The sequence below is a fragment of the Carcharodon carcharias genome, chromosome 2 (assembly GCF_017639515.1).
Source record: "Carcharodon carcharias isolate sCarCar2 chromosome 2, sCarCar2.pri, whole genome shotgun sequence".
Classification (NCBI taxonomy): domain Eukaryota; kingdom Metazoa; phylum Chordata; class Chondrichthyes; order Lamniformes; family Lamnidae; genus Carcharodon; species Carcharodon carcharias.
The window spans coordinates 161,607,931-161,680,019 of NC_054468.1; the positions used below are offsets into that span (position 1 = coordinate 161,607,931).

At 42.8% G+C, this 72,089-nt stretch overlaps 1 long non-coding RNA gene across 1 annotated transcript; it reads right to left on the reverse strand.

The window, feature by feature from the left end:
* Positions 1–1,722: 1,722 nt before the first annotated feature.
* LOC121290813 lies at positions 1,723–32,684 on the reverse strand. Its single transcript, XR_005945885.1, has 3 exons — positions 32,619–32,684; positions 6,140–6,202; positions 1,723–1,762 (listed from the first exon to the last, which is right to left on the reverse strand). It is a non-coding gene; the product is annotated as an uncharacterized LOC121290813 (long non-coding RNA).
* Between the last annotated feature and the right edge of the window lie 39,405 nt (positions 32,685–72,089).

Consider the following 72,089-nt stretch of genomic DNA (forward strand, 5'->3'; position numbering starts at 1 on the left):
ATGTCCAGTTCCCACTATTTTTCACTGAGGCCCTGTTTGAATCTTGCCCTTGATTTCTCTGCCTATCACTTTTCTTATTCCGTTTTCTATCTTTTCTTCTTGTCCTTGATTCTCCCTCCTCTGACTCCTTGCATAGGTTCCCATCCCCCTGCCATTTTAGTTTAAACCCTCCCCAACCACTCTAGCAAATATTCCCCCTTGGACATCAGTCCCGGTCCTGCCCGGGTGTAACCCGTCCAGTTTGTACTGGTCCCACCTCCCCCAGAACCGGTCCTAATGTCCCAGGAATCTGAAACCCTCCCCCTCACACCATCTCTTCAGCCACGTACTCATCCGACATATCCTGCTATTTCTACCCTGACTAGCACATGGCACAAGTAGTAATCCTGAGCTCACTACCTTTGAGGTCCTACTTTTCAACTTACTGCCTAACTCCATGTATTCTGCTTTTAGGACCTCATCTCTTTTTTTACCTATGTCATTTGTACCTATGTGTACCAAGACATCTAGGCTGTTCACCCTCTCCCTTCAGAATGTCCTGTAGCTGTTCTGGGAGATCCTTGACCCTAGCACCAGGGAGGCAACCATCCTGGAGTCTCATTTGCGGCCACAGAAATGCCTATCTATTCCCCTTACAATTGAATCCCCTATAACTATTGCATTCCCACACTTTTTACTCCTCCGCTGTGCAGCAGAGCCAACCGTGGTGCAATGAATTTGGCTGTTGCTGCTTTCCCCTGAGAGGCCATTCCCCTCAACAGTATCCAAAGCGGTATATCTGCAGGGGAATAGCCCAAGGAGATTCCTGCACTGCCTGCCTAGTCCTCTTGCTCTGCCTGGTGGTCACCCACTCCCTTCCTGCCTGTGGACTCTTAGCCTGCAGTGTGACTTCCTCTCTATACATGCTATCCAAGATACTCTCTGCCTCGCTATTGCTCCGCAGTGTCCCCAGCCGCCGCTCCAGTTCAGACACCACTGAGGTCCATGGGGGGGATGGGCAGCTCTTAACTGCTGTGCAAAGTGACCCATGCCAATACGGTACTCATCCTTTCTGATCGCAGGAGATTGTTAAAATGCTTTTGGCACTGGACCCATGTGCAGCTCACCCAATCATGGCTGCTGACCCTGGATGCCACCTCCTCCCAGGCCTTTTTGGTGAGGTGAGGTGAGGGGCCTCCTCCTCCCATCTCTGGGGACAAGTGTTTCTCTCCTGGCTGCCACCTCCTCTAGGAGGCACCAAGGCACTCATCGGAAAAATGCAGGGCCAATTGCCCCGCTGACCTGCCGTCCTGCCTGCCGTGTCCACCCACTGTGGCATCCATGCACACAACTTCCATGTCCTTCGGTGACAGCCTTCCTGGGCTGCCGAGGCAGTATTTGACAGGGTCGCCATTGAACCCGGCGGACATTAAGCCCCCAACCCCGTCCGCCCCTTTGCACTCATTCAAGGGCCGTGTCTCAAGCTGGGTGGGCCTTAATTGGCTTCCTGCATAAAATCTCATTGTGCTGCCGATCGCGGGTGGTGGTCAGCTTCCTAACCTCCCCTGCCCACCCCCGTCAAGCCCGCAGGCCAAGGGTAAAATTCTGCCCATATTTTATTCTCTTACCATAACCTCCATGTCCATTTTAGGGGTTAACCAACTTCTCACCCATTAAGTCTCTATCTGTCTCAAATACTTTGAACAAACAACCTTGTGGATGAATCACTTACTTGCATTCTCTGATTTAAAAATCGCAGTTTCTGATTCAGCAACTCTATTTCCTAAAGTAAAAGGCAAACAAAAACACATATGGATCTTCCAGTATTTTGTTATCAAACAGATTTCATAGTTGTTTGTCAAAACATAGGAATATAGGCCTTAGGAGAGAAGTAGGCCGTTCAGTCCTTCTCACCTGCTCAGCCATTCAATAAGATCATGGCTGATCTGGTTGTGGTCTCAGCTCCATTTTGCCATTTGCCCCTCATAGCTCTTGACTCCCTTGTCTATCAAAAATCTGTCTTACTCTGCCTTGAATAAATTCAATGACCCAGCCTCCACTGCTGTCTGGGAATGAGAATTCCACATACTAACAACACTTCAAGAGAAATAAATTCTCCTCAGCTCTGTCTTAAATGGCAGATTTCTTATTCTTAACCTCTGTCTCCTGGTTCTAGTCTCTCCCACAAGTGGAAACATCCTCCTAATACCTACCCTATCAAATCCCCTCAGGGTCTTATATGTTTCAAGAAGATCACGTCTCATTCTTCTAAACTCTAATGGGTACAGTCCAACCTGTCCAACATGAATGTGCAAGATTCCTATTTCGGAACAGGAATCTAAGATGGAGTAAAATATCAAGGTGATCAGATGTGCAGTAATTGGGCAGAGCTATAAAAGAAATGGCAGTAACTGTGGTTTGTGCCATCCATCGTTAGCCATGTTAGTAATTTGGCAGTGCAAATTCAGTTTCTTACAAATTAACATCTTTGTTGACATTGATAAATCATTTATTTTCAATAACTCAATGAGTTTTGAAACCGCTGCTATATTGTCTTGTATGCCTGGTCTAACTTCAGGCTTTTCCTGAAATTTGTCTTTCTTATCAAAGTGAGGATTGTTAGGGTTGGAGAATGCATGCTTCCAATTTCCGACACTCATGTTAGTCACAGGTACTGCCAGGTCAGCTGCTACTAAGACAGATATACTTAAACTCACAGCTATGCCTTTAACTTAAGGTTGCTTTGTTTTCAAACATAACATGGTAGTCACATCCCATCTTGTTCTTTCTGATGTGGCTGTTGATGTCATGGTTTGAGGGTGCATTGTGACAGACGATCCATGTCATTTAGCTGTTTTTGACTCACCACGATCTTGGTTTTATTCTAAGATTCAGTTTTGTAATCATTTTTTGCCCTTTTGATTCAATGTGGAGATCCTAATTATTGTTGGCTTTTACATGCCTTTGTTTTTAGCTTAAGCTGGGTGCTAATTCCAAATGCAAGAGTGATCCATTAAACCAGTGACACAATATAGATCAGCTTGAGAATGAGATGAGTATAGTGTGGTTATCAGTGAATAAAAGTCTTAGTTTATCTCTGGCCCTTTGTCTGCGGGGGTTGAAAATGGCACAATCTCTCCAGAGTTGACAGAGGTGCCCCTGTTTAAATCAGTTATGCAACATACAATATAACTGTGCAAGGAAGCCCAGAGGAGAACAAAGCAGGTACTTAGCCTTGTTTTCATGTTGCTTTCTTTCATTCATTTATGGGATGTGGTCTTTGCCAGTTGACAACCATAGCCAACTAGGTTATTTGAAACAGCTGCTGTATTGTTTTGTATGCCTGGTCAAATGTGGTTATTGCCCATCCCTTAATGCTTTTCAGCATGTGCCTTCTTGAGCTGCTGCTGTCTGTGTGATGTAGGTAGACTCACACTGCTGTTAGGTAGAGAGTTCCAGAATTTTGATTCTGTGGCAATGAAGGAACAGTTATACATTTCCAGTGTAACTTGGAAGGGAGCTTAGAGATGGTTATGGAAATATGTTCATGGTATCATCAGTGATTACAATGTCCATGTTATCAGTGTCATGAAAATATAATTATTTTCATAATATTATGATTTATTGTAAAAGTGGATTAATAGTGGGGTTTGGATAGTGTCTGTGTGTGTGTGGGATTTAATCGAATTGGACACAGCTGGTCTGGAGAATTTGAGTTATCAAAAAGAAGCTAGGTTTGAAATGCTAAATATGAAACACGGCTGCAGTTTTAGAATGTGAGGTGTGAGGAAAATTTGCATTTATAGATAAACCAGAGTAGTTTGGATTTCAAAGAGATTGTAAGAGGTTACACATAGCCAGAAGAAGCCAAGCCAAACAGTGTGTTTATTTTTCCCAAAGGTTATTGATAAAATTAGTACTATGAAAAGATATGTATTATGAGAGAGGTAAAGTTCCAAAAACACATGGGAACAATGGAATTCATATTAAAAAGGGAGAAACATGTATAACAGATATGAGGCAATGTGTCAGAAGGGAGAAGGCATTCTCAGATCTGACACAAGTGTGAAAAGCCTCTAGCTCTCTGCATCAAGTTGCTGTGTGCAGGAACCAAAGCTGAGAAAACTTATTTTGAATGTGACTGTCCAGGGTATTGCGTTACTTTGCCTGGGTCTGTTTAAATCTATTTGTTTTACTGCTGCCTTAATGGGGGTGTAACTGGAAGCCAGATTAATTCAGGGTTTTAGGAGTTATTATAGTAGTAATTTGTACACCTGTGTATATGCTTGAAATCTTTTCTTTTATTAATAAATGTTTAATTTATTGTTGTAAAAAAAACCTCTAAATCTTGGTGGACTTATTACTACTGAATTCAAGGCATGCATTTCAAAATAAAAATACAAATTGCAAAATTGTTGTGACTGCGTGATCAAGTTTCCCTCGTTAATTTGATCTGCGTGGCACACATCATCTGCCGTGTCATAGCACTGGTCTTAAAAGGACAAATAGATGTGCTGCACTGTTTCCTTCTCTGGTAATTGCATCAAAGGCTTTTGTGATTATCAATAAACATGAAGCCTAACTATTGCAATTGCTGCAGGCATTTCTGCTACGTATACTAGATTAAAAAGATTGTGCAAACGATTCCAAGCTCTGTATGAACTAATACCATGCTTCATGAAATACTCAAGTTGCAGTTGCAAACTTCACATAGGCAGCCCAAGATATTGGTCACTTGTTTAAATTAATAGGGATACAAATTTAGAGTCATGTTGCTTGATCCCTCTTGCCTACATTGAATGTATCAACTCCTTGAGGGCTGCTCTTACACAGTCCAATTTTATTGTTTTCTTTCAAGTTCTTTAAATAATTATGACTCAATGTTAACATCCAGCTTTGTGCAGATGGCCAAATAGCCTTATTCATTGTCCACTTCTTGAAGAATGTTGTCCAAACATCTTCAAACAAAATTGGCTAGCCTACCATAGACAACTAGGTTATTCTTGTCAGATTGAAATGATAAGTCTTTACTAAGTTGAGCTTTGAATGTTAGAATATTGTTCGATCATTTTTAAAGATCCAAACTCCTCCATAGGTCATTCTTCAGTCCAAAATTCATCACTTCAACACATCTTTGCATTAAATTTCACCTGCCATGAGTCTGCTCAATTCACCATCTATAGTCTGCCACTATTCTCCTGTTTATTATATTTTCCAGTTTTGTGCCATCTGCAAACTTAACAATTATGCCTCCTATATCCAAGCCTAGATCATTAATTTGTACCAAAAATATCAGTGGCCCTAAAGGAAAGGCTGGAGAACACCACTCTTCAGAATGAGAAATAACCCTTTGGGCAAGATTTTACCTCCAGGCTGGGAAACAGGGATCAGGGCTATTTCTGGGTCCCGAACTTTCCAGTCACTCATTGTGATTTTCACATGGGCATCCTCTGAATTAGTCTGGAGACAGGCTTGCCATCCAACTAAGGATGGCAGGCAGGCTCACAAAGCTGCAGGACCAATTAGAGGCCTTCCAGCTTCAAAGGAGCAGCAGGTGGCAATGGAGGATAAGTAAGAGAAAGAGGGGTTCAAGCTGAAAGTGACCTCTCCCTAAATTTTAAAAATAGCTTTTGCAACCAGGCCAATGCTGTGAGGTAAGGTGAAAAGGTGGAGGTTGGGCTCTAGGGGCTGCCCTGTAGCTGTACTTAGGCGAGTAGGGGATGGAACTTCAGGCCTGCCTGGAGTGCTAGTCCCCCTGCCTACCACGGAGCTGCCTCCAGGCACCCAAACTAACCCTGCCACCTGCAGGAAGGTGGAGGCCTACTGAAAAATCCTAGTCAGGATTTCATGTTAAAAGAAGTTAAAATCTGGAACTGCCCAAAAAGGCTGTGGTTGCTGAGTCAATTGAAATTTTCAACACTGAGATTGATCATTATTTTTAGGTAAGGATATAGATATGGAACAAAGGTAAGTAAATGGAATTGCAGTACAGGCCAGCATGACCTAACAGAATTGCAGACCAGCATGAGGAACTGAATGACCTACTCCTGTTCTTTGTTTTGAAGTAAAACAAATCAATGAGTCAATTCCTTCATTCAGTGCACAGGAGTTATATAATCCCATTAGTCAAATTCAATTGTTGATTGCAGAGAATGTCTACCTCATTTAGCTTGTCTTGCCGTCTCATTTTTATTTCTGGTGCCAATTCCTCTATTCTCTCAATCTGAAAATAAATTACCAAAGGACATCAATAAAATTACTGGTATTTCAATACTGAAGGGAAATGTACAATAATAGTTACTTCTTATATTTTACAATGCACAGCTTTATATAAACACTGTTGATGTTGTGCTTATTGTGTAACCATTAAGCCAACATTGTTATACATTCTAATAAACAATGAAAACATTAAGCCCATTCCCCAAAACTGTTTTGTACATGCTAAACTGAGGTAAGTATCCTTGGCTTAACTCAAAGAATAATCACATTTCTATTCAATCTCATTATATTTTTCAAAAATATCTCAAAATACCGCACATAAAATAAATTACTTAAGTGACATTACTGACGTTACGTGGCAATAGATAGGCATGTGAATAATAAAATGGTCTGATCCTCTGACTCCCCCATCCCTGACTCTCCGACTCCCCCTCAACCCTCCAATTCTTCATTATCTTCCAACCCCCACCTCACCCTACAACTCCCCATGATCCTCCAACCCCCACCCCACCCTCTAACTCCCCCATGACCCTCCAACCCCAACCCCACCCTCCGACTCCCATGACCCTCCAACCCCCACCCCGCCCTCCAACTCCCCCATGACCCTCCAACTCCCACCCCATCCCCCAAACCCCCATGATCCTTCGACTCCCAACCCACTCACTGCCACCCCCAACCCTCCACAATTCCCTTCCTAACCCTCCAACTCTCACACCAACCTGACCCAAACTCATCACCCTACACAGCCTCCCACCAACAGCCCTGCCACTTGCCACTCGACTCGTCCTGCCACCTGCCATCTACCACTCTACCCAGCCTGGCACCCTACCCAGATGGCACCCTACCCACTTATCTCACTCGCACTCATTCACTAAGACAGTGAAAAGCTATTTAAATGTCCCAAAGCTTTTCACTTTGTTAGTGAATGAAGACTTAACAAAATATTGCAGCTAGTGCCAGTAAAAAAGGGTGTGGCTTGGCTTCCCCCAATGATCCTGCCCTACAAAGAAAGACTTCAAGGACAGGTATGCTCCGCATTTCTGAAGAAGCCTGGTTTGGAAGTCTGGGCCAAGAATGCAGAGCTCTAGTGTTAGGTAAAAAAAAAAGAAGCAGAATGGCAATCCAAAAGTGATTGGAATTCCTTGGAAGATAAGGCCCATTAGGTTTAAACAGTAGTGTGTCCTCTTTAGCAATTCCTAGTCTACAAGTGTATTGTTGTTTCAATGTCCCTTAGTCATTATATAAAAACAAGGAACTGGTTTCAACAACTTGCTATGATCACCTTGTAAATTAATTCAATATTTGAGGTCAAAAAACTGTATAAATCATTTATGGCATTTCTGAAACCTTCTGTTGAACATATCAGGACCCTACTATTTGCCACACTAAGAATCTAAAACAACATAGGACATTGCAGAAAAGTTTTAATCAGCATAAAAGCAAAATACTGCGGATGCTGGAAATCTGAAACAAAAACAAAAATAGCTGGAAAAATTCAGCAGGTCTGACACCTACGGAGAGGAATACAGTTAACATTTTGAGTCCATATGACTCTTCATCAGAACTAAGGGAACATAGAAATTAGGTGAAATATAAGCTGGTTGAGGGGTGATGGGACAGGTAGAGCTGGTTAGAGGGCCAGTGATAGGTGGAGGCAAAGACGATACTGCCAAAGATGTCATAGACAAAAGGACAAAGAGGTGTTGATGGTGATGATATTAGCCAAGGAATGTGCTAATGGTGACATTAAGGATAGAAAGCAGGATGAGCAAGTGACAGATGGCTCTAGTAGGGGTGGGGCGGGGGGAAGGGATCAAAATAGGCTAATAGGTGGAGATAAAGCAATAGATGGAAATAGATTTGAAAATAATGGAAATAGGTGGGAAAAGAAAAATATATTTAAAAAATTATAAATTATTGGAAAAAGGGAGATCGGAAAGGAACAGGAGGGGATGGAGGAGAGAGTTCATGATCTGAAGTTGTTGAATTCAATGTTAAGTCCAGAAGGCTTTAAAGTGCCTAGTCGGAAGACGAGGTGCTATTCCTCCAGTTTGCGTTGAGCTTCACTGGAACATTGCAGCAGGCCAAGGATGGACATGTGGGCATGAAAGCAGAGTGGGTATGTTGAAATGGCAAGCGCCAGGGAGGTCTGTGTCATGCTTGCGGACAGACCAAAGGTGATCTGCAAAGCGGTCACACAGTCTGCGTTTGGTCTCTCTGATGTAGAGGAGACCACATTGGGAGCAGCGAATGCAGTAGACTAAATTGAGGGAAGTGCAAGTGAAGTGCTGCTTCACTTGAAAGGAGTGTTTAGGCCCTTGGACGGTGAGGAGGGGGGAAGTGAAGGGGCAGGTGTTGCACCTTCTGCGGTTGCATGGGAAGGGGCCGTGGGAGGGGGTTGAGGTGTAGGGGGTGATGGAGGAGTGGACCAGGGTATCCCGGAGGGAATGATCCCTGTGGAATGCTGCCAGTGGGGTGAAGGGACGATGTGTTTGGTGGTGGCATCATGCTGGAGTTGGCAGAAGTAGAGGAGGTTGATCCTTTGAATGTAGAGGCTGGTGGGGTGATAGGTGAGGACAAGGGGGACCCTATCATTGTTCTGGGAGGGAGAGGAAGGTGTGAGGGTGGATGCACGGGAGATGGGCCGGACATGGTTGTGGGCCCTGTCAACTATCGTGGATGGAAAACCTCAGGTAAGGAAGAAGGAAGACATGTCAGAGGAACAGTTTCTTGGCTAATATCACCACAGTCAACACCTCTTTGTCCTTTTGTCTATGACATCTTTGGCAATATCTTCTTTGCCTCCACCTATCACTGGCCCTCTAACCAGCTCTACCTGTCCCATCCCCCTCAACCAGCTTATATTTCACCTAATTTCTATATTTCCTTAGTTCTGATGAAGACTCATACGGACTCGAAACATTAACTGTATTCCTCTCCGCAGATGCTGTCAGACCTGCTGAGTTTTTCCAGCTATTTTTGTTTTTGTTTTAATCAGCACACCTAGTTAGCCAAGGTAAGTGAAGGCACAAGTGCCCAGAAGCGGAAGCTTGGCTGACCTCCAACTCCATAACATTCACACTGTTTAAATGCAAAAAATACCTCAGCAATCACTCCCTCTTCCACCACCACACCCTGCACACACAACTCTGTCCTCGCATTCCACTGTTCCTCATGCTACTTCCTGACACCAAGGTGGCAGTGTTTGAGTGAAATGTGAAGAGGCTGCTACACGGCCTACACCTCAAAGTATGATCACCGTGAAATGTCAACAGAAACCTTCAGGTAATTCAAATCTGAATTAATCCTTTATATTGCTTTACATTCTTTGCAAATGAAAAGGTCATCCATAATCAGTGGCAATTAAGTATCACAAGTGAAGAAACAGCAATCATCAGGTCCAGAGTAGGCATCAGAACGCAGTTCTACAATTTCTAGATGCACCAGAAGATAGCAGTAGATGTGGTAGTGGAGAATGGCCAGGTTCTGGTTGCTAAATTAATCATTAGTAAGAGTGCACCTTCTGAAGATGAATGATCGTCCACCCCTTTGTAACAGAAAGCAGGATCTGATGGTCAGCCGGACAACTCGAGTGAATCCATTCATGCATCTAATCCACTGCGCCATTATACTTATTGAATCACTAACTGTAAGAAATGGTATGTTTCAGAATATTATAGAATATCTGTGGAATTAGCAGGCACAGTATGAGGCCACCTGGTGCCTATTACTCTTCTCTAAAAAAACACAAGCTGTCCGTGTCAGGGACTGAGGTAAAACAAAGATCATGGTCATGGAGAGTGATGTTTTCGAGAGGGCCATATAGAGGCCAATAGACTCTCTAGACATTTCTGAACTGATCGTAGGGAGTTTTGTGGCTCCTTGTGTACCTTTTATATATATATATATACACACACAAGTGCCTGGCAGGAGTTAACAAAAGGCACTCAGCATGAGAATAACTAAGAGGTGACCTCGAGCCAATTTGGGGCGGGGGGGGGAGGTGCCTCGGGCACTTGTCTTTTGGTCATCGGCCAGATGCACTGGAACATGTGATTGATATAGGATAAGCAACTAGCCCCTAGAATTAAAGTATCTTAACAAGTGCTTGGGAGGTCAAGGGGGAAGTGCTTATCAGGCAGCTGCCTTCTTCATATGGAGGAAGGCTGGGGAAGAGCAAGGAAGACTGTGAGAAGAGCTACTTAACATTTCCACTGGAGAGCATAATTCTGCTCCCACAAATTACAGAGACCAATACTCACTGTGCGTCATCCACCTGTTTGTTGCCTGGGACTGGTAAGTCACTCTCAACTGTCGTGGGTTGCATGTTTTTTCTGTATAGTTAGCTTATGTGTCATAGTTGAACTGTTGCTTCTTATAAACACTTAGTAAATTACTTCAAATTCACTTATGAGCTGCTCCATTTTTTGAGGTAATCTGTGACTTTTTCTTCTTCAGTTCTCTATCCGTGGGCAGGTCCAAACCACAGTGCCACAATCTCCGTCATGGCTAGGGCAAGAAGACAGGCTCCAAATCCACCCCTGCCGGAACAGGAATTGACTCCTATATTATTGGCACCATCTAATCCACATGCCAGTCATCCTGAGTAAGCAAAGCATACTGTTGCTTTTATGAATGGATTTTAATTTAGCCTGAGTTATCGTGTACTGTACGATCACTGGGCCACCTAAGCAAACCGCCCCCAGCCCCACCCCACTTCCAGGGATTCTGAGTTGCTATGAAAGATACACTTCTACATGCAAGTTGTAGTGTGGAACTATATTGGAGTGATGGTAAAGGCTCCAACATTCTTTCCATCACGTGGATGACCAGGAATCTCTCCCAATCTTACCACCTGTCATTGGTTTCACTGTGTTATGATCACACCTTCCTTGACCATCAAGTCCTGGGGTGGAACTTGAACCAAGAGCTTCTGGCTCAGAGGCAGGGACACTACTCATTGCGCCAATCTGTGACTCAGAGCTAAAACTTAGAGAGCTCAGATATACCCACTCAGGAGAACCTAACTCGTTTAATGGAGGGAATATCACAGGGTGAACAACATGGCACAAGTAAGCTGCAGGATAATGAGGAGGAATTAGCTAGCTCTTCCTAGGGATGGCAGGTCTGAAACAATTGGCCTCAGCCAAGGAACCCAAAGACCCAGATCTCAGGAGCCCAGTCTTTCAAACAATTCTGATTTAGGAACACAGCTCTTGTGCAAGTGGTGAAGACAGTTTGCTCTGAGATAGTACAATAGGAAAAGTTTTCATGTGAGCTATTAGCCCAACTGAGGCCATGGCCAGCACAAATAGGCTGTAAGGACCAGTCACAGATCCAAACTCAACCCCATTTCCCAACCCAAGCCACACCCCTACCCCACCCTCCCCCCAACCAAAGCCAGCACAAGAGGGACTTAGTGAACACATCAGTGGCATGAGACTGGAAGCAGGTCCAGCATGGGCATTAGCATCACTGAGACAATTCCCACTTCAGCACTGAGGGCCCCATCAATATAATCCCAGCCAGCAAACACACCATTTCTTCCACGAAGTTAGCTATCATATTGGAGTCAGATTTTAAGTTCATGTGTAGAAAAAGATTTAAGCCAAGGAGTAGGCACAGTGACGGGAAATAGCAACAGAAAATAATGAAGTGACAATCAGCAAATATGATAAGGAAAACGTGGATAAGACACAAAAATGGGTGCAGAGAGCACAATGTCAATTGACCCATGCCCATTCATTCCAATGTGGACAGCATGAAAACTTCATGTTGTCTGCTAATTCAAATGATAGTAGCATGCAGGTCAGTGCTAAATGTGCTGCTGAATGGCTGTGCACAACAGTAGGAGGCCCAAGTTCATGGCCTAGACCACTTAAACTTAGTCTGCATTACTTAAAGCCAGTCTCACCTCTTAAAGGGGAGATGCATTTTGCAACTTAATGCAGAGGGCATCCTGAGCAGGACTAAGAATGAAATAGCACAAAAATGGAAACAGCATGCTTCAAGATTCTCAGGCATGGGAGATAATCAGGAAGAGAGAGATCCTGTACACCCCCCAGAAGCCAGAAAACTGTCCAGGCAGACATTGAAAAAGAAATAGGAGCAGGTAGCCATTACTCGCAATGCAAGTGGTCCAGTGCTAAGGATCTGGAAATAGTGCAGGAAGAGCTTTAATGATCTTACATAAGTGATAAGGTCAGTTAATGCATCTTCTTGTGCTTACAAATCCTTACAAGTGAACCAATAGTCTCATACGTTGCTCCATTCACCAACCACCCCTCACCTACCTACCGCCATTCGCTACCAAACATGTCTCATATTTCACACTCATAGCTTCACTTCAACTTCACACACTTCACACTGCTGCAAGCTTCACATCCTCAATTCATTGCTTTAACACAGTGTCAGCTATTCAATTATTACAACCACATCTCACAAACACATTGCACCATGCTCACTGACACACTTCTGTGATAAAATGGAGTGCTATGTATCTTTAAGAGAATGTAACTGACCATATGGCTGTATTGACCAATTGCTATACAGCACGGGTACTTGGGTAACAGTAAGTCTAGAGCTGGAGGTGATTGAAGAAGCACACATGGTGTTAGTGCTCTGTTCTTAGTTCCAATAAACCACCAGTGTTTGTTCAGTTAATTGGTCTGTCTGCCTATATCGTTTCAAGCACCAACTAATGTGTTAATATCAAGGGCACAGATCATGGTCGCTGGGCAAAGTGAACCTGATAACCAAAAACATAAAACTGGCAATGAGGAAACCAGATCAATTGACGGCAATCAAGGAAGCTGTGGTAAGACAGCTACGTTACTTCACCACTATCTTCAAGCTGTTTGAAAGCGCATTCTCCTTAGTCATTGAGTAAGCTGTGGTTTGGGCATTTGAATCATTCGATTCCATTTCTGATGACTGGTCTCATTATGTCAACTGCCTAGCGTTCTCTTTTGCCGCTAATGACACCATCAGGAAGGACAGGAAGAGGGCGATTCTTTAGTCCACACAAGGGAGCAAGTCACATGGGCTGATCCACAGCCTCACGTCACCGAACACACCGATACGAAGACTTTCGCAAGTTAGTAAATATTGTCAAAAACCACCTGAAGCCAAAGCCCTCAGCCACTAGGCAACGTTGTAAATTCAATTCAAGGAATAGGCTTCCAGGAGAACAATCGCTGGCTATTTGGCTGCTTTAAAGGATTTAATGGAATATTGTGAGTTTGGAACTTCAATTAATGACATGTTGAGAGACCAACTGATATGCGGAATTGGGAACGATGCTGTTCAAAAGCGATTGCTATCTGAAACCAGTCTAGACTTCAGTAAGGCATTAGAATTGGTAACAGCCATGGACAGCACTGTTAGAGACTTGGAAGCAATAAAAGATACACAAAATGGTGCTGTCCATCTTGTAGGGTGGGAAGGGCCGGTAACAAATTGCACGAGAACGTCGGACTCCGCAGAAAGGTGGGGAACGCCCACTATGTACAGACCATTGAAGAACAACAGTACTACAGTGAAAACCACAATATTAATGAGAGAAATGCATCCAGGCAACCTACAGGCGATTGACAGTTCAGAAATATCGAATGCTTTTTTTGCCAACACAATGGTCACATAATGTGGCACTGTGAAGATAGGCTGAGACAGCATTTTAAAATCAAAAGTAGAAATCATGAAATCTGTCTCGTTGAAGAACCAGAGGAAGCAGAATCTGACATCTATTCATTATACAACCGGAAAGTGGATAGAACTGAGCCAATCCAGGTAGTCATTACTATCAATGAACAACCATTCAACATGGAGGTCGATACTGGGGCATCAATGCCTGTCATAGGAGAATGTATGTTCAGATACTTGAATAAAGGAGTCCATCCCTTAAGTTTGGAAGAATCAGGCAACAAATTAGGGACATTCACAGGTGAAGAAATAAGAGTGAAAGAGATATATCAAGTCCTGGTGCAGTATGGGGATCAGTCTGCAAATTCACCCCTTATAGTAGTTGCTGGGGCAGACCTCAGTTTAACTGGTCGCATCTGGTTCAAAAAGATTAAACTGCAAGAATAAAGGGCCAAGAATTTTCAAATCAGAACGAGAAACTTACAGGAACTGTTACAAAAGTACTTTTCCATTTTCAGTGACCAGCTAGGAAAGAGTCGTGGGCCACAAGCCAAAATTCACATAGACCCTAACGCAATCCCCAGATTTATCAGAGCCAGACCAGTCCCTTAGGCTCCACGGGGCAAGGTCGAGACAAGGAAAAGTTGCATATCTTACAACCGGCCCAATTTTGTGCGTGAGTGTAGTGAAGCCAGACCAAAGTGTTCACTTATGCAGTGACTATAAATTGACTATAAGGTGATTGTAAACAGTGTGGCATCACATATTCAAAACTCAACATGAAACACACCTACCAGCAGGAAGAGTTGGAAGAAGGCTCTAGGGTATTGGTGACCATCAATACACATCGAGGGTTGTATCAATATATTCAACTGCCCTTTGGGGTCTCATCAACATGTGCTATTTTCCAGCATACCATGGAAAACCTACTTCAAGGACTGTCCCATATCATTATCTATCTGCAATATGTCTTAGTCACTGGACTAACTGACAAAGAAAATTCAGCTAATTTGCAGGAGGTGCTGAAACACTTCCCACAAGCGGGGGTACCCTCAGGTGCACATCCCTAAAGTACAGTTGTGAAATACATTGGCGTGATTGACTGGATGGTTTAGTGTGGGGGGGATGATTCTGGAAAGCAAAGCTTATAATTAGATGCAAAAGCATTAAAATGATGTCTCCAATGTGCGGCGGCAGGAAATGTGGCCCGCCATTGAAGGGTGGAGCAGACAATCGTAAACTGCTTTCACAACGGCATGAAACCAATTTTTGGCCTACTCAACATATTGTCTGCCCCTGCCTGCCATGATGCCTGACACCAACGGGGCTGGAAAATTCAGTTCTCAAGGGCAATTAGGGTTGGGCAATAAATGTTGGCTAAGCCAGCAACATCCCCGTCGCATGAACGAATAAAAAAACTTCCAAATGGTCATTTGCTATTTCAATTCATAACTCTGACCTGCTGATCGCTTGCCAAGTCAATTCACTCTCATACTTACATTTCTGTCCTCAGTCTGCTGCAACGTTCCATACACAAGGTTAAGGAACAACACGTCATAATCCGATTAGGCACTTTACAGCCTTCTGGACTCAACAACTTCAGACCATGAGCTTCATCCTTCATTTTGTATTGTGTCCCCCAGAACCAGTCTGTATCTTGTCCCTCCGGGACACCCTGGTCCACTCCTCCATCACCCCCTACTCCTCAACCCCCTCCTATGGCACAACCCCTTGCCCACGCAAAAGATGCAACACCTGCCCCTTCACTTCCTCTCTCCTCACCGTCCAAGGACCCAAACACTCCTTTCAAGTGAAGCAGCATTTCACTTGCATTTCCCCCAACTTAGTCTACTGCATTCGTTGCTCCCAATGTGGTCTCCTCTACATTGGAGAGACCAAACGTAAACTGGGCGACCGCTTTGCAGAACACCTGCGGTCTGTCCGCAAGAATGACCCAAACCTCCCTGTCGCTTGCCATTTTAACACTCCACCCTGCTCTCTTGCCCACATGTCTGTCCTTGGCTTGCTGCATTGTTCCAGTGAAGCCCAACGCAAACTGGAGGAACAACACCTCATCTTCCGACTAGGGACTTTACAGCCTTCCGGACTGAATATTGAATTCAACAACTTTAGGTCGTGAGTCCCCTCCCCCATCCCCACCCCCTTTCTGTTTCCCCCTTCTTTTTTTCCCCAATAAATTATAAAGATTTTCCTTTTCCCACCTATTTCCATTATATAAAATAAAAAAAAAAACCCACTAGAGCTATACCTTGAGTGCCCTACCATCCATTCTTAATTAGCACATTCGTTTAGATAATATCACCAACTTTAACTTTAACACCTATGTGTTCTATTGTACTATTGTTGTTGACATCTTTTGATGATCTGCTTCTATCACTGCTTGTTTGTCGCTACAACCACACCAACCCCCTCCACCTCTTTGTCTCTCTATCTCTCCGCCCCCCACACACACACCTTAAACCAGCTTATATTTCAGCTCTTTCCTGGACTCAAACTCAAGTTCTGTCGAAGGGTCATGAGGACTCGAAACGTCAACTCTTTTCTTCTCCGCCGATGCTGCCAGACCTGCTGAGTTTTTCCAGGTAATTCTGTTTTTGTTTTGGATTTCCAGCATCCGCAGTTTTTTTGTTTTTATCTCTGTATCTTGTTCTCATGTTTTGCTTTCAGACAGCACTGACCTTTATTCTGCTATTAACACCTACTCTGGGTCAATGCTTTGTTCCTTTACTACGACCATTCCCACTCTCTTGTTCTTTTGCTCCATGACGTCTTTGTAATTTAATCTCCTTTGCCCGATCCCTGATTTTCTCTTTTTCCTCCACCTTCAACAGCATAAAACCCATCACCTCTCTTCAGTTCCAAAGAAGTCATACTGAACTTGAAATGTTAACTCTGTTTCTCTCTCCACGGATGCTGCCAGACCTGCTGCAGTTTTCCAGAACTTTCTGTTTCTGATCCAAAAGAAGGTGTATCCAGCTCCAGCTTCTGTAATTTGACTTTGTCATCTAGACAAGTCTCACTTAATGCTACTCTGTGGATGTTGTAACTGGCAAGTTCTTTCCCAACCAGTCCTGTTCCTCTCTCTGTCTGTCTGTCTGCTCTGGCATAGTTCATGAGTGTTCACATTTTCCACATGCCAATTGTAATCTGCATTAACTATATCTTCTTTACACTTGTTCAACCATTGTAATGGGATCCCTGTAAAGTGCATGGATAGAAGATTGTCTGTCTGGCAGGAGGCAGAGCGTGGGGATAAGGGGGTCCTTCTCAGGATGGCGGCCGGTGACTAGTTGAGTTCTGCAGGGGTCAGTGTTGGGACCACAACTTTTCACTTTATACATTAATGATCTAGATGAAGGAACTGAGGGCACCCTGGCTAAATTTGCAGATGATACAAAGATAGGTGGAGGGACAGGTAGTATTGAGGAGGTGGGGAGGCTGCAGAAGGATTTGGACAGGTTAGGAGAATGGACTAAGAAGTGGCAGATGGAATACAACGTGGAGAAGTGTGAGGTCATGCACTTTGGTAGGAAGAATAGAAGCATAGACTATTTTCTAAATGGGGAGAGAATTCAGAAATCTGGAGTGCAAAGGGACTTGGCAGATCTAGTCCAGGATTCTCTTAAGGTTAACTTGGAGGTTGAGTCAGTAGTTAGGAAGGCAAATGCAATGTTGGCATTTATTTCGAGAGGACAGGGATGTGCTGCTGAGGCTTTACAAGGCTCTGGTCAGACCACATTTAGAATATTGTGAGCAGTTTTGGGCCCCGTATCTCAGGAATGATGTTCTGGCCCTGGAGAAGGTCCAGAGGAGGTTCATGAGAACGATCCCAGGAATGAAAGGCTTAAAATATGAGGAAAGTTTGAGGACTCTGGGTCTATACTCGATAGAGTTTAGAAGGACGAGGGGGGATCTGATTGAAACTTACAGAATACTGAAAGGCCTGGATAGAGTGGACGTGGGGAAGATGTTTCCATTAGTAGGAGAGACTAGGACCCGAGGGCACAGCCTCAGAGTAAAGGGAAGACCTTTTAGAACAGAGATGAGGAGAAACTTCTTTAGCCAGAGTGGTGAATCTATGGAATTCATTGCCACAGAAGGCTGTGAAGGCCAGGTCATTGAGTGTATTTAAGACCGAGATAGATAGGTTCTTGATTGGTAAGGGGATCAAAGGTTACGGGGAGAAGGCAGGAGAATGGGGTTGACAAACTTATCAGCCATGATTGAATGGCAGAGCAGACTCGATGGGCCGAATGGCCTAATTTCTGCTCCTATGTCTTATGTCTTATGGTCTAAACTGACCCAGGTAGCTGAAACAGACAATATTTAGGACAGCTTGTTTCCAGCCTCTTCCTCATGTGATGGAGTTGAGCAGCGCAATCTTGAAGAGGGCTGCTCAGTCACTCAGGGGGCTGTCAAAGTCCACTGCCACTTCAATCCAATGAAAGACAACCCTATGGCCTGGGCTGCCTGTGTGCAGGATTGCATGTACAGCTTCCATTGTATCCTCATCTCCTATTTCATCACTTGAAGACTGTATGGTAATGAATTGGTGGCTGATGTCATGACTTGCACATGAAGTAGATTGTAGTGAGGGGGATTTGCGCTGTGTCAACCTTATTCTCTCATCCAGGCACATCTGAATCCAATGGCAAGACAGCTGGAAATGATTCTGGATATAGTGGATGACGTTGGTACCTTGAGTGCCTCTTTGCATTCCACAATGCTTTGCTTAGTCACCCTTATGGTCACTGAATTTGTGATGAACTTTTCCACCCATTCCACCCAGTAAGAATTCGCAGGTAAGGATAGGCAGTTCTGCGGTTTGCTAGGGTTTGGCCATTGTTGCATGCAAATAGCTACTTGAAATCACAGGAGATAGTTGGATATCAGTGAGGGCCAACAGAAGGTGAAGCACTCTAAAGAGTATGACAAGTCCCCTCTTTACAGAGATACAACTCTTCCCGGGGGTTCCCCATACACCCTTCTCAAGCTCCAGCCTCTGGGGAGACATTTCATTGTAGTACCAAGATAGAGAACGGTACAAGAAAGATACTTTCTTTTTTGTTAGCATGTTACAATGATTATTTTGATGAACTATGAATTGAATGTCCATTTGCTTTTGGGTTTTATGTCTGCAGTCACATGAGGGACATGCCAATAAGTGTTGACAGGAAGAGGGTGAGATGATGGTTCTTGAGTGAGGAAAGATGAGGAGAATGGGACAGCTGGTGAATGACAGGTGATTGGTCAGTGGAAGGACCAGTCAATGAGCTGTCCTTCTAGAGTCCTGGCAGAAAGGGACTGCCTTCTCTACTCCTCCCCCTACTCCATCCACTCTTCCTTATCTTCCTGCTTCCCCTCATTTTATCTTCTGGTGGTAAGGGATGCTCCCTCAATTTGGCAAAGAAGAAATATATGCAAAGTGTGGTCACAACTCTGGATACTCGCTCAGCGATGTACTACAGGACTCCTTAACAGTCCAGATGGCAGAAGCTTGACCGTGGATGGTGCTTGAGTGCTTGATGATGCAGTATGGCTCTCATTGTACTCCTGTTAAGCATTTTTGGGTGGGTTCCTGACCAGGTGCATTAGCCCTGTTAGTCTTGTGTCCCAATAGCCAGCCTCTCATTTGGAAGGGGTGTTTGGAAAACAGGGGCAGAGGGATGCTGTAGAATGAATTACTGCTGCCAGGATACGGTCACAGGCTTGCCTGATGCATTGCCTATAATTGCAAACTAGCTGCATGTTGAAGGAATGGAATTCCTTTCTATTGGTAAGATTATAGCATTCTGATGGGAAGCCGACAAGGCAAAGTGCATGCAGTTAATGGCACCAAGAACCATGGGGAAGTGTTCCCTGAAGACCCTCCATAGATATGGCCTCCTCCTCTGTGTCCTGCTCTTTTTCCTCACTCTTCTGATAGCTCATCCTGCTCTGTGGTGTCCTCCTTCATGCTCCCAGTCACGTATACATGATAGGCCTAGAAGCCCAGCCAGGTCTGGAGGAAAGTAATTTGTGACAAAAATAACAGCAGGAGGCCTGGCAAGTGGAGCAGATTTCAACCCATAAATAAACTAAACTTCCAACAGCTCTAAAACTCAACCAAAAATGTCTAGAATTCAAGCGACAGCCAAAGTTAATTATCCAGCAACTGACCTGTAACCCCAGTGTTTTAAATACTACTTGTGTGTGACCCTTCATGCAATTTAGCATCATGATCTACTGAGAAAGGTAAAGGCAAGGCATTTGACTGAGTGGGACATCAAAATGGCTTCAAACCAGCATTGTACTCACTATCTGCCTGCTCCACATTTTGTTTATGGTTCCTAAGCACGTGGGTGGTAACTATTTAACAAAGATGGTGCATTGTGTGTATTTGGGTGGCCACATAGTGCCTAAGAAAGGACACTCCACAGCCCAACTGAACTCCCATTTATAATGCTATTTACTTGCAATAGTACTAAACTTCCTTAAGGTGCAAATATCTTTGTTTTCCTTCTCTCTCCAAAGCCCCTTATTGTCAGTTATTTTGTAGGGATTTTGCTTAACCAACTACAGTGGAAATGCAGTACTATATGTTTAAAATGCAGTATTTTTTTTCAATTAATTATATGATTATAAAAATCATTTTTTATAAAATCATACAACACAGAGGAGGTCATTCAGCCCATTGTATCTCCAATGACCGGCACCTTGAACAAGTATTCATTCATAATCATCCAGGACCGACTGACTGACCTCACCAACAATGGGCTGAATTTGAATGCTGGATTTGGGACTCCTAGGTTGAGGTCAAAAGCGTGCCCTGAGCCTACACTTGCTGGCAGCGGGACTGGCTTGGCAATTTTACAGCAGGCAGCCTCCTACTTGACCTGCCATACAATTAAAAACAGCGAATATGCTCCTGATGCTGCTGCCCACTGGCAGGACACCATCAGGGAACCATCCCAAAGCAGCTCCCTGCTATTTTCCCACCCCCTCCCGCCTCTCAGCCCACCACCTGGAGTCAGTCAAATTCTGCCCAGTGACTGAGTTCAGCAGCAAGGCATGTGATAACTATCCCTCTCTGGCACTGACACAAACACCAACAAGCCTAAGAAACACAAAAAGCCTCACCCCTAAGACAGAGAGCTCAGACTTTTAATTTAACAGCTTAAATTGTACAAAATGTTGTAAACAATATTTTTATATTTTCTTTTCATAGCTTATTCCTAATTCAAAAATGACAAGCAGGAAAATACCAGCTGGTCCATAAAGCCTGCCCCACACTCATAATGGCAAAAGCATCATGACTTTGTATTCACGTTGTATTCACCCCCTTCCCCATTAGCCCCAACATCCTCGCAATCACATAATCTCAAAGGACATGGAAAAAGAACAGAAAAGCCCAAGACTAATAAGTTGAAAAGTACTCTTTCCTTTTGGATCTTCTCAAATTGTCAAACTGGAATAATAAGCATGCCCCGCAGCTCTTTCGTTAATTTATAAATCACTAGCAGATCACTTGTAAGTCTACGCTGCTTGATAGACCCAGTTCTTTAAGTCTATGTGTGAAAGTACAGTTCTTTAAACTAGATTCATCCTCTTAGTTTTCCTCTGAGCCTTTTCCAAGGCACATATATCAGCCACATGTGAGGGGACCAAAACTGGGCTACGTACTCATGATACAGTCCAGTCAATGACCTATATCATTGCACAATAGTATGTACTCAATGCTCTATTAATACAACCTAATTCTTTGTGATCTTTGCTAATAGTTTTTCTGCATTTTTCAATAACCTTCGGTGGTCTGGCACACTAACACATAAGTTTTTGTTTTTTTTCTGTCATAATGCAGTGATGTATGCTGGGTATCATGGTTCCAAAGGCACAAAGTGAAAGCACAACATCCAAAAGATTTTTTTTACCAATACAAAGTTTATTAACAGGTGCAGAAAATCCTCAGCACCAACAGCCAAGCAAAGATGTCCAATTCTGAAGCTGAAGAAGGATTTCATAAGAATTTTGCAATTGTAGACTTGTGGAAAACTATCCGTGCTCCATTGCTCTGTTTATAAAGTCAAGGATCCATATACTTTGCGAACAGCCATCTCAACTTGTCCTGTCACCTTCAAAGGTTCCTAGATGTGAACCCCCAGAGCCAGGTTTTCGCCATTGAGGTGGGCAGTTCGAGTTGGGAAATTTCCAGACTCGGCAGACCTGCCCTCCCACCATATTTTCATCCTGGGAGGCAGGGGCGAGATGGAGTTGAGCCTGCTGCCCCTAGGGGCTGTTCGAAGGCAGCCATAGAGGTGGATGAGTGCCGAGGTGGGTTAGTTAGAAGGCCCACCTCAGTTCTCTGTGACTTCAGCCCACTTATATAAAAGGCTATTAGGTTCTGTAGTCCTTACCCCACCCCCCCTTCCACCTACATGAGCCCTCATACCTCCATGCCAGCTCCATGTCACCCAGGCCACTCACCTAGTATCCACTGTGGACAGACATCAGGAGCCATGTGGAAATGAAAGAAACACTTCTAACAATCTAAGAGAGCTTTCATTCATACAGATGTGTTACTGAAAAAAACTGTAATACATGAAACCCATTCAAAAAATGTAAATCATTTTAACTCTATTCATTAACCACTTCAGAGTAACAATTCCTATAATAGCCCCTTAAAACTGTCAATTAAAATGTGAACAAAGCTCCGCAGTAGAGATAAGTGGTTTTGGAGTCTTTGAAATGCAGCCAAGCATCTATAATGGACTCAACAGTAATAAAGTATTTGGGAAAGGTCAAAAATGAAATCTATTGAAACTGCAGAGACAGGTGGATAATCTTTTTATATAAGCTGGACCAGGTGGCCTGTCAAACAATGCAGCTCAGCAGTGGGTATCTTCTTTTCTACTCAAATTGAAAGCTATAGCCTTTTTTATTTTAAAAGAGCTGGGGATTTAAATAACTTAAGTTCATGACATTTAAGCAGACTTATCCATTCTTCAAGAATGTTTATACCTCCTCCATAAATTTGATCCCACACACATGCAGTAAGACCTGGACAATATCCAGGCTTCAGCTGACAAGTGGCAAGTAACATTCATGCCACGCAAGTGCTAGGCAATGACCACCTCCAACAAAAGAGAATCTAGCCATTGCCCCATGACATTCAATGGCATTACCATTGCTGAATCCCCCATTATCAACATCCTGGGGGTTACCATTGACTAGAAATTGAATTGGACTAGCCACATAAATACTGTGGCTACAAGGGCAGGTCAGAGGCTAGAAATATTGCGATGAGTAACCTACCTCCTGACTCCCCAAAGCCTGTCCACATGGCACAAGTCAGGAATGTGATGGAATACTCCCCACTTGCCTGGATGAGTGCAGCTCCAACAACACTCAAGAAGCTCGACACCATCCAGGACAAAGCAGCCCACTTGATTGGCACCCCATCCACAAACATTCATTCCCTCTACTACCGACGCACAGTAGCAGCAGTGTGTACCATTTACAAAATGCACTGCAGAAACTCACCAAGGCTCCTAAGGCAGCATCCTCCAAACCCACAACTGCTACATCTAGAAGGACAAGGGCAGCAGATAGATGGGAACAGCGCCACCTGGAAGTTCCCATTCAAGCCACACATCATTCTGACTTGGAAATATATCACCGTTCTTTCACTAACACTGGGTCCAAATCCTGGAACGTACTCCCTAACAGCACTGTGGATGTACCTACATCACATGGGCTGCAGCGGTTCAAAACGGCAGCTCACCACTGCCTTCTCAAGGGCAATTAAGGATAGGGAACAAATGCAGGCCTAGCCAGCAACGCCCACATCCCATAAATTATTTTTAAAAACGCTGCAAGTTAAAATACTTGCTACAGTGAAAATGGTGTCTGTTTGACCTCAGCACTAATTTCAAATGGTCCTACTGAGTTCAGGTTTTCCACCTGTGTGACTCACACACTGCTCCCTTCCCCCTGCTGGCAAAAATTGGATCTGCTGGAAATACGGGCAGGACTTCCACATCCAAGTCCCGCTGGCCAATTTAAAGGCCTCTTCAGTTGGCTCAACTCTGTGAAATCGGGCCCCTAGTCTCTCTGTTCCTGAAACCCTTTCTAAAACAAACCACACCCCTGTAGAGGTACTATAGTGCAAGCAGGAGGGCTTAATGACAGTGTGGTAAGTTTAAGCTTTGTATGTTTCCTCCCCATTATCCTCCTCTTCCAGGTATTTCCCCCTTTTCCTCTGATATCCACCCCATCCTTCCTCTCCCTTTTCCTCTTCCCTGCCTCCTCTTCCCACACCCTCCTCCTCCCCAATAAACAACTCACAGGTGCATTGTATGCAAAGAAAAAACAATTGCATTCACTTCCTTCTGACCAAATGGTGACAGGAGCAGCAAATATAGAGCGGTGAAGTTCTATGAGAGAGCAAGCACTATTAACTAAGCTCATTCAAGCATTGGGCAGTGGTTCTGCATAGGTTTGATCTTTTGGAAAGCAGATCTAATATCTAACAAAGAAACCAATAAAGCTCTGCTTCACAGTTGTCTGCACTCAGTACCAAGTCTGCTGCAGCCAGAAGAAACACAATCTGGCTAATTTTTACAATCTGGCATCCTGATCCTCTGTAGCAGCAGTCGGAGCATTTATTGAGGAAGCACGGATTGTCCTTAGGGTGTTTGACACAAGGACCTCCAATGCAGATGTCCCTGCATCAAGTTGTCAAATGTTCAATGGTAAAAATATCCATCATGCTGCATGTGCTTCCATTGAAACCTTTTCTTGAACCATTATCTGCAGCATTGTAGCTGTGGTATTCCTGGGGCAGGATTTTTCACTCGGCGTGCGGGCACACACCCGATATGCCCTAGTGCAACATAACGGACAATATTTCAGTCAGTGGGTGCGCCTGAGAGTCAGCAATCACGAAATCACAGTGCAGAAGAGGCCCTTCGGCCCATCGAGTCTGCACCGACATGTGAGAAACACCTGACCTAGCTACCTAATCCCATTTACCAGCACTTGGCCCATAGCCTTGAATGTTATGATGTGCCAAGTGCTCATCCAGGTACTTTTTAAAGGATGTGAGGCAACCCGCCTCCTCCACCCTCCCAGGCAGCGCATTCTAGACCGTCACCACCGTCTGGGTAAAAAAGTTTTTCCTCACATCCCCCCTAAATCTCCTGCCCCTCATCTTGAACTTATGCCCCCTCATGGCTGACCCTTCAACTAAGGGGAACAGCTGCTCCCTATCCGCCCTATCCATGCCCCTCATAATCTTGTACACCTCGATCAGGTCACCCCTGGTCAATGCGCCTGCCAACAATTAAGAGGCCTATTAAGGTCCTAAGTGTATTAATTAACCTGGATTTTTTTTGCTGCCCATCCAACTTACGGTTGGCAGGTGAATCGGCCAGGCGGCCTTTGGATTTTTGAGGAAACCTCATCGAAGGATGGGATAAGGTTTCCGAAAAAAATTAAGAAAAATAAAAACATTTGGGCAGAATTTCTATAATCTATATGTTTAGGTGGGTGAGTCTGATGTGTGGAGATTTTTTTTCTGTGTTTTAAAATCTTTATTTGATGGTTTTAAAGCTCCTTGAGGCAGCTCCCTGCTTTCATTGCACACTCCCCCATGCCCACACTGACTTCAGCGCTCCCCCTACTCCCACCCCCACCCTGGCAGCACTAAGCCTTTGAGCGCGCCTTTCATGCTGGCTGGCCATTAATGTGTGAAATCACGGGCAGGGGCCAATCGCGGCAGTGGGCTGTTTCCCAGCTGCTCCCAGGCCTGCCTGTCATGCCCACCTGACGACCTCAAAATTCTGCTCCTGGGGTATCCTGACACAGGTGCCACGAGTAGCTGAGAATTTTGTAGCCTCTTTGTCTTCACTGGTTGCATGGATGCATAATATTTCCATAGAAACTTGCTTCAGGCAGCTTCTGTTTAAAGGTCCAGTAACCAAAGAACTGTCGCTCTGGCTGTTTTCATTACATCAAAGTTACTCAGTAATGCAAATGAGCTCTTCTCATGTTACCAATTCTGCTTGTTTGGCCCCAAGTGCAGGCAGTTTATGGGCCTACGATTTATGTTAATCAAAGAATTAATTTTGAAGCCTTTGAAGTCATATCAAGGTGTCATTTGAACTTGATTCCTTTAAAAGATCCTAGCTGGGCTAAATTGAAAATAGACAGATTTTTGATTTTTGTACTGTGGCTACTTTTACTGTTAAGTCTTTTGTGGCAAAATGCTCTATTTCTAGTAATCTAGCCTAAAAGAGCCACCCAAAGTAGGTTAAGCAATTATTCATCTCATTGCTGTTTGTGAGGCATTATTACTGTGTATAAAATCACACGCATATTTATCAACACAGCAACAGATACTGCACAGCAAATAATTTGTTCTGGGTGAAGTACTTCAACTGTTCCTAAGATGCATTGCAAAGCATTCATGATTACAATTATCCCTTTCTGTAAAATATGTAACTGATTGACCTTGATTTGTTGTAAACAGCCACATTGACAAGCCTTTGGGATGATAAAAATGCACCTTTGAACAGAAATTGCCTTAGGAAATTTGCCACACAAAGCTCTGTGAAACACCAGGGCCTGAATTTTTCCCGCGTTGGGTGGGCTCAGCAGGAGTGGGCGATCACAGAGCTGACCGCTGCCCGCGACCAGCTCCACACCGCCATTTTACAGGCCAATTAAAGTCTGCCAGCGTAATATGCGAGTGGACCTGTGTGGGCGGGGTGAGGAGCAAGAGTCGGAGCCAGCGCTGTTTCACAGACGCACAAAAGCACGTTTCATTCTCCTTGAGGCAGCTCCATGCCTCAGGGAGATTGAAGCGCTTTTGAAAACAACAAATAAAATCAATAAACATTTAATGAAACATGACCCATCTCATGTGACTGTGTGACATGAGTTGGGAAATGATTTTATTTTTCAGAAAAACTTTTTACTTAATTCATAAAAGCTTTAGGAAACCTCACCCCGCTCGTGGATGAGGTTTCCTAAAAATGTAAAGGCCACTTGGCCTTTTTACCTGTCTGCCAATCATAAGGTTGGACGGGCAGTGTAAACTTGACTTTAATTAATTCGTTAATGGCCTTAATAGGCCTATCAATTATCGGCAGGCACACAGCCGACTCTGGCGTGCACCCACCGAATGAAACATCGCGAGACAACACGATGACATCGGGGCGCACGCCCAACGTCATCGCGCGTCATTTTACGCACCGGCGTGTTGCGCCCACCGTCGCATTCCAACTGTAAAATCCTGGCCCAGGGCAGAGAAAAGTAAGCAGCTGCAAAAGCTGACGACATGGTGCTGGTAGTACTGGTGCTGCAAATACCATTTTTGCGCCAGAGTCCATGCTGCTTCTGCTCACTCCCGATATTGTCCGCGTTGAACACCATCGTGATGAAGTCATTCAGTGCATACACTGGAAGTTTATACAGTCGACAAATTGTGACACCTGTCAGTGTCTAACGCTGAGTTAACACCGGGCCCTTAATTTTCAGCTCGGCAGGCAGGCACGATTGGCAGCAGCAGTCAGAAAACGGACTGCCAACCATGATCGGCCCCCGACCACGATTTCACGCTGGCCGGCCAGTTAACGGCCAGACAGCGTGAAGCGTGCGCTGAAAAGCTCAGTGCTGCCGGTGTGGAGGCAGGAGGAAGGTGGGTAATGATGTAAATGTGGGCGTGGGTGAGTGCTGACAGAAAACTCCCTGCAGGCAGAGAGCTGCCTCAGGGAACTGAAGACCCAAAAGCCAGGAAATAAAGTTTTTAAAATCAGAAAAGAAATATCCAAGCATCACAATCATGCACTTGAACATATAGATTATAAAAATGGTGTCCACAGATTACTATTTTTATTTTATTTAATAACAGAAACCTCATCGTGCCCTTGGATGAGGTTTGTTGAAAAATGTAAAGGCCGCCAGGCCGATTTGCCCTTCCACCAACCGCAAGTTTAAACGGGCTACGTAAAATGATAGACAATTATGCTGTTTGGGCTTAATTGCCCTCTTAATTGTTGGCAAGCATGCTTCCAACTTTTGCACACGCCCGCGAACCAAAATATCGCACAAGCGCAGGGTGGCATCAGGAAGCTTGCCCAATGTCAGCGCACAGCCGCCTGATCAGCATAAAATTCAGCCCCAGGACCACCAATTTGAATCTTGCCACTTTAGCTAATGCCTTCTCTTAAATAAGCATAACTGAACATACATTCAGCAGTGGGAAGATCCCTCCTCCCCTTCCATACCCAATACCAGGGATCATCAAAAGCTTGCTTTTCAGTTGCTGATTACTTTGTACTGATTCTACTAGAGTTGGTGGGAGTGCTGAGTTACTTACAGTGATAGAGTCTGCAGCTAGTGATGCTGCGTATGGAAAAGGCATTGGTTGTTGCTGCAAGAGCTGGGCACACTGCTTTCCCCCAGTTATTGGGCCTATAGCAGCAGTTGGCCTTGGTCTACATTAGATTTGTCTAACCTTTTCGTGCGATGGGCCACATTTCAATTTTTTTTTCTTATTCAAGGGGCTGATGAGCAAATTTCAGAAAGATAATGTTTGGTGCAATGTTAAGCATGAATTTCAACAAAATGCTGAGGCTTGAAAAGAAACAACTTGCTGAGCAAAAATAAAGCAATGTCAAAGCAATAAATTGATAATTTAAAATAATGAGTAATTAATAAAGATGACCATTAGAGTGTGAGAGGGTCAAACTGCATTTTTCCAACTCACTCCCAGTCTCAGGGTTCACACTTACCCTAACCCACATCTTGGTGTGAGTTTGTTGGTGTCTGGGGGTGAGGGTGAGTGCAGACCCTGAAACTGGGAATGAACCAGACTGTCTCGCACTGTCGCTCACACACACACTCTCTCTCTCTCGTGCACACACACACATTCTCTCTCTCGCTCACACACAAACACACACTCTCTCACTCACACAAGCACACACACACATTGTCTCATTCACATACACACACAAACACACACACACATATTCTCAGTCACTCACACACAGACACTCTCTCACACACTCTCCCACTCTCCCCACCAACAGCCACTCTGTTCCCCCCACCAGCAGCCAGTCCTCTCCCCACCAGCAGCCAGTGTCTACCCCCTGCCCAGTAATCACTCCCTCCCCCTTGCCCGGTAGTTGCTCACTTCCCCTCCCAGCAGCCAATTTCCCCTCCCAACCCTGCCAGCCACTCCCTGCTGCCCAACCCCAGCAGCCCCCTCTCTCCCCCCTTTCCCCACCTGGAGCCCACTCGACTGCCCCCCCCCACCCCAACAGCACCTCCTGCACCTCCTCCCCCACCGCTCCCTCCCCTCCAAGCAGCCACCACTTTTTCTCAACCACCACCCCCCCTCCCAAAACCCCACAACTGCCTCCCCCCTCCACCAGCAGCCACCATTTTCTCCACCCCTCCAACCACCAGCAGTCACTTCCTCTAACTGCCCTCCCTCCAGCCATTCCATTCCCGCCCAGCAGCCAATCCTTGCCTCTTGTTTTCCTCTGAGCAGGCAGCAGCAGGTGAAGCACACACATGGCCTTGCAGGCACCACATCTCAATGCTGAGATGTACTGTAACCACAAAGACCACTACTTGCTAATAGGCAGTTGGTATGTGATGAAGCTCAGTATATCATGCTGGTGAATGCCCACTATCCCATCAGTTGTCACAATGTGTTCATTCGGCGCCAGTCCACCATTTCAATCAATCTTTCAGCCACTACATCAAACCAGAGTGTAGCTGCTAAGGGCTATCTGCTTTACACATGGCTGATGACTCCCCTTGGCAATCCAACCACCTGTATCCAATATACATGGATTGGGATCCATGCTACCACAGCAACATCACTGAACCAACCATTGTAGTGCTGAAGCAAAGGTTCCACTGTCTCTATCACTCTGGAGGAATCCTCCAGTGCTCGCCAGAGCGGCTGTCCCGTTTGTGGTGATCTGCTGCATCCTCTGCAAGCTGATCATCTTGAGAACGTAGCCCTTGCCACAATGGATTTAGTGACTTCTTCAGGAGGAGATATAGGAGGATGAGGAGGAGCAACTTTATCCAACAAAAGATCCAATAATCTACACAAACTCAGCTAATCATCCCTGTGCATTCCCTTAGTGCCTGTTATGCATGTGCCTCTGCCTGTCCTAGTGTTCCTATGCAATGCTACTCCAGTGGCTGCTGCAGCATGGAAAGTGGATGGCTGCTGATTTTCAGTGAGATAGGCCTTGCCTAGAAGATCTAACTTCAGACTGCACTAGTTCAGCATGGCTGGCAGCAGTCTGGACTGACTGACAACAACAAAAGAACTGGCAAAATGACAGTGGAGGGAGAACAGATGCCATCATCCCAAGAGAGGGCAGCAGGTTCATGCTCCAAGGATCCACTGTCATATCCCTGGGGCAAAACCTCAGCAATCTTCATAATCTTTTGAAGCACAGATTCCTGGACTGCGGTGAGACTCTGCAAGCCTCTTTGATGACAGGTATCCACAGCCATGGTGGCACCAGTTTGAACCTGCATGGCACCAAGCTGAGATGGCATGACCTTAGCCTTACTCAGAGAATCTGGGGGCTAAACTGGATACCCCAGATCACAAGCAAAGGGATCCTAATGCACAATTAATCTTGCCACACAGGCAAGACTTCAACTGCAAGCTGCCTGCTCATTTCAATTGTTTCAGCGTTCAGGTGTCCAGTGGGGGCAGGGGTGGGGGAGGGGGGCAGAAGGCTCACTAGGCACATGCTCAGAAGACAGTGAGAGCAAATAGTCATGTAGATAAATGCCAGGAGTCAAGCCCCAAAGATCACGCTTCAGTGGCACAAGAACCTCATTGACTTCATATGACTGATCAAGGTTAGGGAATGCAATTTAAAATACCAAAACCAGCCTCATGTTTAAGGCTTTGTGGAGAGCTTTGAAGGCCATCCTTAGCAGCACGGAAGTGAGAGGCAACTCCATTAGCACAACCATAATGTGGAATGGTGACAGACGTTGCTGTCCTTTCTCAGTATGACAGCATTTTCTTCCCCACACCTGCCACAGCAGCTTCTGCAAGCGATCCTGCAGGCACTGGGGTAGCACAGTGTAGGAGAACAGGGACAGGCAAAGACCCACACAAGACAGGCATTAAGGGACTGCACAAGGGTGAACAGTTTACATTAATATGCAATATGGCATGATTTCATTGAGCATTTTGATTTGGAATGTTCATTTTGTGTTGGCTTTTACTTTTGTGTTATGGTCAAGCAGATGCAGTGACAGCATGACTTTCATTGTAGCATTCTGTGATTTGGCATCATCAGCCATGTCATAATCAGATAGATTATGTCACCATCCTTTGATTTGCCACAGTAGCTCAAATGCAGCTGGAACACCAGGGTGCTGCAGAATGCAAGCATCATGACTGCTGCCATGATTACTGGGCACTGACCTCTGTGATTCGCTACCTATGGTAATTTATCAGCTGAACACTGAGGGAGTGAAATGCCTCTTGATTCCTGAAAAGGACAGAGATGCATGCTGCTTCCCAGAAGTGATGTGTTGACACCCAGCAGCATGAAAAGTCTGCAATCCTGCCGGGCAGCATGCTTACGTGGCCTCTTTGAACAGAAAACCTCAGTGACTTCCCTTGTACAACAATAGGTGGCAAACTGCAAAATCACACAAGTATTTACAGCTCAGGGTTGCAGGGGCTAAACCCATAAAAATTCATCGCCACTGTCACCTTCACAACCACTGACAATGTGGTCCCCACTCTGCTTTGAGGTAGCAGTTGTGGTTGCGGCAGGTTATAGATTTCAGTGAGGTCATCCTTATTGAAGTTCAGACATGTCACACATGGTTTCTCATGAGGTTCAGGTAGGAGAATTATTCCCTGAACTCTGGGTGAATATGGTCTTCTGATGATAGTATTTTCCCCCTCTTCTCCTCCTCCTTCTTCAGCAGCTTGTCCTGCTCTGTATGACCTCTGTTCCTTCCTCAAGTAATGCTATCTTTCAGGGAGTTGCCTACTAGTGCACCCATATCTAGGAGAAACTGGCTTGTGCAGAAGCCTCAAAGCCAGCAAAAACTCCACCACCTACCACAACACTCCCTGTAAATGTTGCAACTTTAAACAGCTATAGAAAGCAGTATACACTGATAGAATTGAAGCAACAGTCAGACAAAATCAACCAGCAACTAGTTTATAAGTAGCTGATTATCCTATTAAATAGCACTGGTAAGGGTCATTCCAACTGCTGAACATATGTTCAGCTGTGTGAAGTTAAGAGAAAATGCGAGCTGGAGAGTTCATGCTGATTGACATCATTAACTATCTGATCTGCAGGTGTCCACTGGACATGCACCATGTTCCCATTATCACTCATCAAAATGGCTTCTTGCACAATTGGCCCTAAATGTGTGCACAAGCTCCACAAATGCCAATTTTGAGGCCTAAGACCACTCATAATGCCCAAAGAATGGGCATCAATGGTCCCAATCTCATTTTCTGATCTCTAATTACATCAAACTTTCTACAAGCAGGACTAAAATGGTATATTTTTGTTATTAATACTTGTAATCAATTGTCCTAAATCATCAGTTCTCAACACATACCTAATGTTTTGTGAAACTTCATACCAACAAAACTTATATCACAATTAAAATTTTCTCCAAAGGTAATATTTTTTCAATATTGGTGTCTGAATTAGCAATGTCTAGTAATGTTTTGTATAGAACATTTTTCATACCCTCTTCATGATGCTTTGCAGTCTGTTCTTCAAACCTTTATTGGTAATCGTCATGGCATCAGTACGAGGTTTGGGGACAACTGAAAATAGAAGAACAAATTGGTAGAGGTCATATAATGTTGCATAATTAATGGTCTCTTTTTCACTATTGAGAAAGTGGGCATGTGACTGACTCCTATGACTCCAGCGTTAGTGTTCTTGACCCTATTACAGTCCCTTGCTTCAACTTTGTGACCTCTATTCACAGGTCTCGACTCAGTTCACACCAATTTCAGGTACGAAATCAAGCCCAAGTGCTTCTTGGCATGGATAACACCACTGTTAAATTGTATAAATGATGCAGTCTTAATCTAGAACCATATGAAAATTTCACTTTTGAACATAATCCAGTACAGAAAGGATAAAGGCTGAGAAATTTGAGAACACCCATTTTTGATACTTGGTACTTACCCTGCCCATGAATAAATAATAAAGTCTAATTTACAACTATTTCGCTCCTTTTGGCGTTACAAGGTGATCATTCCTCTTGTAAAGTGCTCCCAGGGGTTGTTTGTTTTTTTTTTGTGTGCACGGAAGGAGCACAGATGGCATGGCCCTCATTAACATATCAATGGCTACAGAAGGTAGCTGAACAGGTTCAGACAACCTACTGCAAAGGCCAATAATATGTGATTGTGGGCCTCAAAAATGGAGTGCGGGTTTGAAGGGCAATTACAGGCCTCAGTGGGGGCAGCATGTAGAGGGAGGCGGAACGTGATTCTAAAGAGGAACAATCTATAGCCCACTTTCTGGGTTGGAGACTTTTATTCCAGCGCTAACTTGCCAAACTTTGATTTTGTGTGCAGGGTAACAGTTTGTAGGAGAGATGATCAGTCATACTGTTAATACTTAGGTTCATATTATTTCCCTCCCTCTCTGTGGGAAATTGTCAGGACTCTTCCCCAGGAATTGAGACAGCCATTTGGACACTGAAGATACAATTCAGGTGCCTTAACAGATCGGGGGGGGGCACCTTTCAGTACTTACCAGAAAAAGGTATCTAGAATGATAGTGACGTGCTGCATCCTGAACAGCACAGTGCAGCAGAGAGAATCGCAGCTGCAAGAGGAAGAAGATGGGGGCCACTCTGCATCTTTGATGGGAGGGGAGCAACAGGAGGAGCAGGTAGAGGATGAGCCCGCTGTGGCCAGGATACCTGGCGGGCCTGATTTTCCATGTAAGTGGTCACTCTTTACATTGGGGTAGACATCAACGTAGATGCCTGAGATATCATCAAATCATAGTGGAGAAAGATTTCTTCAATCTCTCTTCAAGGATGCACAGTGCCTCTGGAAATGCTGACAGCACCTCACACATTTTCTGTTACTGCTCCAGTATAATTCTTTTCATTGATGATCCTGAGGCTCAGCACCTATATCCAGCTGATGAGAGGTTAGAGAGTTCTTCACACTCTGACAGGGACCTCCACTGCTGCCCCTGTCTCCAATATTTGCTCTTGCTCATTTGTGATGTATGCCTCACCATGTAATAACAAGTTGTCTTTGAGGCCCAATGCAGCGTGTGTATTTGTCTGTGCCAGTGAAGGTTGCGCATGAGTCATGAAATAATGCTTTGTCAGAGTACATGGCCTCCTCTGAGTATCTTGCAACTTCCTCTGGCATCAGTTCCTGAGGGATGCTTGCTTTTGAAGAGATTTATTTCTAGTGCAGTTGCTCACAGTTGCCATAAGCTAAGTGTGAAGGGGTATGTCTCCTACAAGTCAGCCCTTAAATCTGTGTCCGAGAATAGAAAGGTCTGGATATAAAAGCATTGTAACAACTCCCAGGAAATCTGGTAAACACCTACATTAACTTCTTCTTGTGGTGGCACATTAACTGCGATGGAATAAAATCATTATATAAAAACAAAAAAACTGCGGATGCTGGAAATCCGAAACAAAAACAAAAACAGAATTAACTGGAAAAACTCAGCAGGTCTGGCAGCATCGGCGGAGAAGAAAAGAGTTGACTTTTCGAGTCCTCATGACCCTTCTACAGAACTCAAGTTCTGTCGAAGGATCATGAGGACTCGAAACGTCAACTCTTTTCTTCTCCGCCGATGCTGCCAGACCTGCTGAGTTTTTCCAGGTAATTCTGTTTTTGTTTTTGTTTCGAATAAAATCATTTCTGGTTGTGGTCCTTAGATTGCCATGTGTGAGCAGTTAATGGCACTCTGTGCCTGTTGGTGCCAGTCAAAGAAGCAAATGTGAATGCTCGCTCATTCTTGCTACTGTCCCCATAAATCTCATAAATCAACGCCCTAGCAAATAACTTACTTTGATCACTGCCTGTACATTTGTGGGCGTGAATTGAGAGTCCCATGAGATGCCTACAGTGGCCCAATGGAAGGAACTAGAGGCAAAGAAATTGAGGATGACATTATCTTTAACGGTGACAGGCAGTGCATGGCTAACAGGGCAAGCAGGGAGCAGCTCTTTTTGAAGGGGGTTACGGATGTCTTCAAACACCTGCTGTATCAATCTGAGCCTGCGGAAGTACTTTTGCCTTAAATAGTTCAAGGAGGCCCCTGTGGATAGACCATCTCATGGAGTTAGATCCTTCTGCACCTTGGTCCCTCTGTTGCTCTCCTCTCTGCTGTTCTCCACTATATTCTCTGCCCTGCTATTTTGCACCTCTTGTCCATGTATCTTTCTAGTGTGTACCTCTTTTCTGTGAGCCCCTCTCTTGTGTGTCTGCTGATCCTATCACTGCACAACGTCACCACCATGGATGGTGATTGTCTTCCTCATCTGAAGGATTGTCAAAGACAATCATGACACCTCCCATCCTGCCAGTTTCCATTTGAAAGCCTCCAAACTTCTCCAAAATATCTGTGCTTTTTAAAAAAACACATTTTCCAGAGCCAACTGGCAAAACATTTGTAGGCATTGAGCCTTATGGAGATTGGCTAATCTGAATTTTAAGACCCCAATGAGTGCACCTCAATCTTGCCTCCCATTTACTGGTGACTTTCCAATGCCTCAGGTAACCCATGCTGAAATTGTTAAATTCAAGTGTCCATTTAATTGAATTGAAAATGGCCTCATTACCACATGCTAAAGACATTAAGAGCTAAGTTAATTGCCACACATACCTACGTTAATGATCATGACGACTCCAATGAGTAAGTTATAGGTAGCCAAAAGCATTAAAAATGAATTACAATCGCCATTCTGTCAAAGCCAGCAAGCTGGAGCTGGTTCAATGTTCTGCAATTTTCTTCTTTCCTCCTAATACCAACCCACCCATTCTTGCAAGTTAAAACACCACCCCGCCCCCAGAGAGTTTGGCAAATGTTGTAGAGCTGGAGCAGGTCACAGAGAGTGGGAGGAACGAGGCCATGAAATCATTCAAACATGAGGATGGGAGTTTTAAAAAGTTAAGTGCATAAGGTGTAAAATCAGGTACCGTCTGGGTCTTCAGTGCCATCAGGAGAGTAGATCTTTCTTACTAAAAAGAGTATTGCGTACCCAATTCTCTATAAATGTTTCTCAAGTTAACTCTCGGTTCAAACTAAGAACATCAGATTTCTCGGCAGTGGCATCAACCAGCAGAGACAGAAACCGTGGTGTGTGATGCTTTGCTGCTGGTATCCAAAATTTATTGACAGATATAAAATCCTGAGGTACAGCTAGAAAAGTAATTCTCCTGCCATTTGGTTATATTTTATAGGACTGTAACAAATTTGTTGCTTCTGCAAGGAGAGGTCATCTTTTAACAATTAAAATAAACAAAAACTTGTCACAAATACATGATTAGAAATAAATTACAATCATCATTCTGTCAAACAAACTATCAACACAAGAATGTCCACTGATAATTCAACAGCATCATGAGTAAGCAGTTTATGTTTAGTAAAATACATACCATGCTGAAACAACTTCGTTACTTCTAGAATATACGGTCTGTAAAATGGAAATGTAATTCAAGTTAAAATGGGGAATCTTAATGACATAGGGGCCATTACTAAGCAGTAACCTAATATTGAGTTGTAGGTTGTATCATGAATCACAATAATGAAGCTTGTTTGTGACTTGCATTCACATATATAAAAAACACTGCAACCTATGAAGCTGTCTAGCACCATTACAATAAAAATATAAATTGAGATTTGCAAGATACAATTGCAGCAGAAAAAGTTAATCCTGGCTGTGACTTCAGGGGCAGAATTTTACTATCATCAAGCGTCCTGACGTCATTGCGCACTTGCGCGATATTTCAGCTGGCGGGCACACGCGGGTGTCGGGAGCGCACCTTCTGACAATTAAACAGCCTATTATGGCCCTTAGAGAACTAATTGACTCGAATTTTTTTGCTGCCCATCCAACCATTCGGTTGCCAGGTGTGTGAAAAGGCCAAGCGGCCTTCGCATTTTTGGCGAAACCTCATCCACGGGCAGGATGAGGTTTCGACCCGTGATTAAAAAAAAATTAAAAACTTTTAACACTCATATTTAACATCCCTGCTCATGTGACAGTCACATGAGGGAACATGTTTTCATTATTTTTAATATCTTTATTTTTATCGTTAAAAAATCTTCAGCTCCTTGAGGCAGCTCTGTGCCTCAGGGAGCTTTTACTGTGTACACCCCAGTGCATGCGCAGACTTCCGCACTCATGCTCCTCCCACCCCCATCCCAGCAGCACTGAGCGCTGCAGAGCATGTTTCATGCTGGCTGGCGGTTAATTGGCCTGCCAGCATGAAATCCACTTCAGGGCCCGATCATGGGCACGGTTGGCTGTGTGACCACTCCTGGGTCCGCCCAACGAGGGCAAAATTCTGCCCCAGGTTGTTTGTCAAGGGGGGTATAGGTACAAACTGGTAAAACATAAGTTCAGGACCAACTTCAGAAAACCTTTCTTTATACAGAGTGATTAACACCTGGAAAGGTGGCCCCCAGTCAAGCTTCCCACATCAACATTTTACTTTGCAACGGTACTTAAAGTAACCGCATTGTTAAAAAAGTCTTTTACAAGCTTTCATTGCATCAAATGTTCCCCATATCTATAAGACAGTACATTATTGTCACAAGAGGAAAGTCAATTACCTGAATCCCTATCAGAACTAATGCGGTAATTCTCAGGTGTTTGGAATAACTTCCCACTAACTGGGTTTCTAGAATAAATGTTACCTCCTGCATGTGCAGAAAACAGGTTTTAACATGCAGATCAGTGACAGGATAGTAATGTTAGAATAGGAAGCCGAAAATGGCAGGGGGGAAACGGCTGTAGAAGCAATGCAGCAAATAAGGTCAGTGTGTCATTATCTAACTCCAGATGCCTTTCAAACAGTGTCACAGCTATAACATCTCCCAAGGGGGCAAAGCTTATCAATAAGTGTACCTAAAATTTCTAGCCTACAAGTTAGCCCTTCAAATATCATCTCTTGCCACTGGCTTCCGTTGTATTTTATCCAAGGTTAAATAAACATCTACACAATGTTCATCAAATGCAGTGCATTTATTTCCGCCATGATTATGAAGTGTGCTAACATTGACAGCAGCATTAGCACAGTGCTGCTGCCTGTCGCTTATATATAATTTCAGACATGATCCATTGAACCTGCTATTCTTGAGTAATTCCTTATGTTCATAGTAGCAGGAGTTCATCGCTAGATTGATTCGCAGAAGGTTTCACCGGGATTCTGGTGCCCCGACCACCTTGAAAAATTTTGCCTGTCTGCTAGCCTTGTATATGAATGAGCCACATCCAGGACCGAGGTGGGCGACTAGTGCTGCCTGTTCCTAGTCACCTCCTCCATGCCTGTCACACCAGGTGCTTGGATGGGAGGGAGGGAAAAGGTGGGAACTTGTTGCCTTCTCTCCCTGACTCCTTTCTGATGAATTTCTAGCAGGATAGGGTAGTGTCCTAAGACCAAGCATCTTCAGCAACTTCATCAATGACCTCCCTTCCATCATAAGTTCAGAAGTGGGGATGTTCGCTGATGATCGCACAATGTTCAGCGCCGTCCTCAGATACTGAAGCAGTCCATGTCCAAATGCAGCAAGACCTGGACAATATCCAGGCTTGGGCTGACAAGTGGCATGTAACATTTGTGCCACACAAGTGTCAGACAATGACCATCTCCAATAAAAGAGAATCTAACCATCACCCTTTGACGGTCAATGGCATTACCATCACTGAATCCTCCACTATCAACATCCTGGGGGTTACCATTGACCAGAAACTGAACTGGACTAGCCATATAAATAGCGTGGCTACAAGAGCAGGTCAGAGGTTAGGAATCCTGCAATGAGCAACTCATCTCCTTACTCCCCAAAGCCTGTCCACCATCTACAAGGCACAAGTCAGGATTGTGATGGAATACTCCTGACTTGCCTGGATGAGTGTAGCTCCCACAACACTGAAGAAGCTTGACACCATCCAGAACAAAGCAGTCTGCTTGATTGACACCACATCCACAAACATTCACTCCCTCCACCACCGCCGCACAGTAGCAGCAGTGTGTACCTTCTACAAGATGCACTGCAGGAATTTGCCAAGGCTCCTTAGACAGCACGTCAAACCCATGACCACTGCAATCTAGAAGGACAAGGGCAGCAGATAGATGGGGACACCACCACCTGGAAGTTCCCCTCCAAGTCACTCACCATTCTGACTTGGAAATATATCACCATTCCTCCACTGTCACTGGGTCAAAATCCTGGAACTCGCTTCCTAACAGCACTGTGGGTGTACCTATACCACATGGACTGCTGCAGCTCAAGAAGGCAGCTCACCACCACCTTCACAAGGGCAACTAGGAATGGGCAATAAATGCTGGCCCAGCCAGTGAAGCCCACATCCCATGAATGAATAAAAGAAATCCCTCACATGCCCATCTGGCCTCATCTCCTCTGGAGACCGCCTCCTCAGCCCTATCTTGAAGCCACTTGCGCAGATCAACATGTGCCCCCACACACACCCTGGGATACCCCACTTTCCCAGTACAGCTCTCGTCCTGCAGCCTCTTCCCTTGACTGAGGCCACTTCTCCCTCCACCCCCACACCCCTCAAGCAGGACCTTGCCCTGCAGCCATTGAAAAGTCACCCACATATGGCTGATCTGGTAAGTAGAGGCCTACCCATGAGCCCCCCTAAAAGTGATGTGGTGCTGTCTATGAAGCCTGGCACTGATTACTAAAAGTGTTGACCAAAGCAAGGTAGACAAACAAACCTTGAAGTCCCGAGCGAAGTGCAGCTCACCAAGTGCACGCCTTATATATGCTGTTGTGAAACATGTCGGCCATGTTTTCCCGCCAACGTGGACGGCCGATCCAGACGGCAAGGGATGAGTCCGGCAGGCTGCCCTTACAATGATATGCTGATGTATTACATTGAGGTTCCTGATGTCCAATGGCGAGAAATGTGGCCTGCCATCAGTGGGCTGAGCAGATGATCACAAACTGGTTTCAAGCCGTCGTTGAAACTGATTTTTGGCTTTCTCGCCATATTGTCCATTCATGCTACTGAACACACCTGACACCAGTGGGCACGGAAAATCCCACCCTTAGTCGTAGAAAATGAAGCTAGGAAAGTGGGTGAAGTAGCAGTAGGGGACCATTTTGGAAATAGTGACCATAGATTTAGCATCATTATGGAAAAGAGCAAAAATAGAACAGGAGTAATAATTCAAAATTAGTGGAAAACAAATTTTACAAAGCTGTGAGATGAGCTGGTGAGAGTGGACTAGATACAGTTATGCGAAGGAAAAACTGTGTCAGATCAGTGGGAGGCATTCAAAGGCGATATTCTACAGGCACAGTGTAGACATGTCCCCACAAAGAAAAACGGCGGTACTGCCAAATTTAGAGCCCTCTGGTTATCCAGAAGCATACAAACCAAAATAAAGCAGGAAAAGAAAGCTTATGACAGTCAAAAAAGACTTAGGGCAGGATTTTCGGGTCACTGGGTGGGCACGCTGGGTGGGCACGGCAGGTGGGCACGGCAGGTGGGCACGGCGGGTGGGCGGGCCCAGGAGTGGCCAGGAAACAGTCCACCGCCCACAATCAGCCCCCAACCCCGATTTCACGCTGGCCAGCCAGAGCGAAAGGCACGCTGAAGGGCTCAGCACTGCCAGGGTGGGGGGTGGGAGGAGGCTGAGCGCAAAGGTCTGTGCATGCGCGGGGGGAGTGCACACAGAAAACTCCGTGAGAGCAGGGAGCTGCCTCAGGGAGCTGATCAATTTTAAAATCAAAAATAATGATTTTTAAAATCTGAAAAAAATATCCCGACATGGGGCTCACACACAATAACATTAAAGAATAAGAATTCTGCCCAAAAATTTATATTTATTTTTTATTTAATTGTGGAAACCTCATCTTGCCCGTGGATGAGTTTTGCTAAAAAATCAAAAGGTTGCCTGGTCGATTTGCCTGCCTGGCCAACCATAAGGTTGGTCGGGCAGCAAAAATAGGATTAAATTAATTGATCTAGGGCCTTAATAGGCATCTTAATTGTCGGCAGGCACACTGCTGATTCTCGTGCACACCCCCCATCAACCAAAATATGCTCGCCCAACATCATTGCGCACTATTTTACGCTCGATAGGGTCAGGTGCTGCCCGCCCGCGGGATGTAAAATCCTGCCCTTAATACTGTAAAAAGCTGCGAGGAATATAGAAAGTAAAAATAGAAATTAGGAAAGCAAAGAGATTGGCAGGTAAAATAAAAGAAAATCCTAAGATGTTTCATCAGTACATTAAGAGCAAAAGAATAACTAAGGAAAGGGTAGAGCCTATCAAGGATGTACATGGTAACTTGTGCATTGATACAGAAGGTGTGGGCAGAGTTCTCAACGAGTACTTTACCTCTGTCTTCACTAAGAAGAGGGATGATGCAGACAGTATAGTTAAAGAGGGGGAGTTCAAAATATTAGATACAATATGCATAGTGAGAGAGGAAGTATAGGAGGAACTGGCATCCCTGAAGGTGGATAAATCATCAGGACCAGATGGATTGTATCACAGGTTATTGAAGGAAGCCAGGGAGGAAACCACGGATGCTCTGATGATCATTTCCCAATCTTCACTCAATTCAGACAAGGTCCCAGAGATTGGAAGTCTGCGAATGTTGTACCATTATTTAAAAATGGTGCGAGGGAAAATTAAAGGCCAGTCAGCATGACTTTGGGGGTGGACAAATTATTAGAATCAATTCTAAGAGACAGGATAAACTATCACTTAGAAAGGAATGGATTGATCAGGGACAGTCAGTATGGTTTTGTTAGGGGAAGATCAATGTCTTACTAACTTGGAATTTTTTGAGGAAGTAACAAGGAGGATTGATGAAGGTAGTGCAGTGGATGTTGCCTACATGGATTTCAGTAAGACATTTCACAAGATTCCACCTGGCAGACTGGTCAGGAAAGGGAGGTCTTACTGGATACAGGGGAAGCTGGCAGGTTGGATCCAAAATTGGCTCAGTGACAGGAAACAAAAGGTTGATGGATGTTTTTGCGAATGGAACATGGTTTCCAGTGGTGTTCCACAGAGCTCAGTGTTGGGGCCCTTGCTGTTTGTTGTATATATTAATGATTTAAACTTAAATTTGGGAGGTATGATTGGGAAATTTGCAGATGACACAAAAATTGGCCGTAGACTTGATAGTGAAGTGGATAGCTGTCAATTTCAGAATGATATCAATGGTTTGGTTGAGTGAGCAGGAAAGAGGCAAATGAAATTCAATCTGGAAATGTGTGAGGTAATGCATTTGGGGAGGGCAACCAAAGCAAGAAAATACCCAATAAGTGGGAAGTCATTGAGAGGGGTTAAGGAAGTGAGGGACCTTAGAGTACATGTCCACAGGTCCCTGAAAGTGGCAGGGCAGTTGGATAAGGTGGTGAAGAAACCATATGGAACGCTATCCTTTATTGGGTGAGGTATTGAATACAAAAGCAGGGATGTAATGATGGAACAGTATAAAATGCTGGTTAGGCCACAGCTGTAATTTTGTGCCCGGTTCTGGTCACCATATTACAGGAAGGACAAAATTGCTCTGGAGAGAGTGCAGAGGAGATTTACAAGATGGCTGCCAGCGCTTCAAAACTGCAGTCATGAGGAGAGACTGGATAAGCTAGGGTTGTTTTCCTCAGGACAGAGGAGGCTAAGGGGTGACCTAATTGAGGTGTACACAATTATGAGGGACCGAGATAAGGCAGACAGGAAAGACTTGTTTCCCCTAACTTAAGGGTCAATTACCAGGGGGCATAGATTCAAGATGATTGGTGGAAGGATTAGAGGGGACATGAGGAAAGTTCTTTTTGGTAGTTGAGGCAGAAATGCTCAATTCATTTAAAAGGTGCCTGGATCTGCACCTGAAGCTCTATAATCTGCAAGGTTACAGTCCAGATGCTGGAAAATGGGATTAAAATGAGCTGCTAGTTTCCTTTTTCTCTTTTTGGCTGGGGTAGATATGATAGGGTGAATGGCCTCTTTCTGCACCGTGACATTTCTATGGTTTCTACACTTACTGTAAAGGGAACTGCAATTTACTGTACATACAATGAAGGTTACAACAATATACTGTACATACTGACTGTGAAGGTAACAGCAACATATTGTACATACTTACTGTGATAGTATCAGCAATATACTACACATAGTTTACTACACATACTGACTGTGAAGGTAACAGCAATATACTACAAATGGTGACTGTGAAGATAACAGCAATAAACTGCACATGCTGGCTGTGAAGGTAACTCTATACACTGCACTTACTGACTATGAAGGTAAGAGCAATATATTGTACATAATTACTGTGATAGTATCAGCAATACACTACACATACTTTACTACACACACTGACTGTGAAGGAAAAAGCAATATACTGACTGTGAAGATAATAGCAACAAGCAGCACATTCTGACTGTGAAAATTATAGCAATACACTGTACTTACTGTGAAGGTTAAAATGATATACTACACATATTGTGAAGGTAAAAGCAATATATTGCACATGTTTACTGTGAAGATAATGGAAATATACTGCACATACTGACGGTGAAGGGAATAGCAATATACTGCACATAATGACTGTGAAGGAAACAGAAATATGCTGTACATACTCACTGAGAAGGTAATGTCAATATAATGTACGTACTGACTGTGGATAATAGCAAAATACACCCCATGCCAAGTGAAAATAATAGCAATACACTGTACTTACTGAGAAGGTTACAACGATATATTGCACATATTGTGAAGGTAATAGCAATATACTGCACATACTTACTGAGAAGATAATGGAAATATACAGCACATACTGAAGATGAAGGGAATAACAATATACTGCACATACTGACTGTGAAGGTAATAGCAAATTACTGCATATATTGACTCTAAAGGTAATATCAATATGATGTACATACTGACTGTGAAGGTAAAAGCAATATACTGCACATACTGACTGCGACGGTAATAAAAATATACTGCACTTACTAACTGTGAAGGTAATAATATACTGCCCATGCTGACTGTGAAGGTAATAGCAATCAGCAGCACATGCTGACTGTGAAAATAATAGCAATACACTGTACTTACTGTGAAGGTTACAATGATATACTGCACATGTTGTGAAGGTAATAGCAATAAACTGCACATAGTTACTGTGAAGATAATGGAAATATATTACACATACTGATGGTGAAGAGAATAGCAATATACGGCACATACTGACTGTGAAGGTAAAAGCAATATAATGCACATACTGACTCTGAAGGTAACAGCAATATACTGCACATACTAATTATGAAGGTAAAAGCAATATAATGCACATGCTGACAGCGAAGGTAACAGCAATATACTGCCAATGCTGACTGTGAAGGTAATAGCAACATACCGCACATGCTTACAGTGAAAATAATAGCAATACACTATACTTACTGTGAAGTTTACAATGATATACTGCACATATTGTGAAGGTAATGGCAATAAATTGCACATAGTTACTGTGAAGATAATGGAAATATACTGCACATACTGATGGTGAAGGGAAGAGCAATATACAGCACATACTGACTGTGAAGGTAAAAGCATTATAATTAACATGCTGACTGTGAAGGTAAAAGCATTATAATTAACATGCTGACTGTGAAGGTAATAGCAATATACTGCACATACTGTCGCTGAGGTAATAGCAATATACTGCACATACTGACTGTGAAGGTAATATCAATATGTTGTGCATACTGACTGTGAAGGAAATAGCAATATAATGCTGACTGTGAAGGTAATAGCAATAAGCAGCACATGCTGTCTGTGAAGCTAACAGCAACGTACTGCAAATGCTGACTGTGAAAATAAAAGCAATACACTGTACTTACTGTGAAGGTTACAATGATAATCTGCACATATTGTGAAGGTAATGGCAATATACCGCACATACTGATTGTGAAGGTAATAGCAATATACCTCACATACTGACTGTGAAGGAAATATCAATATGATGTACATACTGACTGTGAAGGTAATAGCAATATACTGCCCGTGCAGACTATGAAGGTAATATCAATAAGCAGCACATGCTGACTGTGAAGGTAATAGCAACATGCTGCAAATGCTGACTGTGAAAATAATACAATACACTGAACTTACTGTGAAGGTTTCAATGATATACTGCACATATTGTGAAGCAATAGCAATAAACTGCACATACTTACTGTGAAGATAATGGAAATACACTACACATACTGATGGTGAAGGGAATAGCAATATACAGCACACACTGACTGTAAAGGTAAAAGCAATATAATGCAAATACTGACTGTGAAGGTAATAGCAATATACAGCACATACTGACTGTGAAGGTAATACCAATATAGTGCACAAAATAACTGTGAATGTAACAGCAATATGCTATACATACAGGCTGTGAAGGTAATAGCAATTTGCTGTACATACTGACTGTGAAGCTAATAACGATATACTGCACACGCTGACTGTGAAGCAAATAGCAATATACTATATATACAGACTGTGAAATTAATAGCAATATACCTCACATACTGACTGTGAAGGTAATATCAATATGCTGTACATACTGACTGTGAAAATAATAGCAGTACACTGTACTTACTGTGAAGGTTACAATGATATACTGCACATATTGTGAAGGTAATAGCAATAAACTGCACATACCTACTGTGACGATAATGGAAATATACTGCAAATACTGATGGTGAAGGGAATGGCAACATACGGCACATACTGACTGTGAAGGTAAAAGCAATATTATGCACATATTGTCTGTGATGTTAATAGCAATATACTGCACATAGTGACTCTGAAGGTAATAGCAATATACTGCACATACTGACTGTGAAGGTAATAGCAAATACTGCACTTACTGACTGTTAAGGTCACATCAATATGATGTACATGCTGACTGTGAAGGTAATAGCAATATACTGCACATGCTGACTGTGAAAATAATAGCAGTACACTGTACTTACTGTAAAGGTTACAATGATATACTGCACATATTGTGAAGGTAATAGCAATATACTGCACATACTTACTAAGAAGATAATGGAAATATACTGCACGTACTGAAGATAAAGGGAATAACACATACTGCACATACTGACTGTGAAGGTAACAGCAATATACTCTACATACTGACTGTGGGTAACAACAATATACTGCCCATGCTAACTGTAAAAGTAATAGCAATGCACTGTACTTATTGTGAAGGTTACAACAATATATTGCACATACTGTGTAGGTAAAACCAATATACTGCACATACTTACTGAGAAGATAATGGAAATATACTGCACGTACTGAAGATGAAGAAATATCACATGCAGCACATACTGACTGTGAAGGTAATAGCAATAAGCAGCACATGCTGACTGTGAAGATAATAGCAATATACTGTACTTACTGTGAAGGTTACAATGATATACTGCACATATAGTGAAGGTAATAGCAATATACTGCACATACTGACTGTGAAGGTAATATCAATATGATGTACATATTGACGGTGAAGATAACAGCAATATACTGCCCATGCTGACTGTGAAGGTAATAGCAATAAGCAGCACATGATGACTGTGAAGGTAATAGCAACATACTGCACATGCTGACTGTGAAAATAATAGCAATACACTGTACTTATTGTGAAGGTTACAACGATATATTGCTCATATTGTGAAGGTAATAGCAATCTATTGCACATACTTACTGAGAATATAATGGAAATATACTGCAAGTACTGAAGGTGAAGGGAATAATAACATACTGCACATACTGATTGTGAAGGTGATAGCAATATAATGCACATACTGACTGTGAAGTTAATATCAATATAATGTATATACTGACTGTGAACCTAATAGCAATATACTACACATACTGACAGTGAAGGTAATAGCAATATTCTGCAAATGATGCCTGTGAAGGTAACAGCAATATGGTGCACATACTGACTGTGAAGGTAACACCGAAGTTCATAGCAATTTACTACACATGCTGACTGTGATGGTAACAGCAATATGCTGTAAATACTGACAGTGAAAATAATAGCAATATACTGCACATACTGACTGTGAAGGTAACAGCAATGTACTGCACATATTGACTGTGAAGGTAATAGCAATATACTGCACATACTGATTATGAAGATAATATCAAGATGATGTACATACTGACTGTGAAGGTAATAGCAATATAATGCCCATGCTGACTGTGAAGGTAATAGCAATAAGCAGCACATACTGACTGTGAAGTTAATAGCAGATACTGCACATACTGACAGTGAAAGTAACAGCAATATACTGCACATACTGACTGTGAAGATAATGGCAATACACTGCACATACTGACTAGGAAGATAACAGCAATATGCTGCACATACTCACTGTGAAAGTAACAGCAATACACTGCAAATACTGACTGTGAAGGTAACAGCAATGTGCTGTACATACTGACTGTGAACATAATAGCAATATACTGCACATAACGACTGGGAAGGTATTAGCAATATACTGCACATATTGACTGTGAAGGTAATAGCAATATGCTGCACATACTGACTGTGAAGGTAACAGCAATATGTTGTACATACTGACTGTGAAGTTAATAGCAATTTACTGTACGTACTGACTGAAGTTAATAGCAGATACTGCACATACTGACTGTGAAAGTAATAGCAAGAAACTGCACATACTGACAGTGAAGATAATGGCAATATACTGCACATACTGACTAGGAAGGTAACAGCAATATGCTGCACATATTGACTGTGAATGTAACAGCAATATACTGCACATATTGACTGTGAAGATAACAGCAATTTGCTGTACATACTGACTGTGAACATAATAGCAATATACTGCACATACTGACCGGGAAGGTATTAGCAATATACAGCACATACTGACTATGAAGGTAATAGCAATATACTGCACATATTGACTGTGAAGGTTATAAAAATATACTGCACATGCTGACTGTGAAGATAACAGCAATATGCTGTTAATACTGACTGTGAATGTAATAACAATATTTTGCACATGCTGACTGCGAACTTAATAGCAATATACAGCACATACTGACGGTGAAATAAATAGCAATATACTCCACATACTGACTGTCAAAGTAATAGCAATATACTGCATATACTGACAGTTAATGTAATAGCAATATACTGCACATACTGACTGTGAAGGTAATAGCAATTTACAGTGCATACATACTGTGAAGGTAATAGCGATATACAGCACATGCCGACTGTGAAAGTAACAGCAATATGCTGTACATATTGACTGTGAAGGTAATAGCAATATACTGCACATGCTGACTGAGAAACTAATAGCGACGTATTGCACATATTGACTGTGAAGTTAATAGCAACTTACTGTACCTGCTGACTGTGAAGGTTTAAACAATGTACTGCAGATGGTGACTGTGAAGGTAACAGCAATATGTTGTACGTACTGACTGTGAAGGTAATAGCAATATAGAGCACATACTGACTGTGAAAGTAAGACCAATAAACTGCACATACTGACTGTGTTGGTAACAGCAATATACTGCACATAGAGACTGTGAAAGTAATAGCAATGTACTGCACATACTGACTTTGAAGGTATTAGCAATGTATTGCACATATGGACTATGTAGATAATGCCAATATACTGCACATAATGACAGTGAAGTTAATAGCAACATACTGCACGTAATGACTGTGAAAGGAAAAAGCAATATGCTGCACATACTGACTGTGAAGGTAACAGCAATATGCTGTACATACTGACTATGAAGTTAATAGCAATTTACTGTACCCGCTGACTATGAATGTTATAAAAATATACTGCAAATGCTGACTGTGAAGATGACACCAATATACTGCGCATACTGACTGTGAAAATAATAGCAATATCCAGCACATACTAACTGTGAATGTAATAACAATATATTGTACATGCTGACGTTGAACGTAATAGCAATATACAGCACATACTGACTGTCAAAGTAATAGCAATATACTGCACATACTGACTATGAAGGTAACAGAAGTTTACTGTACATACTTACTGTGAAGATAATAGCCATATACAGCACATGCTGACTGTGAAAGTAACAGCAATATGCTGTACATATTGACTGTGAAGGTAATAACAATACACTGCACATGCTGACTGTGAAGGTAATAGCAATATACTGCACATGCTGAATGTGAAACTATTAGCAATGTATTACACATACTGACTGTGAAAATAATAGCAATATCCAGCACATACTGACTGTGAACATAATAGCAATATACTGCACATACCGACTGGGAAGGTATTAGCAATATACTGCACATATTGACTGTGAAGGTTATAAAAATATACTGCGCATGCTGACTGTGAAGGTAACAGCAATATGCTGTACATACTGACTGTGAATGTAATAACAATATTTTGCACATGCTGACTACGAACGTAATAGCAATATACTGCACAAACTGACTGTGATGATAACAGCAACATACTGCACAAAGTGACTGGGAAAGTAATAGCAATATACTGCACATACTGACAGTTAATGTAATAGCAATATACTGCACATACTGACTGTGAAGGTAATAGCAATTTACTGTAAATACATACTGTGAAGGTAATAGCAATAAACTGCACATGCTGAATGTGAAACTAATAGCAATGTATTGCACATATTGACTGTGACGTTAATAGCAATTTACTGGACCTGCTGACTGTGAAGGTTGTAAGAATGTACTGCAGATGCTGACTGTGAAGGTAACAGCAATATGTTGTACATACTGACTGTGAAGGTAATGGCAATATACAGCACATAATGACTGTGAAAGTAAGAGCAATATACTGCACATACTGACTGTGATAGTAACAGCAATATACTGCACATAGAGACTGTGAAAGTAACAGCAATATACTGCACATACTGACTGTGAAGGTATTAGCAATGTAATGCACATACAGACTATGAAGATAATGCCAATACACTGCACATACTGACAGTGAGGTTAATAGCAATATACTGCACGTAATGACTGTGAAGGTAATAGCAATATGCTGCACATACTGACTGTGAAGTTAATAGCAATATACTGCACGTAATGACTGTGAAGGTAATAGCAATATGCTGCACATACTGACTGTGAAGGTAACAGCAATATGCTGTACATACTGACTGCGAAGTTAATAGCAATTTACTGTACCCGTTGACTATGAATGGTATAAAAAATATACTGCACATGCTGACTGTGAAGGTAACAGCAATATGCTGTACATACTGATGGTGAATGTAACAGCAATATACTGCACATACTGACTGTGAAGGTAACAGCAATGTGCTGTACATACTGACTGTGAACATAATAGCAGTATACTGCAGATACCGACTGGGAAGGTATTAGCAATATACTGCACATACTGACTAAGAAGGTAATGCCAATATATTGCACAAACTGATAGTGATGTTAATAGCAATGTACTTAAAGTACTGACTGTGAAGGAAATAGCAATATGTTGCACATACTGACTGTGAAGGTAACCGCATTATGTTCTACATGCTGACTGCGAAGTTAATAGCAATTTACTGTACCTGCTGACTGTGAAATTAATAACAATATATTGCACATGCTGATTGCGAACATAATAGCAATATACAGCACATACTGACAGTGACATTAATAGCAATATACTGCACATATTGACTGGGATGGTAACAGCAATATGCAGCACATGCTGACGTCGAACGTAATAGCAATATACAGCACATATTGACTGTCAAAGTAATAGCAATATATTGCACATACTGACTGTGAAAGTAAAAGCAACATACTGCACATACCGACTGTCAAAGTAATAGCAATACACTGCACATACTGACTGTGAGGGTAACAGCAATATACTGCACATAGAGACTGTGAAGTTAACAGCAATATATTTGACATACTGATGAAATACTAATAGCAATATACCGCACATACTGAATATGAAAGTAGCAGCAATATTCTGCACATATTGTCTGCGAATGTAACAGCAATATGCTGTACATACTGACTGTGAGGGTAATAGCAATATACTACACATACTGACTGTGAAGTTATTAGCAATATACTGAACATACTGACTGTGAAGATAATAGCAATATGCTGCACATACAGACTGTGAAAGTAATAGCAATATACTGCACATACTGACTAGAAGGTAACAGCAATATACAGCACATGCTGACTGTGAAAGTAACAGCAATATGCTGTACGTATTGCCTGTGAATGTAACAGCAATATACTGCATATACTGACTGTGAAGGTATTAGCAATATACTGCACATACTGACTAGGAAGGTAACAGCAATATACTGCACATACTGACTGTGAATGTAACAGCAATATACTGCACATACTGACTGTGAAGTTAATATCAATATGCTGTACATACAGACTGTGATGTTAATAGTAGATACTGCACATACAGATTGTGAAAGTAATAGCAATATACTGCACATACTGACTGTGAAGGTAACAGCAATGTGCTGTACATACTGACTGTGAACATAATATCAGTATACTGCAGATACCGACTGGGAAGGTATTAGCAATATACTGCACATACTGACTAAGAAGGTAATGCCAATATATTGCACAAACTGATAGTGATGTTAATAGCAATGTACTTAAAGTACTGACTGTGAAGGAAATAGCAATATGTTGCACATACTGACTGTGAAGGTAACCGCATTATGTTCTACATGCTGACTGCGAAGTTAATAGCAATTTACTGTACCTGCTGACTGTGAAATTAATAACAATATATTGCACATGCTGACTGCGAACATAATAGCAATATACAGCACATAGTGACAGTGACATTAATAGCAATATACTGCACATATTGACTGGGATGGTAACAGCAATATACAGCACATGCTGACTGTGAAAGTAACAGCAATGTATTGCACATACTGACTGTGATGGTAACAGCAATATCTAGCACATACTGACTGTGAAAATAATAGCAATATACTGCACATACTGTGTGTTAAGTTATTAGCAATATGCTCTACATACTGACTGTGAAGTTAATAGCAATATACTGCACATACTGACTGTGAAGTTAATAACAATATATTAACATACTAGCAGTAATGGTAATAGCAATATACTGCACATACTGACTGTGAATATAACAGCAATATACTGCACATACTGACTGTGAATATAACAGCAATATATTGCACATACTGACTGTGAATGTAACAGCAATATAATGCACATACAGACTGTAAAGTTAACTGCCATATGCTGAACATACTGACTGTGATGGTATTAGCAATATACTGCACATACTGACTGTGATGGTAACAGCAATATACTGCACATAGTGACAGTGAAGGTAATAGCAATATACTGCACATGCTGACTGTGAAAATAAAAGTAATTCACTGTACTTACTGTGAAGGTTACAATGATATACTGCACATATTGTGAAGGTAATAGCAATAAACTGCATATACTTACTGAGAAGATAATGGAAATATACTGCATGTACTGAAGGTGAAGGGAATAACAACATACTCCACATACTGACTGTGAAGGTACTAGCAATATACTGCACATACTGACTGTGAAGTTAATATCAATATGATGTAAATGATGCCTGTGAAGGAAACAGCAATATGGAGCACATACTGACTATGAAGGTAACAGCGAAGTTCATAGCAATTTACTGCACATGCTGTCTGTGAAGGTTGTAGCAATATACTGCAAATGCTGACTGTGATGGTAATAGCAATAAGCAGTACATACTGACTGTGAAATTAATATCAGATACTGCACATACTGACTGTGAAAATAATAGCAATATACTGCATATACTGACTAGGAAGGTAACAGCAATGTGCTGCACATAACGACTGGGGAGGTATTAGCAATATACTGCACATATTGACTGTGAAGTTAATAGCAATATACTGCATATGCTGACTGCAAAGGTAACAGCAATGCTGTATATACTGACTGTGAAGCTAATAGCAATAAGCAGCACATGCTGACTGTAAAGGTAATAGAAATATACTGCACATGCTGACTGTGAAAATAATAGCAATACACTGTACTTACTGTGAAATGTTACAATGATATACTGCACATATTGTGAAGTTAATGGCAATATACTGCACATACCTAACTGAGAAGGTAATGGAAATATACTGCACGTACTGAAGGTGAATGTAATAGCAATATACCTCACATACTGACTGTGAAGGTAATAGCAATGTACTGCACATACTGAATGTGAAGGTAATAGCAATCAGCAGCACATGCTGACTGTGAAGGTAATAGCAACATACTGCACATGCTGACTGTGAAAATAATAGCAATACACTGTACTTACTGTGAAGGTTACAATGATATACTGCACATATTGTGAAGGTAATAGCAATAAACCGCACATACTTACTGTGAAGATAATGGAAATATATTGCACATACTGATGGTGAAGAGAATAGCAATATACGGCACATACTGACTGTGAAGGTAAAAGCAATATAATGCACATACTGACTCTGAAGGTAACAGCAATATACTGCACATAATAACTATGAAGGTAAAAGCAATATAATGCACATGCTGACAGCGAAGGTAACAGCAATATACTGCTAATGCTGACTGTGAAGGTAATAGCAATAAACAGCACCTGCTGACTATGAAGGTAATAGCAACATACTGCACATGCTTACAGTGAAAATAATAGCAATACACTATACTTACTGTGAAGTTTACAATGATATACTGCACATATTGTGAAGGTAATAGCAATAAACTGCACATAGTTACTGTGAAGATAATGGAAATATACTGCACATACTGATGGTGAAGGGAAGAGCAATATACAGCACACGCTGACTGTAAAGGTAAAAGCAATATAATACAAATACTGACTGTGAAGGTAATAGCAATATACAGTACATACTGACTGTGAAGGTAAAAGCAATATTATGCACATACTGACTGTGAAGGTAATAGCAAATACTGCACTTACTGTCTGTGAAGGTCACATCAATATGATATACATACTGACTGTGAAGGTAATGCAATACAATAGCCACGCTGACTGTGAAGGGAATAGCAATAAGCAGCACATGCTGACTGTGAAGGTAATAGCAACATACTGCACATGCTTACAGTGAAAATAATAGCAATACACTATACTTACTGTGAAGTTTACAATGATATACTGCACATATTGTGAAGGTAATAGCAATAAACTGCACATAGTTACTGTGAAGATAATGGAAATATACTGCACATACTGATGGTGAAGGGAAGAGCAATATACAGCACATACTGACTGTGAAGGTAAAAGCATTATAATTAACATGCTGACTGTGAAGGTAATGCAATACAATAGCCATGCTGACTGTGAAGGGAATAGCAATAAGCAGCACATGCTGACTGTGAAGGTAATAGCAACATACTGCACATGCTTACAGTGAAAATAATAGCAATACACTATACTTACTGCGAAGTTTACAATGATATACTGCACATATTGTGAAGGTAATAGCAATAAACTGCACATAGTTACTGTGAAGATAATGGAAATATACTGCACATACTGATGGTGAAGGGAAGAGCAATATACAGCACATACTGACTGTGAAGGTAAAAGCATTATAATTAACATGCTGACTGTGAAGGTAATAGCAATATACTGCACATACTGTCGCTGAGGTAATAGCAATATACTGCACATACTGACTGTGAAGGTAATATCAATATGTTGTACATACTGACTGTGAAGGAAATAGCAATATAATGCCAATGCTGACTGTGAAGGTAATAGCAATAAGCAGCACATGCTGACTGTGAAGCTAATGGCAATGTACTGCAAATGCTGACTGTGAAAATAAAAGCAATACACTGTTCTTACTGTGAAGGTTACAATGATATACTGCACATATTGTGAAGGTAATGGCAATATACTGCACATACTGATTGTGAAGGTAATAGCAATATACCTCACATGCTGACTGTGAAGGAAATATCAATATGATGTACATACTGACTGTGAAGGTAATAGCAATATACTGCCCGTGCTGACTATGAAGGTAATAGCAATAAGCAGCACATGCTGACTGTGAAGGTAATAGCAACATACTGCAAATGCTGACTGTGAAAATAATACAATACACTGTACTTACTGTGAAGGTTACAATGATATACTGCACATATTGTGAAGGTAATAGCAATAAACTACACATACCTATTGTGAAGATAATGGAAATATACTACACATACTGATGGTGAAGGGAATAGCAATATACAGCACACGCTGACTGTAAAGGTAAAAGCAATATAATGCAAATACTGACTGTGAAGGTAAAAGCAATATTATGCACATACTGACTGTGAAGGTAATAGCAAATACTGCACTTACTGTCTGTGAAGGTCACATCAATATGATATACATACTGACTGTGAAGGTAATGCAATACAATAGCCATGCTGACTGTGAAGGGAATAGCAATAAGCAGCACATGCTGACTGTGAAGGTAATAGCAATATACTGCACATGCTGACTGTGAAAATAATAGCAGTACACTGTACTTACTGTGAAGGTTACAATGATATACTGCACATATTGTGAAGGTAATAGCAATATACTGCACATACTTACTAAGAAGATAATGGAAATATACTGCACGTACTGAAGATAAAGGGAATAACACATACTGCACATACTGACTGTGAAGGTAACAGCAATATACTCTACATACTGACTGTGGTAACAACAATATACTGCCCATGCTAACTGTAAAAGTAATAGCAATGCACTGTACTTATTGTGAAGGTTACAACAATATATTGCACATACTGTGTAGGTAATACCAATATACTGCACATACTTACTGAGAAGATAATGGAAATATACTGCACGTGCTGAAGGTGAAGAAATATCACATACAGCACATACTGACTGTGAATGTAATAGCAATATACTGCACATACTGACTGTGAAGGTAATATCAATATTATGTACATACTGACTGTGAAGGTAATAGCAATATACTACACATACTGACAGTGAAGGTAATAACAATATACTGCAATGCTGCCTGTGAAGGTAACAGCAATATACTGCACATACTGACTATGAAGGTAAAAGCAATATACTGCACATACTAACAGTGAAATTAATAGCAATATACTGCACATACTAACTGTGAAAGTAATAACAATATACTGCACATATTGTGAAGGTAATAGCAATTAAATGCACATACTTATTGAGAAGATAATGTAAATATAGCGCACGTACAGAAGGTGAAGGGAATAACAATATACTGCACATACTGACTGTGAAGGTAATAGCAAAATACTGCATAAAACGGACTCTGAAGGTAATAGCAATAAACTGAACATACTGACTGTGAAGGTAACAGCAATATGCTGTGCAAACTGACTGTGAAGGTAATAGCAATCTACTGTACATACTGACTGTGAAAGTAATATCAATATGATGTATATATTGACTGTGAAGGTAACAGCAATGTACTGCACATATTGACTGTGAAGGTAATAGCAATATAATGGCCATGCTGACTGTGAAGGTAATAGCAATAAGCAGCACATGCTGACTGTGAAGATAATAGCAATATACTGTACTTACTGTGAAGGTTACAATGATATACTGCACATATAGTGAAGGTAATAGCAATATACTGCACATACTGACTGTGAAGGTAATATCAATATGATTTACATACTGACGGTGAAGATAACAGCAATATACTGCCCATGCTGACTGTGAAGGTAATAGCATTAAGCAGCACATGATGACTGTGAAGGTAATAGCAACATACTGCACATGCTGACTGTGAAAATAACAGCAATACACTGTACTTATTGTGAAGGTTACAATGATATATTGCACATATTGTGAAGGTAATAGCAACATGCTGCACATACTGACTGTGGGTAATAGCAATATACTGCCCATGCTGACTGTGAAAATAATAGCAATACACTGTACTTAATGTGAAGGTTACAACGATATATTGCACATATTGTGAAGGTAATAGCAATCTACTGCACATACTTATTGAGAATATAATGGAAATATACAGCACGTATTGAAGGTGAAGGGAATAATAACATACTGCACATACTGATTGTGAAGGTAATAGCAATATAATGCACATACTGACTGTGAAGTTAATATCAATATGATGTATATACTGACTGTGAACCTAATAGCAATATACTATACATATTGACTGTGAAGGTAATAGCAATATGCTGCACATACTGACTGTGAAGGTAAGAGCAATATGTTGTACATACTGACTGTGAAGTTAATAGCAATTTACTGTACATACTTACTGTGAAGTTAATAGCAGATACTGCACATACTGACTGTGAAAGTAATAGCAAGAAACTGCACATACTGACAGTGAAGATAATGGCAATATACTGCACATACTGACTAGGAAGGTAACAGCAATATGCTGCACATATTTACTGTGAATGTAACAGCAATATACTGCACATATTGACTGTGAAGGTAACAGCAATTTGCTGTACATACTGACTGTGAACATAATAGCAATATACTGCACATACCGACCGGGAAGGTATTAGCAATATAAAGCACATACTGACTATGAAGGTAATAGCAATATACTGCACATATTGACTGTGAAGATTATAAAAATATACTGCACATGCTGACTGTGAAGGTAACAGCAATATGCTGTACATACTGACTGTGAATGTAATAACAATATTTTGCACATGCTGACTGTGAACTTAATAGCAATATATTGCACATACTGACTGTGATGGTAACAGCAACATACTGCACATAGTGACTGGGAAAGTAATAGCAATATACTGCACATACTGACAGTTAATGTAATAGCAATATACTGCACATACTGACTGTGAAGGTAATAGCAATTTACTGTAAATATATACTCTGAATGTAATAGCCATAAACAGCACATGCCGACTGTGAAAGTAACAGCAATATGCTGTACATATTGACTGTGAAGGTAATAGCAATACACTGCACATGCTGACTGTGAAGGTAATAGCAATAAACTGCACATGCTGAATGTGAAACTAATAGCAATGTATTGCACATATTGACTGTGATGTTAATAACAATTTACTGGACCTGCTGACTGTGAAGGTTGTAAGAATGTACTGCAGATGCTAACTGTGAAGGTAACGGCAATATGTTGTACATACTGACTGTGAAGGTAATAGCAATATAGAGCACAAACTGACTGTGAAAGTAAGAGCAATATACTGCACATAGAGACTGTGATAGTAACAGCAATATACTGCACATACTGACTGTGAAAGTAATAGCAATATGCAGTGCTTACTGACTGTGAAGGTAGTAGCAATATACTGCACATACTGACTGTGAAGGTAAGAGCAATATACTGCACATACTGACTGTGAATGTAACAGCAATATGCTGTACATACTGACTGTGAAGGTAATAGCAATATACTGCATATGCTGACTGAAAGTAACAGCAATATGCTTTACATACTGACTGTGAATATAACAGCAATATACTGCACATACTTACTGTGAAAATAATAGCAATCTACTGTACTTACTGTGAAGGTTACACTGAAATACTGCACATATTGTGAAGATATCAGCAATATATTTTACATACTTACTGTGAAAATAACAGCAATACAATATACATACTGTGAAGGTTAATGTACATAATTAGTGTGAAGGGAACAGCAATATAGAGTACATACTGATAAAGAGTCATATGGCCTCGAAATGTTAACTCTGTCTCCCTCTCCACAGATGCTGTCAGACCTGCTGAGTTTTTCCACCAATTTTTGTTTTTGTTTCTGATTTCCAGCATCTGCAGTATTTTGCTTTTATCTTACTGTCCATACTTAGTGTGATGGTAACAACAATATACTGTACGTACCTACTGTGAAGTAATTGTAATGTACCGTGCATATTTACAATGAGGGTAATAGCAATATACTGTACATACTTAGTGTGAAGGTAGCAGCAATATATTGTACATGCTTAGTGTGATGGTAACAGCAATATACAACACGTACTGTGAAAATAATAGCAATATACTGCACATACTTACCGTGAAGGTAACAGCAATATACTGCACATACTGACTGTGAAGGTAAGAGCAATATACTGCACATACTTACTGTGAAGGTAACAGCAACATAGTGTACATACTGTGAAGGTTAGATTAAAATTGTAATAAATATGGAATGTCGTGCTGGTTTCATGTAAGAAACATTTACAGACTCCTGGTGAGACTATGTGCTTGTTACAAGGCTAAGGGTCAAAAGCTCCACCCTTAAGACTTCCCGCGCTGAGGGCTGATTCATCTGTACAGTCACATGATCCCCACAATAGTAAGAGAAGTTTTAACTTGTAATTACTACATTCCTCCACTGTAATATTGTTTTACCTACTTATTCACAAAAATGCCTGAACCCATATTATGTTCAATTATATACAATTCATGCAATTATAAATTTAGTGTTTGAGGAGATTCTCGAATTCGCTTAGAGCAACGCAAAGCTACAGCTGGAGGTTCTTCCATCGGATCGACATGAACAGAAACTGCAGCATCAGGGACATCCTTAGAGAATGCCAGTTCAGAATTATTTAATTCAACAGCGGCATCAGGGGCAGAATTTTATGTTTCACAGGCTGGCGTGCCCACGACCTGAATGGTCATAAACTCGTGAAAAATGAAGTCCCAATGCCATTGCACACTTGCACAATATTTTGCTCGGCAGGTGCGCACGGCAGTCGGAAGTGCGCCTGTTGACAATTAAGATGGCAATTAAGCCCATTAATGGTGCAATTGTCAGCCATTTTTCACGGCCCGTCCAACCTTACAGTTGGCGGACAGACCAATCGCCAGGCAGCCTTTACATTTTTGATGAAACCACATCCAAGGGCAGAATGAAATCTCCGTTAGGAAATAAAGTAAAAAGAAACATCTGGGGACAGCATTTTTATGAGGTATGTTTCCAGGTTCTTGATTGTGCTGCATAGAAATTTTTTGCAGCTTTTTTGTGCTTGATTTTATTATTTGGAGATCTGCAGTTCCCTGAGGCAGAAATCTGCCTTCAGGGAGCTCAGTGGAAGCACTCATCTGCTCTCATGGTGACATTGTCATCCGCCCTCTTCCCACCCCCACCCTGGCAGCACTGAGCTTTTCAGCCAGTGTGAAATCGCAGTCAGAGGCCAATTGCGGTTGGGGCATGTTTCCCGACTGCTCCCAGGTCCGTGCTTGCCGGACGAGGGTAAACTTTTGGCCAAGTTGTGTCTTCTTTGTCGACCTAGCACCTCAGGAATTGAAGGTTTGACTTAGATTTCAACTGGATTAACTGGTTGTTGGAGGGTTTCTTGACTTCTGAGGCAATCCACATGTTTCCTAACAATCCTGTTTTCCACTTCGACTTCATAAGATAAAGGCCCTGTTTCAGAGGCAATTGTACCAGGGACCCACCTCAGTCCCGTTGCAAAATTCTGCACAAAAACTGTCTCTTCCACAGTAACTCTCGACATTTACTGTGAACGTCATGATTCACTTTCTGACTTTCGTGGTTTTTTCCCATCTTCCCCTCTAAATTAGGGAATACTAGACTCAATCTTGTACGAAGTCGGCGCTTCATTAACAATTCTGAAGGTTTTAAACATGTGGCCGCATGAGGAGTTGTGCGATAGCCCATTAGGAATCTTGAAATTCATGTTTCTGATGTTCCCTCTGATAGTTTCTTCAAGCCTGTTTTCTAGGTTTGTACTGTTCTTTCTGCTAACCCATCGGATGAGGGATGATACAGTGCTGCTCTGACATGTTTAATCCCTTTTAGGTTCACAAATCTTTGGAATTCAGTGTTAGTGAAAGCAGAACCATTATCTGACACAATAACTTCAGGTAAACTATGAACACTGAAACTCCGGTGCCATTTTGCCGTGGTTGCAGATGATGTAGAGCTCATTTCAAACATGTCCATCTACTTTGAATGTGTGTTGACGATCACAAGAAACATGGTACCTAGAAATGGACCTAGTCTATATGTAGTCTAACCCAGGGTCGACCAGGTCACTCCCATGGATGCAGTGGAGTTGAAACAGGTAACTTCTGTTGTTGCTGACACTGGAGACAGCATCTTTTTTTCTATATCACTGTCTATATTTGGCCACCAGATATAGCTTCGTGTGAGCATCTTCATTTTCAAAATACCAGGATGCGAACTATGAAGTTTTTCCAATAATGGTTCTCTTCCTTGCAAAGGGATGATGACTCTTCTCCCCATAACAAGGTACCATCTTGACAACTCAGTTCAGATCTCTGGGCAAAGAATGGTTTTAATTCTTCAGAGACTTGTGCATTTGACCATCCTTGCAATACCTGTTCACAGACTCTTGATAAAATTGGATCCCGATTTGTCCAATTCTTTATCTGTCTCACACAGACTGGTGAGGAGTCCAGGAAATTCAGTACAAGTACTACCTCTTGAGGTACTGGAACATGTGTAACACTATCGGGCAGAGAGAGACGACTGAGGGCATCTGCATTTGCTATATGAACACCCAGATGGTGCATAAAAGTGTACTCATATGCCGACAAAATTAAAGCCCATCTTTGAATTCGAGCAGAGGCTATCGGTGGGATTGCCTTATCTTCACCAAACAACCCTAACAGTGTTTTGTGATCTGACACGATGGTGAAGTGTCGACCGTGCAAATATTGATGGAACTTCTTTACTCAAAATACGATAGACAAGCCCTCTTTTTCAATTTGAAGGTAACCTTTCTCGGGTTCTGGATACATTATCCTATCAGTCTTTCAGAGCCATCCTCCATCTTGTGTGACAATAATGCTCCCATCCGTTGGGAGAGGCATCACAAATGAGTATCAATTCCTTAGATGGGTCATAGTGCACTAGCAGACACGATGAGTGTAAAAGCTTAAACAAAAACAGAATTACCTGGAAAAACTCAGCAGATCTGGCAGCATCGGCGGAGAAGAAAAGAGTTGACGTTTCGAGTCCTCATGACCCTTCGACAGAACTTGAGTTCGAGTCCAAGAAAGAGTTGAAATATAAGCTGGTTTAAGGTGTGTGGGGGGGGCGGAGAGAGAGAGAGAGAGAAGTGGAGGGGGTTGGTGTGGTTGTAGGGACAAACAAGCAGTGATAGAAGCAGATCATCAAAAGATGTCACCAACAATAGAACAAAAGAACACATAGGTGTTAAAGTTGGTGATATTATCTAAACGAATGTGCTAATTAAGAATGGATGGTAGGGCACTCAAGTTATAGCTCCAGTGGGGGTGGGGAGAGCATAAAAGATTTAAAAATATTTAAAAATAATGGAAATAGGTGGGAAAAGAAAAATCAAAAAATTTATTGGAAAAAAACAAAAGGAAGGGCGAAACAGAAAGATGGAGGGGATGGAGGAGGGAGCTCAAGACGTAAAGTTGTTGAATTCAATATTCAGTCCGGAAGGCTGTAAAGTGCCTAGTCGGAAGATGAGGTGTTGTTTCTCCAGTTTGCGTTGGGCTTCACTGGAACAATGCAGCAAGCCAAGGACAGACATGTGGGCAAGAGAGCAGGGTGGAGTGTTAAAATGGCAAGCGACAGGGAGGTTTGGGTCATTCTTGCGGACAGACCGCAGGTGTTCTGCAAAGTGGTCGCCCAGTTTACGTTTGGTCTCTCCAATGTAGAGGAGACCACATTGGGAGCAACGAGTGCAGTAGATTAAGTTGGGGGAAATGAAAGTGAAATGCTGCTTCACTTGAAAGGAGTGTTTGGGCCCTTGGACGGTGAGGAGAGAGGAAGTGAAGGGGCAGGTGTTGCATCTTTTGTGTGGGCATGGGGTGGTGCCATAGGAGGGAATTGAGGAGTAGGGGGTGATGGAGGAGTGGACCAGGGTGTCCCAGAGGGAGCGATCCCTACGGAATGCCGATGGGGGGGGGTGAAGGGAAGATGTGTTTGGTGGTGGCATCATGCTGGAGTTGGCGGAAATGGCGGAGGATGATCAATGGAGGAGGCAGTGCGCTCGGCCATGAGAGTTAACGCAGTGCTTATGCTCCACATGGATTCCTCCACAACAGAGACCATGGCACGTATACCCTCATGGATCTCCACCAGATCCTCCTGCACATCCCACTGGGCATCCAGCATCTGCTGCCTAATGCATGACTCCAGAGGCACATCATCAGCCTTCAACTCAGCATTGTCCTGGCCCCCAGCAGTCCTCCAACTGCTGGCGCCCTGGCCATTCTCTGCCTGCTCCTCAATCAAGTGTGAAGTACCCTCACCGCTGTGTACCAACATTCTAGCAGATGATCTAATTCCCACTAAGGTTCTGGTATCTGCGCTGGTGCCTGGTTCAGAGAGTGGGTGTGATGCTGGTGCATCTGAAGCCTGGCGGTCCTCTGGCATCAGGGATGGGTCTTCAGGGTCCTGCGCTCGAGTGCAAGCTGGTGAATCAAAGGGAGAACAATGACATGTCATTAGTTTAAGTCATCATCACTGTCACTGTGCATGCCAGGTGCCCTGGTGAGACCATGGAGACCTGTATCATGGTGCCATCGTCTTTCAATAATCAATGGAGACTCCAGTTTTGAGGGTCCCACCAATGATGAGACTATACAAGAACGTTTGAACAATCTGAAACTCTCACCTCTCTGCACTGCACTCTTACCTTCCTCAGAGACCCCTGAGTCTCCACGACTGGCTGACCGAGGTGGGTGGTGGGTCTCCAGCTCCAAAGTGTCTATTTCAAACCTCATCATGATTAGGAGGTTTGGGGGCCTCTGCCTATCTTTGACCTCTCAACATTGTTATGACTCCTCTTCTCCTGAAAGGATAGAGGAGCATTGATTAGACCACTCTCTACCTGCAGCACCATTGCAGCCTGGCCAACCCCACCTGAGGAACACCTTGCAGGGCACTTCCATTTTGTGGCCTTTGAGCCACAAGGCACTCAGTCCAAGCAGCCAGGGCTCACCCCCTTGGCCAGCTCTGGCGTCATTGACAGTTGGCACTCAGACTCTAACACCCCCGAGCTCCACGGGGGGGATGGCCGGTCCTTTACACTTCAACACACAGATCCATGTCAACACGGTACTCACCCTTGCCGAGCGCAGCAGGTCAATGACCCTTTTGTGGCACTGCACCCATGTGTATCTCACAGAATCGTGGCTGCTGACCTCGGCTGCCACCACCTCCCAAGCTTTTTTAGTCTGATGTGGTGGCCTCCTCCTGCCATCCCTGGGAACGAGGGTGACCCACCTGACACCCTCCTCCTCCTGGAGGACGGCGAGGCACTCGTCCAAAGTGCCCACCTGACCTGCCCTCCCCCCACCTGATGTCTCCAACCACTGGTCAGGTCATTGCTCCAGTCTCTAGACTGCAGAAAGATTCCCTCCGGCTGCCTTTAGGGAGCTGCCTCTTCCGATTTTAAACCAACCACTGGGCCGCCATTGGACCCGGTGCCCCACAGGCCCCCGCACCTGCCTGGCTCTTCCTGACCATTCAGAAGATGTGTTTCACGCTGGGCGGGCCTTAATTGGCCAGCCAATGTTAAATCACAGTCATGGGCCAATCACTGCTCCTGGGCCCGCCAACCGCGTATGCCCGACAAGGGTTAAATTCAGACCATAGTGCTTTTAGGAATTTTGGGAACTTTTATTAGCCTTTTCTTACTTTCATTCTGAAAGACTATTCTGGCCCCTGTGGATACTGTACCAAATATATATTCTGTGTAATTATTTTTATAGTAACAAAACATACACCAGATGGTTAGTAATAGATGGAGGGTACATTGATCCACCTATATATCCTTGGATGTGTAATTTTTTATATCCTTTACATGATTACCTCTTTGTAGTAATGAAACAAGCTTACAGTAATTAACCCGCATATTGTGGAATCGGAATCCCTTCCAACTGGACCTTATGAAATATGAAAAACCCCAAAAACCACAGACACAAATACTGTAAATAAAAGCCAAACCTTAACACAAAACACATCAGAAGCAGGCTATATTGTAAGGGGTTAACTTCAAACATCCCAACATTGCAAAAGAACTGACACAATTAAAGGACTAGAAATAGAGACATTATCACAACATTGGCACAAGATAACTTCCAGCAAATAAGAAATTAAGGAGGCTGTTGTTGCAACCAAATGGCCCCAGACAACAGCCATCACACAACAGCATTCACTGCAGTCAAGGAAGGACAGAAACTTTTACATGCATTTCAGCTTTGGAGCCAGAGGCTCACCCTGGCAAAACCCACTGTTTTTGGTTATGGAAATAGCATCAGCACTGAGTGAGTCTGTCCGGACCAGGGCATGTAACAGGCTAAAAGGATTAAAAGATGCTAAATACTGTCCATCCAGCAGGTGGCCTCAGGAAATGTGTTTATGACATTCCGATAAGAATCACCATAAAAAGGATAATGTTGAAGGGTTTGGCACTGCAGTCGAGAAGGGGGGGGTCAGGAATGGTCAACCTGTTTCGCGAACCTACAAGTCACCAGAAGGACCAACCACGTGGGGGGATGGTAAGTTATCAGTCAAATCCAAGGGGGATCGGGGCTGAGGTTTTAAAGTAACAGCCAAATCCTGGGAGGGGTTGGATTTGAACTGAGGAAAGTTTGGGCAGAAATGTGGGGTTTTGCCTGTGGTTCTTCAGTAAAAGCTTTTCTAATAAGTCATGGTGACTTTCTGTGTTTATTTGGGAGCCGAGGTTAAATCTTGGAGGGATTTAAATCGGACTAATGAATTGAGGTAAAGGCAAAATACTGCAGATGCTGAAAATCTGAAAGAAAAACAAAAAATGCTGGAAAGACTCAGCGGGTCTAACAGCATCTGCAGAGAGAAAGATAAAAAGTTAACATTTCGAGTCCGTATGACTCTGGAGATGCCGTTAGACCTGCTGAGTTTTTCCAGCATTTTTGTTTTTGTAATGAATTGAGGTGTTGTGTGATGCCATTTACACTAGTTTAGAGGTCTTTGTATTAGGGAGTTAGGAGGGATTTTTTAATAAGTTCCCAGAGCTACACTCATCCAGGCAAGTGGAGAGTATTCCATCACACTCCTGACTTGTGCCCTATAGATGTTGGACAGGTTTTGGGGAGTCAGGAGGTGAGTTACTCACTGCAGAATTCCCAGCCTCTGACCTGCTCTTGTAGTCATAGTATTTGTATGGCTAGTCCAGTTCAGTTTCTGATCAATGGTAACCCCAAGGATGTTGATAGTGGGGAATTCAGTGATGGTAATGCAGTTGGATCTCAAGGGGAAATGGTCAGATTCTCTTTTTGGAGATAGTCATTTCCTGGCACTTATGTGGCACAAATGTTACTTGCTACTTGTCAGTCCAAGCCCAAATGTTGTCCAGGTCTTACTGCATAAGGACACAGACTGCTTCAGTGCTGAATGTTCAGTGCTGAACATTATGCAATCATCAGTGAACTTCCCCACTTCTGACCTTATGATGGAAGGAAGATCATTGATGAAGCAGCTGAAGATGACTGGGCTTAGCGTACTACCCTGAGGAACTCCTGCAGTGATGTCCTGGGACTGAGATGATTGACCTCCATCAACCAAACCAATTCCTTTATGCTAGGTATGACTCCAACGAGTGAAGAGCTTTCCCTCTGATTCTCAGTGATTTTAATTTTGCCAGGGGTCCTTGATGCCACACTCAGTCAAATGTGGCCTTGATGTCAAGGGCAGTCACTCTCACCTCACCTCTTGAATTTAGCTCTTTTGTCCATATTTCAACCAAGGCTGTAGTGAGGTCAGGAGTTGAGTAGCCCTAGCGGATCCCGAACTGAGCATTAGTGAGCAGGTTATTGCAGTGTAATTTGATAGCACTAACAATTCCCCCTTCCATCACTTTACTGCTGATAGACAGTAGACTGATGGGGCAGTAATTGGCCAGGTTGGATTTGTCCTGCTTTTTGTGCACAGGACATACTTGGGCAATTTTCCACATTGCCGGATAGATGCCAGTGTTGTAGCTGTACTGGAACAGCTTGGATAGGGCCAGAGATAGCTCTGGAGTCCTATTGCCGGAATGTTGTCAGGTCCTATAGCCTTTGCAGTATCCAGTGCCTTCAACCGTTTCTTGATATCACATGGAGTGAATCAAATCGGTTGAAGACTGGAATCTGTGATGCTGGGGACCTCAGGAGGAGGCCGAGATGAATCATCCACTCAGTATTTCTGGCTGAAGATTTTTGCAAATGCTTCAGCCTTATCTTTTGCACTGCCATCATTAAGGATGGAGATATTTGAGGAGCCTCCTCCTACAGTGAGTTGTTTAATTTTCCACCAACATTCATGCCTAGTTGTGGCAGGACTGAACAGCTTAAATCTGATCCTTTGGTTGTAAGATCGTTTAGCTCTGCCTATTGTATGTTGCTTCCGCTGCTTGGCACGCAAATAGTCCTGTGATGTAGTTTCAACAGGTTGACACCTCATTTTTAGGTATGCCTTGTGCTGCAATTGGCATGCCCCCTGCACTCTTCATTGGGCCAGGATTGATCCCCTGGTTTGGTGGTAATGGTAGAATGGGGATATGCCAAGGCCATGAGGTTACACATTGTGGCTGTGTACAATTCTGCTACTGCTGATGGCCCACAATGCCTCATGGATGCTCAGTTTTGAGTTGCTAGATCTGTTCAAAATCTATTCCATTTAGCATGGTGGTAGTGCCACACAACACAAGAAAGAGTATCCTCAATGTACAGGTGGGACTTCGCCTCCACAAGGACTGTATGGTGGTCACTCTTACCAATTTGTCATGGACAGATGCATCTGCAACAGGTGGACTAGTGACAGAAAAGTCAACTAGGTTTTTCCCTCCCATTGATTCCCTCACCATGTGACACAGACCCAGTCAAGCAGCTATGTCCTTTAGGACTCGACCAGCTCGTTCAGTAGTGGTGCTACCGAGCCATTCTTGTGATTGGACATTGAAGTCCCCCGCCTAGAGTACATTCTGTGCCCTTGCCATCCTCAGTGCTTCTTCCAACTGATTTTCAACATGGAGGAGTGCTGATTCATCTGGGCACAAACCCCCATACGTTAACATGGAGGATTTTGCTGGAGTGACAGGGTTGAGTTTGCCATTGTCGTTTCCGGTGTCTAGGTTGTTGCAGCTTCACTCCTTTTTGTAGACTTTGTAATGGTTTGATACTACTGAGTGGCTTGCTAGGCCATTTCAGAGGGCATATAACAGTCAACCATATTGCTGTGGGTCTGGATTTACATGATGGTAGGTTTTCCTCCTAAAGGATATCAGTGAACCAGATGGGGTTTTACAAGAAGCGACAATGGTTCATGGTCACCATTCCTTAGACTAGTTTTTAATTCCAGATTTTATTGATTGAATTTAAAATCCACCAGTTACCATGGTGGGATTTGAACCTTTGTCCCTAAATCATTAGCCAGGGCTTCCTGGATTACTAGCCCAATGACATTACCACTATCCCGCTACCTCCCCCATTGGTCCAGTTGTCAACAAGGTAGCAGGTGGAATAATTGTGGGGAAGTGCAAGGGTATTCATTTTGGTAGTATAGCGTAAAGGGTTAACATCAGAAGCATACATGATACTGATGTCAGATCACATGACTGAGGAGTGAATAATCTGGAAGGAGAAGAAGTCCCAACCATCAGTGAAGGTCCAAATGTGTAAATACTTGCAGTAAATAAAGAATAATGGTTTTGAGAAACTACAGATTCGAGCAGCATACTTTGGGAGAATAGACAATTCCCAAAACCCCCATCTATATCCTAATCACACAACGAAACAGGTAGTAAGAATAGAAAAGCAGAATACTTTTTTAAATGCATAAAACTTATAAATGTTGATGTTCAAAGAAATTTGGGTGTACTTGTACAAGGAACACAGGAAGTTAGCATGCAGGCACAGCAAGTCATGAGGAAGGCAAATGACTTGTTGGCTTTTATTACAAGAGGACTGGAGTACAAGAATAAAGAAATCTTGCTACTATTGTACAGGGTTTTGCTAAGAGCACACGTGGGGTACTGTTTTTAGCCCTTATCAAGCTGGTGAATGGATTATTTTTCATTACAGTCACCTGTGAAGTTCCCACATACTACTTGATACTTGTATTTCAACAAGCATCTTAATTAAGCAAGGTTGAGTAGAAAACCTAGCAGAGCTTCATATTACTTTTCATCTCTTCCAACTATGGTTTTTGTTCAAACTAGCCAACCTCATCTAAGAGTAAAAGCAAAATACTGTGGATGCTGGAAATCTGAAATAAAAACAGAAAATGCTGGTAAAACTCAGCATGTCTGGCAGCCTCTGTGGAGAGAGAAAGAGAGTCAGTATGACTCTTCTTCAGAGCTAAAGAGTAGAAGAAATGTGATGTGATGGATTTTATATTGTTTAAGAGGGGGCGGAGCAGGCGGAGCAAGATAAAAGGTCAGGGATAAGTGACAGCTAGGGAGAAATTGACAAAAAAATGTCATGGACACAAGACAAAGGTTAATGGTAGTGGCAAAGAATAAAGAAGGTGCTGATGGTGGCATAAAGGTAAGTTGCAGAAGATGTTAATGGCACAAGGGTCAGCGCTCCGTGAAAGCACAATATATAACAAGTGACAGATGGCTTTGTTGGGGGAGGGAGGGTTAGGGAAAAAAGATTTTAAAATGAACTAATAATTAAAAGAATAAAATAAAAAATAAATAAAAATTGGATTAAAAAGGGGGTCAAGGTGGAGGAGGGAATTCATGGTCTGAAGTTGTTGAACTCAATGTTAAGTCTGGAAGGCTGTAAAGTGCTTAATCGGAAGATGAGGTGCTGTTCCTCCAGTTTGCGTTGGGCTTCACTGGAATACTGAAGTAGGCCAAGGATGGACATGTAGGCATGAGAGCAAGATGGTGTGTTGAAATGGCAAGCAACAGGAAGGTCTGAGTCATGCTTGCGGACAGAACAAAGGTCCTCCGCAAAGCAGTCACCCAGTCTACGTTTGGTCTCTCCAATGTAGAGGCGAATGCAGTGGACCAAACTGAAGGAGGTGCAAGTGAAGCTTCACCAGAAAGGAGTGCTTGAACCCTTGGACAGTGAGGAGGAGGAGGTAAAGGGGCAGGTGTTGCATCTTCTGCGATTGCATGGGAAGGGGTGAGGTGTTGGGGGTGATGGAGCAGTGGGCCAGGGTGTCCCAGAGGGAACGGTCCCTACGGAATGCTGATGATGGGTGTGTGGGGGGGAGGGAGTTGGTGAGGGGAAAATGTGTTTGGTGGTGGCATCATGCTGGAGTTGGCAGAAATGGCGGAGGATGATCCTTTGAATGCAGAGGCTTGTGGGCTGAGGACAAGGGTATGATGGTTATGCGAGTGAGATGAGGGCAGAGGTGCGAGTGAGATGAGGGCAGAGGTGCGGGAGATGGGTCAGACACAGTTGAGGGCCTGTCAACCACAGTACGGGGAAACCCTCAGTTAAGGAAGAAGTAAGACATGTCAGAAGTGTCGTTTTGGAAGGTGGCATCATCTGAACAGATGCGACAGAGGCAGAGGAACTGGGAGAGTGCTTACAGGAAGCAGGGTGTGAGGAGCTGTAGTCAAGGTAGTTGTGGGAGTCAGCGGGCTTGTAATGAATATTGGTGGACAGTCTATCTAAGCATAATGATTTCTCTAGCCTGGTTTCCATAACAGTGAAACCCATTTTTCTGTAAAAATGAAGTTAAAACACAATGAACTTAAAACGCTAAACCAGTCATTTACCTATTGCAAGCTAATAATTCTCCGGTGGTGGTAGCACAACAAGGGAAATTGGCCACATCCAAAAGGGTACTACTAAATGAAGGAGGTAGAAGCATTATGTTACTGGAAATGGTGCTCCGTTTATAGTATGAATTTTCCATTTTCAATTAGGAGGGTATGATATTGTGATCTCGTGCACCAGACTCCTAGCAAATGTGTTTTTCTTGGTAAACCTGGCTGAGGAAGAAAAATGTCAAAACAATAGAGTACTGATAATAGGGAATTCAATTATCCTAATGTAGTCTTGGGGAGGATGTGCTGCCAGCTGCAGAACCCAGAGCTCCAGGTTTCGGAGCTCGAGCGGTGGCTGGAGTCACTGTGGCACATCCACAAGGCTCAGAGCCAGGTGGATAGCATGTTTAGAGAGGTGGTCACACTGCAGCTTAGAAGCATAGAGGCCGAAAGGGAGTAGGTGACCACCAGGCTGTCCAAGAGAACTAGGCAGGTAGCGCCTGCTCCCTCTCAAATCAATTTTCCATTTTGGAAGCTAGTGAGGGTGCTGGTTCCTCAGAGGAGTGCAGTCAGAGCAAGTTTGTGGCACCACAAGCAGCTCAGCTGTACAAGAGGGGAGGAAGAAGAAAGGAAGAGCTATAGTGATAGGAGATTTGTTAGTTAGGGGAACAGACTGGCATTTCTGTGGTCGTAGAGGCGACTCCAGGATGGCATGTTGCTTCCCTGGCTGCTTGGTGACATCCTTGACCCTGGCACCAGGGAAGCAACATACCATCCTGGAGTCATGTTTACGGCCACTTGGTGACATTTTTCTGGGGGAGAGTGATCAGCTAGAGGTTGTGGTCCACATTGGTACCAATGACTTAGGTAGGTAGGGGGCGTGGTCCTGCAGACAGAGTTTAGGAAGTTAGGTCAAAAATTAGCATGCAGGACCTCAAATGTAGTAATCTCCGGATTACTCCCAGTGCCACGTACAAGTCAGTACAGAAATTGGTGGTTAAGGCAGCTGAATGCATGGCTGGAAAGATGATGCAGGAGGGAGGGCTTTAGATTCCTGGGACACTGGAACTGGTCCCTGGGGTTATGGCACCTGTACAAGTCGGACGGGTTGCACCTGAACAGAGCAGGGACTAAGTTCCTTATGGGGCATTTTGCTAG